The following is a 64,071-nucleotide window of genomic DNA, read 5'->3' as shown; positions in this document are numbered from 1 at the left end:
AAAATATTGAACCACAAGCGATGATATCATGGACAGAAACACAGGCTTGCGCTTTAGGGGAAGATGGGAGGCAGGGACTACACCAGACTCCCAGCACAGAAGAAACAATATATATCCAAATTCGAATATGAGACTTTATCTTTCACCTGTGAATTAGTATGTCATTGGATTGATGTACACTACTAGATCACTAAGGTAATGCTGTACAAAGATGTGCCCTGTAAAGATACCATTTTATTTATTATTAATTGGCAAGCATTGTTATTTACAATCTATTTTGAGAGAAAATTACTGTCAAGACCATAGTTACATAATGTTTAATGCGCATGTGTACAGGTATTCTCAAAATCAACATGCAATTTCTCACATATTATTTCACTTTTGATTTTCTTAGTTACATTTAGCTAAAGTGAAATTATTCCTATTTTATAAATAAGGACGCTGGGCCTCAGAGGCCAAATGCCTTGGCCAAAAGCATACACACTGCACTTGGTAGAAGTGAGACTGGAAAACATATGCCCTAGTATCACAGAATTTCCTTAAAGTAGAAACACAGTTTAAACAAGTTCAATGTTTTCTGAAGGTACCTTATTTTGCAGTACTGCCTGATTACACTTATCATTGATTTTTGAAACAGTCATTGACAATAATTGCAACATTCATTGCTTAAAAGAGGGTGAGAAGAGTTTGAGTTTTTCATCTCTAGAATTTACCTTACCTCAGGTCTTGATGAACTTTTTTATCCATGTGAAGGTGAAGCATTAATTTGCTACATGTCTAACAGAACTATGACCTCTAAACTAAACTTCTCAGGCCCTAAAAACTGAGAAAACCACATTTTAAAAATTTTTGATAAAATAAACTTGATGACTCTCTTTAGATCATTAGCTTCATTTTCTATGAGATCAATTTCTCTCCTCTCCTTAATTCCACAAAACTCCTGCCTTAACCATTCTCTTTTTATAGAGATAATCATGTACCATATCAAAATTATGGGACATAGCAAAAGCAGTACTGAGAAGGAAAGTTATAGCAATGAATGCCTCCATAAAGAAATCAGTTTCAAATATATAACTTAATGATCCATCTCAGGGACCTAGTAAAACAAGAGGAAACTAAACTCAAAATTAATTGAAGGAAACAAATAACAAAGATCAGAGTAGAAATAAATTAAGTAGAGATACAAAAATACAAAAAAGTTCAATGAAAAATGTTGAAGATAAAATCAACAAACCCTTAGCTAGACTAATTATTAACAAGGAGAAGATATGAATAGATAAAATGAAACATGAAAAATGTAGACATTACAATTTATATCACAGAAATACAAAGCTCACTTGAGAGTGTTATAAACAGGATAAGATGATAAATGGAAAACTCAATGGAAATGGTTAAATTTCTGAACACATATTGACTACACAAATTGAACTATGAGCCGTTAAAAACACAAACAGATCAATAGTTGGCAGTGAACTTAAAGTAATAAAATATTTCCCAATAAATACAAGTCCAGGGTAGGTCGTCCATACTCACAGAATCTCTGTTTCACATTTGTCAAATAAAAATTCACTTTGGAATTCTATTAGACTCTCACAGAAGAACTAAAAACTTTTTTTTTTTTTTGGTCAAGCAATTGAAAGTGATGGTAATCATTCAAACTCATTCTACAAGGCCAAAATCATACTAGTTAAAACGGAGGTCAGAAAAGTTTGATTATTTAACCTTTAGAATTTGCATAAACAAGGACACAACGAACTCTTTTTCCAGGACAAGCAGAAACTAACTTGCTTCCTGAATCACTGACATCTGAAGTTCAAATCAACCAAGTCAGGCTCTAATCTCTGATAGATCCACATTGACTTATTTTAAATAAAAAAATCTGATTGATCTCTTTGCGTCATTCATTTTATTCTATATGAGATGAGTGTTTCTACTTCCCCTCCACTGAAGTCCTTGCCTGAACTTTTCTCTTTTGCTAGGAAGAAATAATCACACAACCTATCAAAAGTTATGGAATAAAAGGTAACACTAAGAAGGAGTAACAATAAATGCTTGCCATCAAAAAATTAAAGACTCAATTAAATAACCTAAAGATGCATCTCAGAAACATAGTAAAGCAATGGAAAATTAATTTTTTTTTCATTGGAAGAAGATGAAACAATAAGAAAAATCAATGAAACAAAGTTAATTTTTGAAAAAATAGTCAAAATTAACAAACTTTTCACTAGACTAAGAAAAAAAGAAAGAAAACAAATAAGTAAAATTAGAGATAATACAAAATACATTACAACTGATACTAGAAAAGTAAAATAGAATGTTAGAAATTTTTAGAGAGACTATGTCTTAAAATAGGTGAAAACTTAGAAGAAATAGATAAGTTTCTGGACATATAAACTACCAAGATTGACATATATGAAGAAAAAAATACAAACAGACCTTAGTGGATAGGAAAATTGAGCCAGTAATCAAATATTTCCCAACAAACAAAGGTCCAGGATAGAATGGCTTCACTGGTAAATTCTACTAAACTCACAGAAGAACTAACAACATTATGTTTAGTCAAACAATTCCAAACAATTGTAAGGGAGGAAACTCAGACTCATTCTTCAAGTCCAGCATCATTTTGATACAAAAACCACAGAAGAACACAACAGAAAACTATAGATCAATATCTGATATATAGCAAAAATTTAGGTGCACATAAACAAATGAGTGGATAGAGACAACATGGTATATGTACACAATAGGATACTATTCATTCTTAAAGAGAAATGAAATTCTATGACTGCAGTAAAATGGATGTAACCACAAGACATTGTTTTAAGTGAAATAAGCCAGACACAGAAAAATAAGTACTATTGTATACTGAACCTGAAAAAGTCAATTATAATTTACAATAGTGACGACTAAAGGTTGAGTTACAGTGGGAAGGAAAAATAGTAATAAATGAAAGTTGAATTTGATTAATATATGATGTATACAAGTGATGAAATAGCACCTGAGCCATGCTAATGTGTAGAATTAATGCATGCTAAAATTTATAAACAGAATTGAAACAGAGACAGAACTAATTTCAGAGATCCACTGGACTAATACCATAATTTATGATTAGTAATAGGATATTGGTGACATAGCAAGGTCAAACGTCACCAGGGATTCAGTACAAAATCTTTTTTTTTTTTTTAATCCAGGTCTCAAGGATTCTAAAGTCCCACTTCAGTTATTCTCACATCAAAAGGACTTCTTATTGGGCTGGGGTTGTGGCTCAGTGGGAAAGCACTTGCCTTGCACATATGAGGCACTGTGTTTGATCCTCAGCACCACATAAAATAAATAAACAAAATAAAGATATTGTGCCCATGTATAACTAAAAAATGTAAAAAAGCGATTTCTCATCACTGTCCAAATAACTGGACAGGAGGCTTTTACATGAAGCTCCTCACAGATATAGATGCATCTATCTCTAATTACTATAGCTATTTCCTTTTATGTAAACATTTTCATTATATAATAATTTCAAAACAACTACTAGGAAAAGTCTAAAAGTTTCCCAACACATGGATGTAATAAGTGTTTGAGAAAGAGGAAATGATAATCATTGTGATGATCATTATATATTTTATATGTATTGAATTATCATAGTGCACCTTATAAATATTAAAAAAATATTATGTATCAATTCAAAATAAATTTAAAGAAAGAAAAAAGAAGCAGTGGGCATACTACTTCTCAGCAAGTTCAGGGACTGAAGGAATTCACTGAAATTTAATATTAGGCTTTTAGAGATTCCAAAATTCTGGTGTTTTGAATAGAGGAAAAGAAAGGGTACATTGGACCCAAATTACTGGCAGTAGCAGTATTGGGTCACCACAGAGGGGAGGGTTTGCACAAACAGAAAGGAAGAAAAACACATGGAAAATTTTGGCACAAGAACATTGGTAAAACAGAAAGGAAGTCTGAACTTAGCTAAATCAGAGGTGGCATAGTGAGCTGGTGTTTGAAAGTGTTCATGTTTCTTTAAGAGAGAGCTGTTAACAGTTCTCATTGAAGCTTGCTGTTACAGGAACATGGGAGATCATAGTGAATATTGCCACATACTAGTGAGCACATACCATGTGTCCTAGGTACTCCTGACAGAACACAACTGAAATAGGCACAGAGAAAAAACTGTACCCAGGAGGATGAAGTCAGAGATATGGAGGTGAGTGGAACTCACTTTCCCTTTGTCTGCGGGCTCCTGTGACCAGCTGAAGAAGAGGACTAAACCAAACAGAAAGGCATGATTGCATTTGGGGACTGTGCCTTAGAAGGCCATATCTGTGGATGGTGGAGTGTGTGAGACCTGCCATGCCCCATCCACTCAATGCTGTTGGTTACCCTGCCCTGTGAGTAGAATTCTCAAGAGACCCCTGAAAGTCAGATGCCCAGCAGAGATCAGTATATGCCTAACCCTACGGATGTGTTGATCTAATCTTTACAAAGTATATACCACCTGAATAAATTTCTGTGTTTAGATAATAACTAGACTCAGGCCACATTTACATTCAATTCATAACTCTGCATCATCCCTGCCCTGGGTGTGCATTAACTTTGTCTTTCTAAACAAAAGTCCAATACACAGTACTTTACACTATATACTACCTTGCACTGGTGAGCAGAGAAGTTGAAGACAATTTCAACCCGGTTTTTTTTTTTTTTTTCAGGCCTTTCCAGTAGGTAGTTTGGTAAGCAACATAAAAGGAGAGAGTTTAATAACCTCCAGCCCTTGGTCATTCCTATTGCCAGACTGTACTTTTTTCCATTTCTTTTTGGTATATGTACCCCTTCCAGTGGAGATAATTCTTTCATTTTTTATTAAGAATTTTTGGTTGTTCTGGTTATATTTGCTAGTTGGTACCTGTATATACATATGTCCATACATATTTGTTCCTTTTTTCTTTTTGTTTACTTTTTTCTTTAAATTATCATTCTGTTATTTTGCTTTGTTTTGTTTTTATAGGATTAGTGGGTTTTTTGTTTTGGTTTTGTTTCTCTTGGTACACTCTGTCTTCTTTCTCACTCCTCTAATAAGCAGATTCTCTTGATGTTTCTATACCTTTCTACTTTGTTTCTTTAATGTATTTTTTCTCATTCTTTATGGATTTCACTTGCTGTTTGGGCTCTCAGGTCTAGCGAGGAGGACCACGGAATAGGGTAGAGGAGAGTGTGGCTGCGGAGTCACTAATCAAGACCTCCAGAGATCAAGCAGGAAGCAGGTCTGATTTTATTGCATAGTTACCATGTAACTATTGCATAGTTACTCAGGCAGTAGCGAAGCAGATTACAGACAGCCACCAATACAATTTCTGCTAACTGTCCCTGCAGCGACTAATCAAGGAGTGGGCCGCGGTGCAAGCACAGGGACTGCTGCACATGGCCTCACGCCCAGGGCTGTGCCTACAGGGTAAGTGGTTTGCCGCTCACATGCCTAGCACGAGGGGAGTGGCTTGCCACTCAGACGCCCTTAACATATGCCATGTATGCAGTACTCCATGCACTTGTCCCCACATTTTCCCCCTCTGACTGTGCTGCAAGGATTTCACCCAGAATTGCCTTTTTTATTTTTTGTTCAGTGGCCTTTACATGGTTTCATAAGCATCTCACAACATAAGAAAATATTATCACTATTATAAACAGTAGGGCCAGGGTAATAGCATTATACAGATTAGTTAATTTGACTATCAGGTTTTTCCAATGTTCAGTCAATCCCTAGAAGAAAGAAGAGGTTGTCAAGATAGACATCTTTGTGTCACTGATTTTGACAATTGCCTTAGTAAGATTATGCATAGTCATAGCATAATGAGCATCCCAAGCGCTCTTAATATAATGAGAAAAATTGGAGAAGTGTAAGGTTATATTTTCAGGTACAGCATATTGGGTGACACAAATACTATGAAATTCAGGGTCACAAGTGAGCCTCTGCAACATAAACAGAATATCTAGTTGTTCCTGGTGGAGGTGAAGTTCTTGCTGAATGACTAAAATAGTGGCTCAGGATAGTTTATTTAAGTCATTTTGAACAGCAAATGCTTCTGCCATGTTGGATTACATGTCACATCACTGTGAGTCCCACAATAAGTTGCTTTTTCCCTTTTCCATGGATAATTAGTTCATCAAAACTTGAGTTAAAAAATAAAAAGTTTTATGACTGACTATTTTAGCCAATGAATGTTGCAATTATTAAGTCAGTGAGTATTTCACATGTCACTGGTTAGTATAATCATGGAAGACTGTTAAATAATATATACTCGATAAATATTGCACTTGCTTGGACTGTATGTTTTGATTTAGGGAAAAATTTGAGATTCAATGCATATGAGTTCCAGCCGCAGTTTTACCACATACCGTCTGTGTGCCCTCAACTAAGGCATTGCCTCTCTAAGACCCAGCTTCCTCATTTTTAAAATGGGAATAATTTTACTTTAACTAAAGGTAATTAAAAAAATAAAAAGTAATATATGTAGGAAATTGCATGTTAATTTTAAGAATACCAGTACACATGAGCATTAAACATTATGTAACTGGGGTCTTGACAGCAATTTTCTTACTAAATTGATTGTAAACAACAATGCTTGCCAATTTAAAACAAATACAATGTATCTTTATAGGTTGCACCTTTGTACAGCATTACCATTAGTGAACACCAATCCAGTAATGTTCAATTCCACACTACCAAATAAAGTCTCATATTCCAATTTGCCTGTTGTTTCTTCTGTGCTGGGAATCTGTTTGGTATACTTGCTGTGTCCTATTTACCTCTAAATCATATGCCTATTTTTCTGTTACTAATATTATTGCTTATGGTCCAATATTTTTCATTCTCTGACAAGGACATACTAAGGAGCAATAGATGTAGTCCCATCTAGAAGAGGTGAGAGATTGGCAGAGCCATAGTTTACAATTCTCTGAGATTGTCTCTTCCACAGTTCTGCTGAATAAGTTTCACCTCTGTACTGATGGAGTGGGGAGAAGGCCTTTTGTCCCTCTTCCTTTTGTAGAATCAATGAATGACCCAGTTATCCTTGCAGTGAAATAATGGGTATTGATTTGAGGGGAAATTTGATGGTCTATGAACCGAGACAGTGTAGTGTTTGCTTTACTTTTCTAAGGTGGCTTCGGAGGCCGCTCTGTTATAATTCATAGCACACCATTATGGGCATCAGAGCTCATTCAAGTTCCAGTTCTAATGAAGGTCTCCCATGCTCAGAGAATCTCTGTTTCCTCATTTTCAAATAAAAAATAATAACATCTGCCCTCTGCTCTGCAGGATTTGGGGATTTGGGGGTACTAAATAGCAAATGTTTTGTACATTTACTTAGTTACATGTTGATATATGTTTGGTATTTTAAAATGTTTAAGTTGTACTTCCTAATTTATGCATAGTCACTTGTGATGTTAGTCCAGCCCTTTAAAATGTTTAAAAGACTTGATTTTCAAAGACAAACTATCATATTTTTTAATGAAGTATTACATGTTCAATATTTCAATATAAAAGTCGGAGATACACAGATCAGTCTGAGAATCCAGCAGGTTGGGTAAGGTTTGGGATCAAATGCTTCATTTTTTTTTTCTTATTCTTAGCTGCACATTGGTACCACCAGAGGATGTGTGCTTGTGTGTTTGTTTGTTTGCTTCTTTGTTTTAAAATATCTATTCCTGTGATCTCAGAGTGCCTGAACTAGATTGTCATGGACAGAGATTTGGAAAGGAGAGCAAGATTAAATAACAGTTTGTTTATCCTTATCAGGTGACTAATGTACACTCAGAAGGAATTAGAACTTACCTAGTTGATTGGCTCAGCACTTTATGTCAATAGGACACAATCTGATAGTGCACTATAACAGAGTGAACTATAAAAGCTTTACATTGATTGCAAGTTCACAGTTGAATAAGTAAAAGAGGAAGGCTTCAATGGATCCAGTTGTAGTCCTGGTATTCTTCTCCTCTCACTATGGAGACAGAGATCTGGGAAGGGAAGACTCCCACCAGGACCCATGCCTCTCCCAATTCTTGGGAATATCCTGCAGATAGATGGTAAAAACATCAGCAAATCCTTAACTAATGTAAGTCTGTTGATGCTCCTCCAGTGGTGAATATATTAATTATTTTATTTATTTAGTGAATATATTAATCCTTTATTTTATTGTATTTATTTATTTATATTAATTCTTTACTTTTAATTAAATATATGCACAAGGCAAATTATTAAAAGAGATTGTTGCACAGAAAAGACTCTTTGGACATTGAGGTTTTCATTTTTTAATAGTCTTTCATTGTTACAGGTAGTGTGATGAAACAATGCATCTGGGATTAAAAAATTTATATTTAATATTTTGATGGCAATTTTTAAATGGCAAAAGTCTGGAGTAGCCCTGCTCTTCATTTTTTTCATCATCATTTGCCATGATTTTCTGTTTTCTGCACAATCTAATCTGCTTGTGATTCTTTGAGTGAATTTTTATTACTTTCAGGGTGTCTTTCATTTCCAGGAGTTTTGACTAGTTTCTTTTCAATATTGCTATTTCTTTATCAAAATTGTCTTTCAACTCCTGAGTTTTCTCTTTTAATTCATTCCTTAGGTATTCCTTTAGTTTACTGAACATTTTAATAATCAATTTTCTATCACTTTTCTCTAGAATTTCACACACTTTTCTATCTGTGGAATCTTTTACAGGGGGATGGTGAATTAGGAGGGAAGAGTTATTCATTTGGTTTCTCAAGTTTTCAGAATTCATGAAATTGCACTTCAATGGAAATGGATTCTACTTTCTATTTTACACCTATGTCCTTTTGTGTATGTAGTTATCTCTTTTGTTTGGGGTTATTTTTTCTGTTTTTGATATATGAGTAGGTCCAGAGGTGTGACCTGAGGTCCCCCTTTGGTTGATTCTCCTTTGACCTGGTTGTAAGTTTGAGATTTTTTTCTCCTTAATTTTATGTTTTGAAGTAATGTTGAGACTGAGGTGGGACTACAAGTGTGGGGTGAGATCCATTGTTACAGGGTTGAGTTGTGAGTATTGCTTGGGAGCAGGATGTCTACTCTGTGAACCTGATATGACCCACTCACTTTTCAATCCCACTTAGAGGAAGCAGTCAGCCAGGAATTGCATTATTGTTACCAAGAAATGTACAGCCTCAAGACAAATGTGCAGTATCTATTTTGACATCTGTAACACTAATTGCCACCTATAGAGGAATGTTGGGGTCTGGGGCTGGGGCTCAGTGGTAAAGCACTTGCCGCACATGTGTGAGGCACTGGGTTCTCATTCTACCATTCTTCCCATCCCCACAGCCCCACTCACTCCTCTCTGTGCAATCCAAATTTCTTAATTTTTCCCTCCTACTTAGCCCCCACTGTGGATCAGCATCTGCTTATCAGAGAAAACATTTGACCTTTGGTAATTTGGGATTGGCTTACTTTGCTTAGCATGATGTTCTCTACTTCCATCCCATTTACCTGCAAATGCCATAATTTCCATTTTCTTTAAGGCAGAGTAATATTCTATTGTGTATATGTACCATATTTTTTTTTTATCTATTCACCTGTTGGTGGGCATCAAGTCAGATCCTAAGTGGACATGAAGATTTGGGCCTGCTTTTTCTTCTATTAGGTGCAGGGTCTCTATTCTAGTGCCTAAGTTTTTGACCCACTTTGACTTGATTTTTATTACAGTGAGAAATAGAGGTTTAATTTTATTTTGCTACATATGCATTTCCAGGTTTCCAAGTACTGTTTGTGGAATAGGTTATCTTTTCTCCAATGTATGTTTTTGGTGCCCTTGTCTAGTTTGAGATAACTGAGTTTATATGGGTTTGTCTGTGTGTTTTCTATTTTGTGTCATTGGTCTACATGTCTATTTTGGTGCCAGTACCATGCCATTTTTTGTTAATATTGCTCTTTAGTACAGTTTAATGTCTGGTATTTTATGCCTCTTGCCTCACTCCTTTTGCTAAGGATCACTTTGGCTATTCTGGATTTCTTTTTTTCCAAATGAATTTTGTGATTGCTGTTTGTAGTTTTATGAAGAATGTCCTTGGAATTTTAATAGTAATTGCATTAAATCTGTATATCAGCTTTGGTAGTATGGCCATTTTGGCAATATTACTTCTTCCTGTCCAAGAGTGTGGGACATCTTTCCATCTTCTTTGTTTTAGTGTTCTATAGTTTTCATTGTGGAGGTCTTTTACCTTTTTTGTTAAATTAATTTCCAAGTATTTTATATTTTTTTGAGGCTCTTATGAATGGGGTAGTTTTTGTAATTTGTCTTTCAACGGATTAATTGCCAATGTAGAGAATTTGTATTTGATTTACTGGTGTTGAATTTACATCCTGATACTTTGTTGAATTAATTTATTAGCTCTAGAAGTTTTTGGCAAAACTTTTTGGACCTTAGAAATACAAAATCATGTCATTGGCAAATAGTGATCATTTGAGCTCTTATTTTCCTATGTGTATCCCTTTAATTTCTTTCATCTGATTTCTCTGGCTAGAGTTTCAAGGAATATGAAACTCTATCTTGTTCCCAATATTATTGTGTTGTGGTCTATCTCATTCCTGAATTTGAGAAATGTTTATTTGACACATGTAGATGCTCCATTGTTTGGGGCATTCATATTTATGAATGTCATGTCTTGTGGATGTATGATTCCCCTAAGCAGTATGAAATGTTCTTTCTTATCCCTTATGATTAACTTTGGTTCCAAGTTGTGGGGAGAAGCTCATGGAGTACTGCTTATGTGGCATATATTAAGAGTGTCTGAGTGGCAAACCACTCCCCTTGTGCTGGGTGGGTGAATGGCAAACCTCTGATATCGTAGGCACAGCCCTGGGCATGAGGCTGAGTGTTGCAGTCCCTGTGCTTACTCCAGGGCCCACTCCTTGATTGGTTGCTACAAGGACAGTTAGCAAGAAATTGTATTGGTGGCTGCCTGTAATCTGCGTAGCTACTGCCTGAGTATATATACATGGTAACTGTGCAATAAAATCAGACCTTCTTCCTGCTTGGTCTCCTGAGGCCTTGATTGGCGACTCCACAGCCTCACTCTCCTCTACCCTGTTCCATGGGCCTCCTCGCTGGAGCCCAAGCACCAAGTCCACTTTGTCTGATATGAGGATGGAAACCTATGCTTGTTTATGCATTCCATGTGAGTTATAGGTTTTTCCCATCCTGTCACCTTCAGTCTGATGTCTTTTCCTAGGAGGTGTGAGTCTCTTGAAGACAACATATTCTTTGGTCTTTTTAAAAAATTCAATCTGCCAGTCTATGTCTTTTGATGGATAACTTTAGGCCATTAACATTCAGGGTTATTACTGAGATATGATTTGTAATCCATGTCATTTTGGTTTATTTTTGGTTTTTAAACTCGACTTAGTTTCTCCTTTGATCTTTCCTTTAGTGCAGCTCCTCCCTTTGCTGGTTTTCATTTCCTCTGTGCAATATTTTGACAAGAATGTTCTATAGTGCAGGCTTTCTAGTTGTAAAGTGTTTTAACTTTTGCTTATCATGAAAGGTTTTTATTTCATCTTCAAATCTGAAGTTTAATTTTGCTGGATATAAAATTCTTGGTTGGCATCATTTTCTTTTAGAAATTGGTATATGTTATTCCAGGACCTCCTTGCATTGAGGCTCTGGGTTGAGGAATCAGCTGAAATCTGAATTGTTTTCCCCCATATGCAATTAAGCCTTTTTTTCTCTTGCAGCCTTTAAAATTCTCTCCTTATTCTGTATGCTAGTCAGTCTCATTATAATGGGCCTTGGTGTGGGTCTATGTAATTTTGTACATTTGGGGGCCTGTAAGCCTCTTACAGGAGTTGATTTTCCATTTCATTCTTTAGATTTGGGAAAATTTCTGATATTATGTCTTTAAATAAATTGTGCAGTCCTTTTGTTTGTATCTCCATGCCTTCATCTATTGTAATAAATCTTAAATTTGATCTTTTCATGTTATCCCATATTTCTTGGAAGTTGTGTTTATGGTTTCTTACCATCTTCTCTGTGTGGTTGATTTTATTTTCAAAGAGTGTATATTTTGTCTTCATTGCCTGAGGTTCTGTCTTCTAAGTGGTCTAGTCTGTCAGTAATACTTTCCATTGAAATATTAATTTGCTTTTTTTTTTACTTTGAGGATTTCTGCTTTTTTTCAATCTCTCTTGTTGAATGAATCTTTCACTTCCTGAGTTTTCTCTTTGATTTCACTTCTTATACTATCCGTTACTTAATTGATCAGCTTAACTATTACATTCTAAATTCCTTCTCTGACATTTTCTGTGTTGTCTACAGATTCTATTGTAGGAACATCTTGGTTTGTTTGTTTTCCATGTTGTTTGTATGTCTTCCCACCTGTGATATAGAGGTGAGGCATCAAGTTTTGTAGTCTTATAGTGCCCCTGAAGGTTTCCAGTACCTCATCTTACAGGGGGAGGTGGATATTAACAACACCCAATGCAAATAAGATACACCTTTAAACCAAATAGCTCCTATTAAGGCATCTACATTTTTGTCATAATAAACAGAAATGATGTTAAATTATTGTCTACAACATAAACAGTAAGTTTTCTAAAAGGGGTTACTGTTTCTAATGATGGACAATGAGGGAAGAGAAGTAGTGCAAGATGTGACATTTATGATGGAGAAGGAAAGAATTTAAAGGCAAAAATTTATAGTAAGATTGAGGAAGGAATTAATAGTGATGGACTGTTTGTATGAGAGAAGTGTGACAGAGAATCCAGGGAGACAGAGAGAAAAAATATATACAGATTTTTTAAAAATGTAAAAATATAAGGATCACAATAAAACTGTAATATACAATTTAGACATCCCATTCCTCAATAAATTGATGCATGAATAATATTTGGATTCAAAGATGGTAGAGATGTGAGAGAGGGGGCAAAAGGAAAAAAAAAGAGGTCTTAATGGAAAGTTGAATGATTGTTTCCAAGGGCTTTCAAAAATTTTATCAGCTTCCCTTCTCTGCTGACCCGTGGAGTTGTCTGAAGTTTGATGGTAGCTCCAGTCTGGTGGGTACCAGACTTGTTGGGTGGGTGAGCTGATAGCAAGATGCCCTCACATCCTCTTCCAGTCTTCCCACTCATTGTAGCTGACCCACTCTGTCCCCATGTACCTCAGGACTCCCTGAGATGTAGAGAGCCTTGTTTTCTCTAATTTCTTCAACCTGAGATTTCCCTGGGGCACTGCCCCCAGTCTCTGGCATTCCACAGACTTGCTAGATCCAGCCTGACCCAAACAAGCCCAGCTACAATCTGATGGACCTGGCTTCAGTTTACCCAGGCCCAGCCTTGCTGCAGTCACAAGATCTCCATGCCATTTTCAACCCGCAGGGAGACCACCAGGGAGGTAGTCACACAAAGGAGAAACCCCGCAGAGAGGCAGCCAGATGGTGGCCACTAGCACACCCAGCAGAAAGACCTCAGTTACAACCAGACCTGCAGGTACCCTGACAATATATCTCCAGGCCCTGTCTGGTGTCCCCATTCTGAGGTGGATGCGACCTGAGATGGCAACTTGTGTATTCATTTATGAGCCAAGGAAAGTCATGTCTGATTCATTCTACAGTCTCTTCTACTTCCATACCCCCTCCTTTCCCTTCATTCCTTTTTGTCTAATCCCATGAACTTCTATTCTTCCCCTCCCTGTTTTAGTAAGCTTTTTTACTGCTGTGACTGTAAGGAGGAAGAGTTTATTTGAGGGCTCACAGCTTCAGAGGTCTTAGTCCATACAAGTCTGACTCCTTTCCTCAGGGCATGAGGCGAAGCTGAACATCATGAAGGGAGAGTGCGGCAGAGGGAAGCAGCTCACATTAAGAAGCAGAGAGAGAGAGACTCCAGCTCCATATACAAAGTACGTACCCCGTAGCCATACCCCTGATGAACCACCTCCTCCAGCCACACCCCACCTGCCTCTAGTTATCACTCAGTTAATTCCATCAGGGATGAATCCACTCATTGGGTTAAATCATTATTAAATAATGTCTCCTCTGAACCTTCTTGCATTATTTCACTTGGGGGACATGTCATATTCAAACCATAACACTACCCTTTCTTGTTGTGGTTTAGCATCCACATAGCAGAGAGAACATTTGGCCTTTGGTTTTTTGGAACTGGCTTATTTCACTTAGCATGATATTTTCCAGTTCCAGCCATTTAGTGGCATATGCTATAATGTCATTCTTCTTTATGGCTGATTAATATTTTAATCATTCTATATACATACCACATTTTCTTTATTTAGTGATCTGTTAAAGGACACCTAGGTTGGTTCCATTGCTTGACTATGTGAAGTGAGCTACTATAAACATTGATGTGGCTGTGTCACTATAGCATGTTTATTTTAAGTGTTTTAGGTATAAACTGAGGAGCAGGATAACTGGGTTAAATGGTGAATCCATTTCAAGTTTTTTAAGGAAAACTGCTTTCCAGAGTGGTTGTACCAATTTGCTGTACATACACCAATATATGAGGGAAACATTTCCCCCACATCCTCATCAACACTTATTGTTACTTGTGTTCTTACTAATTGCCATTCTGACTGGAGTGATAAGGAATATCAGTATAGTTTTAATTTGAATTTCTCTAATGGCTGGAGATGTTGAATATTTTTTCACATGTTTGTTGAGCATTTGTATTTCTTCTGTGAAGTACCTGTCAGTTCCTTTGCACATTTATTAATGAGGTTATTTGTTTTTTTAGTGTTAAGTTTTCTAGAGTTCTTTAATTTTAAGAAAAAGCAAACAATATATTTTCAATGCAGTATACATGGAGTAAACAAAGGAAAAATACTCATGAGAAGTAAAGGTCCCCCCCCCCCCACCCCTGGCCACTGAGGTGGTCTAAATTGTTGGTAGGAACGGATTTTCATTTTTCATGTTTATATTTTGCTTTGTAACCCTGGGGTCAAGGTTTGGGCATTGTGAAGCAAGCACATTTGCATTCCTCATTAGCTAGCTGCCAGATAATGTGGCTAGGAGCCCATTTGTTGTAGTAGTGCTCAGCTTCCATTCTTCTAGTATAGGGTGGGATCCTCTGAGGAGCGCTGACAGATTGTAAATTCTTGCAGTGGAAGTGGTGCAGAGTTCTAAATTCGAACTCCTACTACTGATCATATCCTGGAAGGAGCCTGGAGGACTTTATGATGAGGGAAATAGCCACACAAAAAGACCTTCACTCCATGACCTCACTTACCTGTGGAATCTTACAAAGCAAAGCAAAAAGCCTCAAACTCATAGTAATAGAAACTAGAATGATGGCTATTGAGAGCTGCGATGTGAGAGAAAAGGTGAGATGCTGGTCCCAGGGTATAAACATTCAGTTACTTGGTGAATATTCACTGGAGACCTAAGACACAGCGTGGTGACACAAGCAAATAAAGTGTCTTACACCTGAAGTTTACTAATGTGTATTCATCACCCACACATGACAATGTTAACACTGAGGTGATGTATATTAATTAACTTGGCTGTGGTAATCAATTTGCAATGTCTACATGAATCAAAATAGCACATTTTATACTCTAAGTATATATATATATATATATATATATATATATATATATATATATATATAATTTTTCAATTGTACCTCAATAAAGTATTTAATAAAAAGAAGACTATGGGCTGAGAACCAGCATAAGAAAATGAAGGAAAGAATTAACCATTTAGGGTCCACTGGATGGTAACAGAATCCTTGTGGGTTTGCATAAAACTTCAGTCTGTACCCTATGAATTACTGCTGGGTGAGAGAAATTGTTCTTCCATGATATGCTACATGGCCTGATGCTGCCTCCTCCCTGGTACTCACTCTCTTGCTGTGTTAGTGATATCTGTGGCCTCAACCTATGAGTGTTAAGATCATCTGGGGTCACTTTTAAAAATAAAGAAAAAATTTTCTGTGTGTTGGCGCAAAGGTGCATAAGCACTGGATACTAACAAATTGTTCAAATTTGAGAAGTTAACAAAATAAAGGTTCACATTTGGCTCTTCTGTTTATTATACATGGTTCACTGCAAATGAGTTTGTAACTTTCTGACTTTGTTTCCCTTGAATGTAAAACAGAACAAGTAAGTCCCCTAAATTCATTGATATAAGAATTAATCATAACCCAGATATCCATTGCCTGAGCCAGGTATAGCACATTGCAGCCCATCCATATGTGACAGCTTAATGGCCATCACATTATATGAGAAAAATTGAGAAATATTTGAAGATTCTATGGCACAATGAAATATAAGAAATACTCATAATCTGTAACAGTCTGAATAATTCCAAACATGTAGATCAAATGCTGATCTCCCTCAGCTAATTTTTGCATTTTCTTTCCCATTTCCAGTTGTCAAAAGCCTATGGCCCTGTGTTCACTGTGTACTTTGGTACGAGGCCCACTGTGGTGTTGCATGGATATGAAGCCGTGAAGGAAGCCCTGGTTGATCATGGAGAAGTATTTTCTGGAAGAGGCAGTTTCCCAGTGAGTGACAGAACTAGGAAAGGGCTTGGTAAGTGGGCATGCATGTGAGGTGGGTGAGCAGTGGTCATGGGGAAGAGGAGCATGAAAAAGAGAAAGCCAGGTTGAGCTTGGCCATCTCTGTTGCTGCCAATCGTCAACTTCCTGTACCTCACCAGGGGTATCCCTTCTAGATTCTGCTCTCTTTCATTTAGGAATCATTTTAAGTACTGGAAACAGATGGAAAGTGATGAGACGCTTCTCAGTCATGACTCTGCGGGATTTTGGGATGGGGAAGAGGAGCATTGAGGACAGAATTCAAGAAGAAGCCCGCTGCCTTGTGCAGGAGTTGAGGAAAACCAACTGTAAGTGCTTTGTGGTATCACTGTTCTTAACAGATTGCTCTTTTCTGGGTCTAGTGAATACATTTCAGCAACAGCCAGGCCTTTAATTATAGGTCCTGTCAAGACTCATGTAGAGGAGTGATGGTATTAAGCAGAGAGTCAGAGTTTGTTTATCTTTGCTGGCCTGTGCAAAGACATGAGTGGGCATGCATGGTAGATGTAAAAGGTCGTATAATCCTACTCTGACCAGCTTTATTGATGTTTTCAAATCATTGCATCATGAAGAGACAAAGTTTAGAGATGCATTTTTCTTAAAGAGTTAAAAAGCAGGGTTTCTCCATGGCACATTTGTGAGTTTCCCACTCCGCAGCCTTCACCGTGGTCCATTGGACACAGCCATAGACCCTGTGGAGCTGAAGCAAGTGATATGTTCTTTCACTGAATTGGACAGTGGTTGTACAGTCACTTTTGATTTCTGACTTCTCTCAGGGTTTCTTTCAAGGCCAGTGCCTACAATATGCAGTAATTATATAATCAATGGGTTTACATTCATTTGCATATCTCCTGGAAATTCTCATTAATCTTGCATATGGTAATCACTTACCTCTCCTTGTCTTCTCTACTAACCCATGAAATGTTTTTACGGTGTCTCTGATTTTCAGCTTGGATCTCAATTGCTCTGTTTTTAAATTTCTCTTCCAATTAACAAAAGAGGAAAGAGTAAGAATCAGACTTTACTAGTGAATGACACACAAAGAAATTGCCAGTCTTCCCTAATTACCTTCAAACTCCATAGCTAAAATATACCTTTGTTCTCAAAGCTTAGAACACTGGAACATTCACAGAACCTGGTGAAGTGGATAATTTGAAAGCATTGCTCTTACCTAATGCTCTACACTTTCTTTGCATTATTTTTTTCATTTGTTTATTTTAAAATTTTTCTATTGTATTTTTTATTGACATGTAATCAGTTCATATTAATGATGTCCCTGTGATATTCATACATATATGTGAAGCATATGCTGTTTAAAATTCATCTGCTGCATCTCTCTACCCTCTTCACCGCCCTATCTCCAGTAATCACTCTTTTACCTTCAGGTTCGCATTCATTTTGAACACATTCATCTTCCACACATGAGAGACGCCATGCAGTACTCGACTTTATGTTTCTGATCTCTTACCATAAGTTCCCCCAGTTCTCTCTTCTTTGCAGCAAATGACAAGATTTCCTTCTTTTTATGACTAAATACAAATACATAATGTATTTATAACACATTTTCTTTATCCACTCAACTGATGATAAGCACATAAATATGATATCTTAGCTATTATGAATAGTGTCGTAGTTATCCTGAACATGCAGGAATCTATGTTGTATGTTGATTTCATTTCTTTCATCTATGTGCCAAGAAACAGGACACTTAGATCATATGGAAGATCTCTTTATGTTTCAGGGAACTGCATACTATTTTACATAATGACTATCCGAATGCACATTCCCACCAACAGTTACAAGGTGTACTTTTTTGTCACACCTCTCCAATATTTGTTAATTGTTGTTGTGGTGATGGTAATATGTGTTTCTTATTTTTGTTTTCATGTTTTTACGATAGCCATTTTAACCTGAGCAAAATGATATCTCTTGGTAGTTTTGATTTGCATTTGCCTGATACCTAATGATACTGAGAATTTTTAAAAAGTACTTATTTATCAGTTATATTTCTTCTTTTGAGAAGTACCTATTAAGATTATTTGCCCATTTTTTAATTGTATTACTTGTGGTCTGTTGTTAAGTTTTTTTTTGTTCTTTATGTATTGTTGATTTTAATCCTCTGTGAGATGAATAATTGGCAAATATTATCTCTCATTCTGTAGAATGTCTCTTCACTCTATTGACTGTTGTGTAAGAGCTTTTCAACTTGATGTTATCTATTTGCCTATTTTTGCTTTTAGGGTCATATAGAAAAAATCATCACTTGTATTCATCTTGAGGTATTCCCCCTATGTTTTCTTCTAGTTCATTTAGTGTTTCAGAACCTACAGTAAGGTCTCTGAACCATTTTTGAGTTGGATTTTGTACAGGGTGAGAGATGAGGTTCAAGTCACAATCTTCTGTCTGCTCCATTTATTGAAGAGGGTCTCCTTTTTCCACCATAAGTTTTAGTAACTTTGTTTAGAATCAGTGGACTATAGATGCATTTTCCCCTCCTCCAGGATCTCCTTTCTCTTTGATTATTCTATTTTCCTGTTTTTATGCCAATGCCATGCTGTTTTGTTTACTGTGGCTGTGTTGTATGGCTTAAAGTCAGGAATTGTCTTGCCTCCAGCTTTGCCCTTTTGCTCAAGACTGTGTTGACTGTATAAATATATTTTCAAGTCTCTCTATATATGAAATATCTATCTATCTATCTATCTACCTATCTATATATATTTATCTATATATATCTATATCTATCTATCTGTACCTATATCTATATCTATCTATCTATCTATATATATATATATATATATATATATATATATATATTTGTGCTTCCATATGAATTTTAGGATTTTTTGTATTAGTTCTGTGAAGAATGTCTTTGGTGTTATCATGAGAATTAAATTGAGCCTAAAAATTGATTTGGATAGTATGATACTTTTAACAATATTAATCCTCCATTTATTTGTATATTCTTCAATTTCTTTCATCGGCATTTTGTAATTTTTTATTGTAGATGCCTTTACCTTTTTGGTAAATTTTTTTTATCAAGTAAAGTTTAGTTAAATATAAAATCTACTTGTTTTATCAAGTAAACTGTAATTAAAAAAATATAGTTGTGACTTTGGATACTTTATTTTTTACCAATGATATTTATTGATCACCTAATTGTAATTTCATTTTTATACATCCCTACAAAAGTGAAAACCTTATTGTATGTTAATTTCTGTACCTACAAAATGACAGTATTGACTATAGGGATGACCAGCATTTGTCGCCATCTGTCTTAGCTGGCGATCTAGTGCTCGGTTCCCCAAATCTGACTATTCCAATAAATTAAGAAAATGACAAAGAAAGCACACAACCACACCGAAATATCTTTTCAGCAATCCAGAGATGGCTCTGCAACCTTAAGTGTCCTTGGAAAGAGAGAGAGCCATTGGACTTCTTTATTCTTATACAGGAAACACACAAGGAGTTTCCATGGAACATTCTATCCCCAAAGAAGGAAAGGGGTAGGATTACAAAGGAACAGGTGAGTGTAGCTGAACCCCCTTGGGTGATGCCTACACCTGGAGCCACACCTTGCTCCCCAGCTGGGACAACACCGAAGTCACTACAAAATTTAGTCATTGGTCAGAGCCCCCAGGGCATGAGGACTTGAAGGCATGTTCATTCAAAGCAGCTCCCAACAAGCATGCATATTTACTAAAATATGCTTGTGACTATATGATTCAGAGAAATGTTCCAGAATTTCACAACAAGGCAGAATTTCCAAATAGATTAAATAATGAGGTATTTGAAGATGATGGGCTCTATTTCCTAAAGCGAAAAAATTTCCCTTAGTCAGTCTCTCTCTCTCTCTCTCTTTCTGTCTAATAAATAAATAGATTCCATTTATGAACTAAACCTTTGTGTTACCTTGAATTTACTTTAAATAAATTTTCATTACCTTTATTTTTGTCAACAAATGTCATTATTTATGTGTTTGCCTTTCTTCCTCATAAAACATGAATGTTTTCTGCTTATATTCATTTGTTCCACAAGTATACAAATCTGTACATAGTTACTCTCGATTTATTCTTTACCTCTGCAGTTTTTACACACAAATATTTCAGTGATATAAAACGAATGTCCTTTAACTTTTTTCCCTTTCTACCTAATTCCTAATTTTCTGCAGGTTTGATGACAACTATGATTCAGCATGGAAATTGAATTAACAAGTGTTTTTAAAGTGATCTTTTAAAATGTTTTCCAAAATAAATGTGACTTTCGGTTAGAATGGCTTAAAAAGGCAGTAGATTTGAATGGAGCATTAGGAAAATCACTATGAAACTGGCTACAAGGCCAAACTCAATTTGAGTTTAAGGTAAAAGTGGAACTGATTTCTAGCATGCTGAATATTTTTCATGTGAAAGGAATTTCTAGATAGATATTGCTTAGAGTTTCTACAATTACCTTTTCCTGTTATCTCAAAGATAAGTACATTTGTATGAATTTTTAAATATTTAATGTGGATTTTTAATGTTTCTACTTCTTTAGCCTCACCCTGTGATCCTACTTTTCTCCTGGGCTGTGCTCCTTGCAATGTGATCTGCTCTGTTATCTTCCATAATCGTTTTGATTATAAAGATCAGCATTTTCTATACTTTATGGGAAAATTTAATGAAAATGTGAAGATTCTGAGTTCCCCATGGATCCAGGTGAGACAAAAATCCCATCCCCCTTTCCTGAGAAAACACACCATCTTTACTATGACATGTAAGACCTTCTAGTGATCCAAGCAGTCAAGTGAGTCTAAACACCACAGTCTGGCCCAGAGTTGGATGTCATGGAGTGAGTATCAGGAAACTATGACTGAGGCCTTTACTTTATGCACTGGAAAATGAATGCCTTCATGTAGAGATGATAGGAAATGCCCATTGGCTCTCTGGCCAGTGCTTCTCCCAGTAATCCCCAAAGCCTCATATTTATAAAGTACTTTAGTAACTGCATTTGAGCAAGGTCATGACACTCAATGAGCATCCAGGGGCCTGTGGAGGAATCATCAAGGGCTGCACTCCAATCACTACTTAGAGATTTCATCACTTTACTTGTCAGAAATACAGTTTTCTGGTATTTGACAAAGTTTTCAAAAAACATGTTAGAGAAAACATAGTCTTTTTAAACGGTGCCGGGAAACTGGAAATCTGCATGTGATGGAATGAAATTGAACCCCTATCTCTCATCCTGCACAAAACTCAACTCAAAGTGGATCAAAGACCTAGGTAGGAATTAGACCAGAAAATGCACCTGCTAGAAGAAAATGTAGGCCCACCCTCCAACATATTAGCTCAGGAACTGACTTCTTCAACAAGACTCTTAAAATGCCAGTAAGAACATTAAAAATTATAATAACAAATGGGATGATATCTAGTTAAAAATTTTCTTCACAGCAAAGGAAACAGTCAAGAATGTAAAGAGAGAGCCTACAGAATGGTGGAAAACCTTTGCCACTTGTTCTTCAGATAAGGCATCTATATTCAGGATATGCAAAGAACTCATAAAATTTAACACCCAAAACCCATATAACCCAATCAATAAATGGTAAAGGAACTAAGGAGACACTTCTCAAAGGAAAAAATATGAATGGCCAATAAATATATGGAAGAAATGTTCAACATCTCTAGCATTTAGAGAAAGGTAAATTGAAACTACATTGAGATTCCATCTCACTGCAGTCAGAATAGCAATTATCAAGAATACAAGTAACAATACATTTTAGCCAGAATGTGGGGAAAATGTGTACATTGTTTGTGGGACTGCAAATTAGTGCAATTACTCTGGAAAGCAGTATGGACATTCCTCAAAAACTATGAATGGAACCACAATTTGTCCCAGTTATTTTACTCTTTAGTATACATCCAAAGGATTTAAAATCAGCATACTACAGTGATGCAGGCACTTCAATATTTATAACAGCACAAGTTACAATAATTAAGCTACGGAGACATACTAGGTGCCCTTCAAAGGATGAATGGATAAAGAAAGTGTGACATATATACCCAGTGGAGTATTACTCAGCCATAAAGAAGAATGACATTATGTCATTTTCCAGTAAATGGATGCATTTGAAGAATATCATGCTAAGTCAAATAAGCTAGTCCCACAAAATCAAAGTTTGAATGTTTTCTCTGATATGCAGAAACTAATCCAAAATAAGGTGGCACACATAAAAAAAAAGAATAGAAGAAAGATCAGTGAAATAGTCAAAGCAGAATGAAGAAAAGCGAGGAGAGAAGGGATATTGAAAGACAATGGATTGAATCTGTCTGTTCAGGGTTGTACACACTGAAATGCAATCAGGGTTAGGCTAATGAAATGATTGCATTTCAGTGTGTACAACCCTGAACAAACAGTTTTACCCTATGCTTAACTGGCAGGTTCTGCATTCTTCATAAAAGTCAGATCTTCAGAAATCTCCTAACTATTTTTGTGCACAGTTACTTCTCCATAGAATGCCCAACTGCATTTCATGTACTTTGAAAATCTCCCCTGTAGTAACTACTTTATTTATGAGGCTGCTTCTTATAAGAAAAAGCAGCAAACAGAATTGTGCTCTTTTTCAATTAAAAAAATGTCATTAGTTCTTTTTAGTTATACATAAAAATAAATTCATTTTGAAATAATTATACAAGCATGGAATATAATATGTTCTATTTCAGTCCTGACCACTCCCCCTTTCCCTCTCCTCTTTCCTCCTCCTCTTCCTTCTACTCTACTGAGCATAATTCACTATTACCAAGCATTGTACTATTTCTATGGTGACCCAAACTCCCTTAAACTCTGTTCTCATCTACAGAGCATCAGTCATGCTAATTCATACCAATCTGTATTTCCAGATTGTAGGGAAAATTGGTTTTAAAAAGAGGAGAACTTAAATAAACTTATTTTTATCTCTAAAGATGACATATGAGTATAGAAAATGATTATCATTTCTGATAACTTCTGGTCATAATTCTCTCCCACAAATCTTTCTATAAGCTTGGGAATTATTATATATGTACAGTAAAAATTTCTCTATCAAGAGAAACACCAACTTTTTAAATTTTTACATCTATATTTCTAAGAAGGACTACACATAATATTCATGTCTTTATTATCTGTTTCTAGTTAATAAATATTTTTTATTTTGTAGATCTGCAAGAGTTTTCCTGTTCTCATTGATTATTTCCCAGGGAGTCATAAAAAACTTTTAAAGAATATTGCTGATGTGAAACAGTATGTTTTGGAGAAAGTACAAGAACACCAAGAATCCTTGGATATGGACAATCCTTGGATATGGACTTCATCGACTGCTTCCTGATCAAAATGAACGAGGTAGGATGTGAATAACAGCTCAGTTATCTGATTGCCTCTAGATTTTGTGATTCACTGGTTAGTTCTATGGTTCCTAGTGAGTCACTGATTAATCCTATGGTTCCTAGTGATAATTAAGTAGTCGGGCAAGAAATTTTTGACAGGCATTTCAAGCACATCTTTTCTTTATGGATCTGTAAGAATTATCATAGAAGAAATAAAATCCAATTACTAAATACACAGAATACCTGGATCCTTTTCTATAGATACTAATAATCTACCTGAGGAAAGAAAAAATTCACACCTCAGATGTTTTATCTCATATGTAGTAGTGAGAGAGAAATGAAAAAGTAAATGGATCTCATCAAAATGGAAAAAAGGCAAGAACAGTAGAGAAAGAGAAATGGGGGAAAAAGGAAAAGAAGGAAAGAGGAAGAACAGGGAAAGAAATTGACAAATTTGTGCTATGTGCATATATAATTTGTGTCTCTTTTCTTAGTTTGGCTAAGGTTTACCAGTCTAGTTTAAACTTTTCAAAGAACAAAGTCTTTGTTTCACTGATCTTTAGTCCTTTTTTATTCTCTCATTAATTTCAGCTTGCATCTTAATTATTTCCTTCTTTCTACAATATTTGGGATTGTTCCTAATTTTCTAAGGCCTGGAGATGCATTATTAAGGATTGTTATCTGGGATTGTTCTGAATTTTAAGGTATCCATTCCTAGCTTATAAACTCTTGTCTTAGAACTGCCTTCCTAGTATTTCAGAGATTCTGGCACATTGACTCTCCATTGTTTTTTTGATTCTAGAAATTTTAATTTCCTCCCCTCATTCTCTCAATGATCCAGTCATTGTTCAAAAGTGTATTATTGAATCTCTATGTCCTTATGTAATTTCTATGGTTATTTTGTTGCTGTTGACCTGATAAGATGTAAGCAAGGGGTTATACTAATTTTAAAAGAATATTTTCTAAGACCTACTACTTTGTGTCCTAAAATATAGTCAATTTGGAGACAGTTGAATGGTCAGCTGATAAGAAGTTGAATTTAGTTATTGTTCCATGAAATATTCTATTAATGCATGCTAAGTCCATTTGATCTATGATACTTTTAAATCTGAAAAGTCTTTAGTGATTTTTTTTTGTGTGGATGACCTGTCTCATAGGGAAAGAGTTCTATTTAAACTAGCCAGTATTATTTTACCGTAGCCTATTTGAATCTCTACGTTGAATAGTATCTGCTTGATGTAATTAGGTGCACTGATGTTTAGGGGTACAAACACTATCACTACTTTTTGGCTGAATTGTTTTCTACCAGTATGAATTGCCTTTTTCTTGCCTCTTCTGATTAATTTTGGCTTGAAATCAGCTTTGTTTGTTCTGAGAGGACCTACTCCTGCTTGTTTTGGTTCTCTATTTTCATGAAATATATTTTTTCCATCCTTTCCCTTTTAGCCTATGAATGTCTTTGCCTATAAGATGAGTCTCTTGCAAACCGTATATAGTTGGTGTCTTATTTTTAAATCCAATCTGCCAGGCTATGAATTTTAATGTGAGAGTTGAGACCATTTGCACTCATGTATTTTAGCCAGATATTTTTGTTGTTGTGATCAAAAACCTGATAAGAACAACATAGAAGAGGAAATGCCCATGTTGGCCCAAGGTTTTAGAGGGTCAGTCCATAGGTGGTTGAATCCAAAGCTCTGGGCCCAAGATAAGGCAGAATATCATGGCAGAAGTGCATACTGGCAGAAACTAGATCAGGACATGTCAAGCAGGAAGCAGAGAGTGCTCTGCTCACCAAGGACAAAATATAAATCCCCAAAGCATGCCCCCAATAACCTATTTCCTCCAGCCACACCTTGCTGCCTAGTTACTGCTCAGTCAATCCACATCAGTGATTAGTGAACTGATTATGTTATTCCTCTCATAATTGAATCATTTCATCTCTGAAAATTCTTGCATTGTCACATACATGACCTTTTGGGGAGTCCCTCAGCTGTAAATCATAACATTCCAGCATTGTCCCCCCAAATCTCATGCCCTTTGACAGTACGAAATACGTAAACTTTAATTCCAAGAATTCTACAATTTTACAACTTAACTTCAGTATTGTCTAAAAGTCAAAGTCCAACATCTCTTCTGAGACTCAAGGGCCAACATGTGGGGTGAGCCCCTAAAAAAGAAAAAGGAAGTTATATATATCCAATATGTATTGGAACAGAATAAATATTTCCATTGCACAAAGCAGAAATAGAGGCGCAGAAATAGAGGCCCAGAAAGAAGGAACGGGATGAAAAGAAGACAAAATCCATCTGGGCAAATAAGTCCTATAGCTTCATGTCTAACTTCTAGGACATGTTGCATCATGCTGTTATCTCTCTTTTTTTTAAATTTTTTATTGTTGGTTATTCAAAACATTACATAGTTCTTGATATATCATATTTCACACTTTGATTCAAGTGGGTTATGAGCTCCCATTTTTACCCCATATACAGATTGCAGAATCACATCAGTTACACATCCATTGATTTACATATTGCCATACTAGTGTCTGTTGTGTTCTGCTGCCTTTCCTATCCTCTACTATCCCCCCTCCCCTCCCCTCCCCTCCCCTCTTCTCTCTCTGCCCCGTCTACTGTCATTCATTTGTCCCCCTTGTATTATTTTTCCCTTTCCCCTCACTTCCTCTTGTATGTACTTTTGTATAACCCTGAGAGTCTCCTTCCATTTCCATGCAATTTCCCTTCTCTCTCCCTTTCCCTCCCACCTCTCATCCCTGTTTAATGTTAATCTTCTTCTCATGCTCTTCAACCCTACTCTGTTCTTAGTTACTCTCCTTATATCAAAGAAGACATTTGGCATTTGTTTTTTAGGGATTGGCTAGCTTCACTTAGCATAATCTGCTCTAATGCCATCCATTTCCCTGCAAATTCTATGATTTTGTCATTTTTTAATGCAGAGTAATACTCCATTGTGTATAAATGCCACATTTTTTTTATCCATTCGTCTATTGAAGGGCATCTAGGTTGTTTCCACAGTCTTTCTATTGTGAATTGTGCTGCTATGAACATCGATGTAGCAGTGTCCCTGTAGCATGCTCTTTTTAGGTCTTTAGGGAATAGACCGAGAAGGGGAATAGCTGGGTCAAATGGTGGCTCCATTCCCAGCTTTCCAAGAAATCTCCATACTGCTTTCCAAATTGGCTGCACCAATTTGCAGTCCCACCAGCAATGTACAAGTGTACCCTTTTCCCCACATCCTCGCCAGCACTTGTTGTTGTTTGACTTCATAATGGCTGCCAATCTTACTGGAGTGAGATGGTATCTTAGGGTGGTTTTGATTTGCATTTCTCTGACAGCTAGAGATGGTGAACATTTTTTCATGTACTTGTTGATTGACTGTATGTCCTCCTCTGAGAAGTGTCTGTTCAGGTCCTTGGCCCATTTGTTGATTGGGTTGTTTGTTCTCTTATTGTCTAATTTTTTGAGTTCTTTGTATACTCTGGATATTAGGGCTCTATCTGAAGTGTGAGGAGTAAAGATTTGTTCCCAGGATGTAGGCTCCCTATTTACCTCTCTTATTGTTTCTTTTGCTGAGAAAAAACTTTTTAGTTTGAGTAAGTCCCATTTGTTGATTCTAGTTATTAACTTTTGTGCTATGGGTGTCCTATTGAGGAATTTGGAGCCCGACCCCACCGTATGTAGATCATAGCCAACTTTTTCTTCTATCAGATGGCGTGTCTCTGATTTGATATCAAGCTCCTTGATCCATTTTGAATTCACTTTTGTGCATGGCGAGAGAAAGGGATTCAGTTTCATTTTGTTGCATATGGATTTCCAGTTTTCCCAGCACCATTTGTTGAAGATACTATCCTTGCTCCATTGCATGCTTTTAGCCCCTTTATCAAATATAAGATAGTTGTAGTTTTGTGGATTGGTTTCTGTGTCCTCTACTCTGTACCATTGGTCCACCCGCCTGTTTTGGTACCAGTACCATGCTGTTTTTGTTACTATTGCTCTGTAGTATAGTTTGAAGTCTGGTATCACTATACCGCCTGATTCACACTTCCTGATTAGCATTGTTTTTGCTATTCTGGGTCTTTTATTTTTCCATATGAATTTCATGATTGCTTTCTCTATTTCTACAAGAAATGCCGTTGGGATTTTGATTGGCATTGCATTAAACCTGTAGAGAACTTTTGGTAATATCGCCATTTTGATGATGTTAGTTCTGCCTATCCATGAATAGGGTATATTTTTCCATCTTCTAAGATCTTCTTCTATTTCTCTCTTTAGGGTTCTGTAGTTTTCATTGTATAAGTCTTTTACCTCTTTTGTTAGGTTGATTCCCAAGTATTTTATTTTTTTTTGAAGATATTGTGAATGGAGTGGTTGTCCTCATTTCCATTTCAGAGGATTTGTCACTGATATACAGGAATGCCTTTGATGTATGCGTGTTGATTTTATATCCTGCCACTTTGCTGAATTCATTTATTAGCTCTAATAGTTTCTTTGTAGACCCTTTTGGGTCTGCTAGGTATAGAATCATGTCACCTGAAAATAGTGATAATTTTTCTTCTTTTCCTATTTTTATGCCTTTAATTTCTTTCATCTGTCTAATTGCTCTGGCCAGTGTTTCGAGAACTATGTCGAACAGAAGTGGAGAGAGAGGGCATCCCTGTCTTGTTCCAGATTTTAGAGGGAATGCCTTCAATTTTTCTCCATTCAGAATGATGCTAGCCTGAGGCTTAGCATAGATTGCTTTTACAATATTGAGGTATGTTCCTGTTATCCCTAGTTTTTCTAGAGTTTTGAACATAAAGGGATGCTGTACTTTGTCGAATGCTTTTTCTGCATCTATCGAGATGATCATATGGTTCTTATTTTTAAGTCTATTGATGTGGTGAATAACATTTATTGATTTCCGTATATTGAACCAGCCTTGCATCCCAGGGATGAATCCTACTTGATCATGTTGCACAATTTTTTTGATATGTTTTTGTATCTGATTCGCCAGAATTTTATTGAGGATTTTTGCATCTAGGTTCATTAGAGATATTGGTGTATAGTTTTCTTTCTTTGAAGTGTCTTTGTCTGGTTTAGGAATCAGGGTGATGTTGGCCTCGTAGAATGAATTTGGTAGTTCTCCCTCTTTTTCTATTTCCTGAAGTAGCTTGAAAAGTATTGGTATTAATTCCTCTTTAAAGGTTTTGTAAAACTCTGCTGTATACCCATCCAGTCCTGGGCTTTTCTTAGTTGGTAGTCTTTTGATGGTTTCTTCTATTTCCTCAATTGATATTGGTCTGTTTAGGTTGTCTATATCTTCCTGATTCAATCTGGGCAGATCATATGACTTAAGAAATTTATCTATGCCTTCAATATCTTCTAATTTATTGGAGTATAAGGATTCAAAATAATTTTTGATTATCTTCTGTATATCTGAAGTGTCTGTTGTGATATTGCCTTTTTCATCCCGTATGGTAGTAATTTGAGTTCCCTCTCTTCTTCTCTTCGCTAGCATGGCTAAGGGTCTGTCGATTTTGTTTATTTTTTCAAAGAACCAACTTTTAGTTTTGTCAATTTTTTCAATTGTTTCTTTTGTTTCGATTTCATTAATTTCAGCTCTGATTTTAATTATTTCTTGCCTTATACTTCTTTTGCTATTGTTTTGCTCTTCTTTTTCTAGGATTTTGAGATGAAGTATGAGATCATTTATTTGTTGGTTTTTTCTTTTTTTAAGGAATGAACTCCAAGCAATGAATTTTCCTCTTAGAACTGCTTTCGTTGTGTCCCATAGATTCCGATATGTTGTGTCTGTGTTTTCATTTATCTCTAAGAATTTTTTAATTTCCTCCTTGATGTCTTCTATAACCCATTGATCATTCAGTAACCTATTGTTCATTCTCCAATTGATGTATGCTTTTTGCTTCCTTCTTTTATCGTTGATTTTCAGTTCCATTCCATTATGATCAGATAGGATGCATGGTATTATCTCTACTCCTTTATATTGTCTAAGAGTTTCCCTGTGACATAATGTATGATCTATTTTTGAGAAGGATCCATGTGCTGCTGAGAAAAAAGTGTAACTGCTTGATGTTGGGTTGTATATTCTGTATATGTCAATTAAGTCTAGGTTATTAATTGTGTTATTGAGTTCTATAGTTTCCTTATTCAACTTTTGTTTGGAAGATCTGTCCAGTGGCGAGAGAGGTGTGTTGAAGTCTCCCATGATTATTGTATGGTGGTCTATTAGACTCTTGAACTTGAGAAGAGTTTGTTTGATGAACAAAGTTGCACCATTGTTTGGGGCATATATATTTATGATTGTTATGTCTTGTTGGTGTATGGTTCCCTTAAGCAGTATGTAGTGTCCCTCTTTATCCCTTTTGATTAACTTTGGCTTGAAATCTATTTTATTTGATATGAGTATGGGCACTCCTGCTTGTTTCCGAGGTCCATATGAGTGATATGATTTTTCCCAACCTTTCACCTTCAGCCTAATTATGTCTTTTCCTATCAAATGCATCTCCTGTAGGCAGCATATTGTTGGGTCTTGTTTTGTGATCCATTCTACTAGCCTGTGTCTCTTAATTGGTGAGTTTAAGCCATTAACATTTAGGGTTATTATTGAGATATGGGTTGTTCTTCCAGCCATATTTGTTTATTTCTGTTACTAAACATGGTTTGTTTTCCTCTTTGATTATTTTTCCTCCCTTTACTGTCATACCTCCCACTGTACGTTTTCATTGTTATTTTCCATTTCCTCTTCCTGTAATGTTTTGCCAAGGATGTTTTGAAGAGATGGTTTTCTAGCTGCAAATTCTTTTAACTTTTGTTTATCGTGGAAGGTTTTAATTTCATCTTCCATCCTGAAGCTTAATTTCGCTGGATACACAATTCTTGGTTGGAACCCGTTTTCTTTCAGTGTTTGAAATACGTTATTCCAGGATCTTCTAGCTTTCAGAGTCTGTGTTGAAAGATCAGCTGTTATCCTGATAGGCTTACCCCTAAATGTGATCTGCTTCCTTTCTCTTGTAGCTTTTAAACTTCTCTCCTTATTCTGTATGTTGGGCATCTTCATTATAATGTGTCTAGGTGTGGGTCTCTATGATTTTGCACATTCGGTGTCCTATCGGCTTCTAGGATTTGGGATTCTGTCTCGTTCTTCAAGTCTGGGAAGTTTTCTCATATTATTTCATTGAATAGATTGCTCATTCCTTTGGTTTGAAACTCTGTCCCTTCCTGTATCCCAATGACTCTTAAATTTGGTCTCTTGATGTTATCCCATATTTCTTGGATGTTCTGCTCATGGTTTCTTAACAGTCTTGCTGAGCTGTCTATGTTCTTTTCAAGTTGAAATACTTTATCTTCATTGTCTGATGTTCTGTCTTCTAAGTGTTCTACTCTGCTGGTAGTATTCTCAATTGAGTTTTTAAGTTGGTTTATTGCTTCCTGCATTTCTAGGATTTCTGTTTGTTTGTTTTTTATAACCTCTATCTCCCTGTATAGTTGATCCTTTGCTTCTTGGATTTGTTTATGTAATTCATTGTTGAAGTGATCTTTCATTGTCTGATTTTGCTGTCTGATGTCTTCCTTGAGACTCCAGATCATCTGAAGCATGTATATCCTGAATTCTTTATCTGACATTCCATCTGCTGCAGCTATTACCTCTTCTAAGGTTGAGTTGACCTGCATTGCTTGTGGTCCTTTCTTTCCTTGTCTCTTCATACTGTTCGCGTTTCTTTCTGCTTGGTGAAACTGTTGTGCTATTGAATTTTCCCCCTATATATTTATATTGGTCTTGTATAGTTGCAAAGTCTCCCTCGCAGGCGCGGGCGGCGGCTCTGCCCCTCCTCCAATTGGGGCAATGTGCCTACCACGCTGGCAGGCCGCTGGGCCTGTTCTGCCGGTCGGTAGCAGGTCCGCCTACCTTGCAGGCGCGGGCAGCGGCTGTGTTCCTCTGCGTACCGCTAGGCTTGTTCTGTCGGTGGTCGCAGTTCTGCCTACTTTGCAGGCGCAGGCAGTGGCACTGCCCCTCTGCAGGCCTCTGGGGCTGTTCTGCTGGTGGGTCGCAAGTCCGCCTACCTTGCAGGCGCGGCGGGGGGCGGCTCTGCCCTTCCGCAGGCCACTGGGCCTGTTCTGCTTGTCGGTTGCAGGTCTGGCCTGTTCTGTTGGTGGTCACAGCTCCGCCTACCTTGCAGGTGCGGGGGGGGGGGGGGCTCTGCCTCTCAGCAGGCCGCTGCTCCTCTTCTGCCGGTGGGTCTCAGGCCCGCCTACCTTGCAGGAGTGGTTGGCAGCTCTGCTCCTCCGCGGGCCACTGGGCCTTTTTTGTCGGTGGTCACAGTTCTGCCTACCTGGCAGGCGCGGGGGGTGGGGGGCGGCTCTGCTCCTCAGTAGGCCGCTGGGCCTGTTCTGTGGGTGGTCACAGTTCCATCTACCTTGCCGGCACGGGGGGAGTGGGCGACATGCTGTTATCTCTAAAGGGCTTTTGCAGCTTCACCCCTCTGGTTTTGCTGATTATAGTCCACATGGCCTCTCTCTTGGTTTGTTTCTGCTTAAGTCCTATGGTGTTCCTTGGCAGATGTTTCATGTTATTAGCATTTCTTAAGCCCTGGGCTTTCCACTATAACTTCAGCTTTCTGCTTACATTTTCATGCATTGCATTTTCAGGGGCTGTCTGCCCCAAATCTGATTCTGGTGCACTTTGCCTGGCCTACAAGACTTTCCTTTAAAATCTTGGTGGAGGCCTCCATGACCCCCTAACTGTATCATCTGGCATTAATGCAGTACCAGCACTAGATGGTGGACACTAAGATTTGCCACCATCTGGAGCAGCAACCAAGCCTCCATGAACCATAGTTGTGGCCATCTCTGTGTCTGTACTATCCTGTACATTGAAATATCTTCCAAGACCCTTGCAAGTAGGGTGTTCCCATGGTCCTTTCTCAAAGGAATTTTTACTTTTACACCCTTAAGCCTGAGAGGATTTTAGTCTTGCCAATTACTGAGAAGCTCTCAAGCCAACTTTCTTATTGTCCTTTTTTAAAGGACTTAGCATCTACTTAGTGGCTGTAATCTGTCTAACAACCACAAATTCTGTAGCCCCAGTTTTACTTGGATTTTTCTGGTAAAAATTCAAATTTTCATATCTTTCTGCTTCTGATTGTCACAGTGACCTTCACTAAAGGTCACTAGCAATATCCTTGACACAGCATGAATGCTGAATTGTCTTGAAATTTCTTCTGCCAGATTAATTAGTTTAGCACTGTTAAATTCAGCCTCACAGAAAATCTCAGGACATGGACAAAATGTAGAAAACTTTTTTTGCTTAAAAATAACATGAACATCCTCCAGTTTAATTTCCAAGAGTTCCATTGTTCAAAACCTGATGAGCCCTGTCTTAACTGTCCACAGTCCTCTCAGCATTCTAGTCTTCCAAGTTCTCACCAGAATCACCCATTAAGCTCCATTTACAACATTCTAGAGCTTTTTCATTTTGCACATCTAAACTTCAAAAATTTTCCCCCATCAAACCAATTCCAAAGACTTCTGAACCACATGGAATGGTTAGTCACATCAATGGCCCCACTTTCAATACCAATTTCTCTTTTAGTCAACTTTTTCTTTGTTGTGACCACAGACCTGACAAGAACATAGAGGAGAAAACATTTATTTTGGCTCATGGTTTCAGAGGTTCAGTCTATGGTTGGATGACTGCATACCTCTGGATCTGAGGTGAGGCAAAACATGGCAGAAGGGCAAGTTGGAGTAAAACAGTTCAAAAGATGACAATTGGGAAGCAGAGAGAGATTTCCATTCACCAAAAACAAAATATAAACCCAATGGCACATCCCCTAGTAACCTACTTCATCCAGCTGTAGCCTACTTGCATACAGTTACTACACATGTGAACCATATCAATGGATTAATTTATAGTCTAGGCTATATCTCTCATAATATAGTCATTTTACTTCTGAGAATTGCACTTTCTCACATGTGATCTTTGGGGGGACATCTCATATTTAAACTATAACAGTTATTATAAAGAAGTATTTATTAATTACTTTAATTTTGATTTGTTTCTAATATTTAATTTGTTCTGTTTCTCATTTGGTGATCTAGTCTTTTAATGAGATTTATCTCTTTGCTGGTTTTAAAGTTGTTTTTTAACCTCTGTGTATAGAATTTTTTTTCTTTAATCTTTGTAGTTGATGACATAGTAGTCATGGATTCTTTTAGTTTCTGCTCATCTGGAAAGGTCTTTATTTCCCATCAATTATGAAGAATACTTTTACTTGATATGGTAATCTTGATAGGCAATTATTTTCTTTCAAGGCTCTGAATACATCATTCCAATTCCTCCTATCTTTTAGAGTCTCAGATAAGAAATCAGATGTAATTCTGGCTGGATTACCAGTAAATGAGACATAATGTTATCTCTTGTGGTCTTGAGGTCTCTAGAATTCTTTTTTTCCTATATGTTAGGTATTTAAGTGTGATGTGTCCTGGATATTTTTTTTTAATCCTTATTATTTGGAGTTCTGAATGTCTCCTATTGGGAGCCCTTCTCACTCCAAATGTGTGGAAATGTCTCTGAAATATTTCACTGAAAATGTTATCTATGCCCTTAGCTTTTGTCTCAGTTCCCTCTTTAATGCCAATGATTCTTAAGTCTGATCTCTTAAAGTTATCTCAGATTTCTTTATATTGTGATCATGGTTTCTTCTTTTCTTTTCTTTATTGCTCACTGAGTTTTAATGTACACACACCTGTCCTAAAGCCCTGGAATTCTGTCTTATATGTGATTTAATTTATTGGTGAGGCTTTTAACTGAATATTCATTTGATTTACTTAATCTTTCATTTTCATAATTTTTGTATATTCTTTTTTCAGAATCTCTCTTTCTTGAAAATTACTTTCACTTCTTATATTTTTTTCTCCCTTTTCATTCCTTAGACCTTCTTTTTAGTTCATTTATCATTTTATCCATTAAAGTTTTAATTCTTTGACATTCTACCTGCATCTATATCTATGGATGCAGTTATTGGTAAGTTAAATATTTTTGTAGATGTTTTGTTGGACTGTTTGCTCATGTTATCTGAGGACCTGTTTTGTGTATCTGTTGAGATGGATTTCTGTTTCATATGTGGGGTCCTTTGTAAGTAGTTCTCTCTTAATAATAAGACCTTGACTAGGGATATATACCTTAGTTTCAGCACATCCTATTAGAATTTAAAAACTTTAATTCAAATATGGGAACCCCTTTGAAAAGAGAGAGTACCAATCATACAAAAGTAATTGAAAAGCAAACTTATATTAACATTATATTTACAGAAGTTATTATTAGTGACCATTATGACTCTATTGATCAAAGAGGATTGGTTTGTAATATCTGAGAAGAATAAGTGTTAATAGTAATATATTAAATTTCATTGGAAAAGGGATAAAATAGAAAGATTATGAAGAAAGTAGAATAACAATGAAAAAGAAAAAAAGGATGGTAGAGAGAATGGAGACACAACTAAAATGAGGTGAATATAAAAAATGAAGGACATGGGATGGGAATGGACATCAAGGAGAAAAAAAAAATTAAGAGATGATCCAATTAATTGAGAAAATACATAAAATTAGAGATAATTCTGAAAAAACACAAAATTTTAGCAGACACTAGGAAACAGTATCAAGTGGTTGATGCAATATCGGCCTTATTGAAAAAAAGTTTTCCTTGCTTGGATTTTTGAAATAGAAACCATTTCCTCCCAGAGTTTCAATTCCAACATCTTCTAAGAGGAAGATTGTTTTTCCCATTCTGTTTTAGTGTCCCTTCTATGTCCAGACTGATTCACAGGATGGGCACTAAACAACTGAGTGAAAATAAAATAGTGCAATAAGAAAGACAAAGATAAATTGCAGGGATTTCTAGTTTGAAACCTTTTAAGAAGTTCCAACAGCTTTTCTAAGCTTCATGGTTTATGGTTTCTCTACTTCAACTCTTTCCACTGGTGGGTGCTTGGAATTTCTCCCATTCTAGTTCAGCTTGCTGATTTTTTGTGTGTGTATGTATAATGCTATGTCCATGTATTACACACTACATTGTGTCCTGCACATACATGTACAAATATATGCATATATATATATATATATATATATATATATATATATATATAGGCATAATTTGGTAGATTTTGAGCTCCAGTAATTCCCATGTGCCCTCCCCTCTTTTCTCCCTCTGATCACCTTCCTCCATTATATGGTTTTCCCTCCTATTTCTTCTCTCTCTTTTCTCTACAAAAACACTCAACTTTTGACTTTCTGATTCTGGCTACTTTTAGCATGATGTTCTTCAGTTTCATCCACCAACCAGCAAGTGACAAAATCTCATTCTTCTTATGATAGATTGAAACTTTATTGTGTATATTCATCATATTTGCTTTCTCCATTTGTGTATATTTGTGTATATTCATCATATTTGCTTTCTCCATTGAGGGACATCTAGGATGTTTCCATAACTTGGTAATTGTAAAGTCATTGTTATAAACATGGGTATGCATATATCACTACAGTATACTTTATTTTAGTTCTTTTGAGTAAATACCAAAGAGTGGAAGTGCTGGGTCATAGATGGTTCCATTCCTGGTTTTTGCAGATCTCCATATTGCTTTCCAAAGTGGTCGTACCAATTTTTACCTACCAAGAATGTATGAGCGTATTTTTCCCAGGATATCCTCCAAAGCAATTATTGTTATTTGTATTTTTGATGGGTGACATACTAACTGGAGTGTGATGATATTTCAGTTTCACTTTGATGTGCTTGATCACAAGGGATACTGGACATGTTTTAATATATTTGTTGGCCATTTACATTTCTTCTTTTGATAAATGTCTGTTTATTTGCCCATTTACTAATTGGGTTATTCATTTGTTTGGTGTTAAGATTGTGTCTTCTGAGTTTTTATATTCTGGATATTAATTCCCTCTCAGAAGAGTACCTGGAAAAGGTTTTCTCCAATTCTGTGGGTTTTTCATGCTCCTGTTTTCTTTGTTGTGAAGAAGCTTTTTAATTTGCTGCCATCCCACTTATTGATTCTTGGTTGAGCTTTAGGTATTCAGGAAGTTGGAGCCTGTGCCAATTTGTTAGATTCCTGACTTAGGTTTTCTTCTAGCCATTCTAGATTTTCTGATCTAATTCCTACATCATTGATCCACTTTGAGTTTACTTTTGTGGAGGGTGAGTGATAGCAATCAAGTTTCAGTCTTCTATATATGGATATCCAGTTTTATCAGCATCATTTGTTAAAAATAATATATTTTCTCCAACATATGTTATTGGCAGTTTTGTCAAGTACCAGATGACTGCATCTATGTAGATGTCTCTGTGTCTTTTGTACTGTATCATTGGTCTTAATGTCTTCTTTTTAAACTTGTTATAGTTAGTTATACATGACAGCAGAATGCATTTTGATTCATTGTACACAAATGGAGCACAATTTTTCATTTTTCTGGTTGTACATGATGTAGAGTCACATCACATGTGCAGTCGTCATACATGTACCTAAGGTAACGATGTTCATCTAATTTCACCATCTTTCCTGCTCCCATGCCCCCTCCTCTTCCCTCCCCTCCCCCACTTTGCCCAATCACAGTTCCTCCATTTTTCCCATGCTCCCCCTCCATTATGGATCAGCATCCACTTATCAGAGAGAGCATTTGGCCTTTGATTTTTTGGGATTGGTTTACTTTGCTTAGCATAATATTCTCCAACTCCATCCATTTATCTGCAAATGACATACTTTCATTCTCTTTTAATGCTGAGTAATATTTCATTGTGTAAATATACCAACGTTTCTTTATTCATTCATCTGTTGAAGGGCATCTAGGTTAGTTCCACAGTTTAGCTATTGTGAATTGAGCTGCCATGATGTGGCTGTGTCACTATAGTATTCTGATTTTAAGTCCTTTCTGTATAGAGCGAAGAGTGGGATAGCTGGGTCAAATGATGGTTCCATTCCAAGTTTTCTAAGGAATCTTTATACTGCTTTCCATAGTGGTTACACCAATTTGCAAAGCCACCAGCAATGTATGAGTGTACCTTTTTCTTCACATCCTCGCCAACACTTATTATTGCTTGTATGCTTGATAATTGCTGTTCTGACTGGAGTGAGATGAAATCTTAGAATAGTTTTGATTCGCATTTCTCTAATTATGAGAGAAGTTGAACATTTTTTTCATATATTTGTTGATCAATTGTGTATCTTCTTTTGAGAAATGTCTATTCAATTCCTTATCCCACTTATTGATTGGGTTTAATATTATTATTATTATTATTATTATTTTGGTGTTAAGTTTTTTGAGGTCTTTGTGTATCCTTGAGATTAGTGCTCTATCTAAGGTGCATGAAGTAAAGATGTTCTCCCAATATATGCACACTCTCTTCACATTCTTGATTGTTTCCTTTGCTGAGAAGAAGCTTTTTAGTTTAAATCCATCCCATTTATTAATTCTTGATCTTATTTCTTGCACTTTAGGGGTCTGGTTAAGGAAGTCAGGGCCTAATATGATGTGATCTGAGCTCATTTTCTGCTCACAATGTGACTTGTTGGACAATGATGTCTATCTTTCTTAAACTTGATAGGAAAGATTCATTTGTCTCATGGAAGGAGAGCTTCCTCTCCCTCCCTGAGTCACCACGCACTGGATGCTGCTCATTTCTGTTGCTTTTATTAATTCCCTTTCTGCTGAAGAACCTGATGTTTTTGATATTCACCTCTCGGCTACCTCTGTGAAAAAATTTCAATTTTTTACCTCAGTTTATCTCTGTAGAACTAATGTTTTAATTCATGCTTGGGAGCTGCTACAATATTGTGGGTTCCTCTGGTCTTTCACTTTCCTTATTTTTAGTACTTCCATCTTACGTTTACTAAATGTTTTCCTCTATTATCATGGAATATGCTCCCATTTGTGTCTTCTTTGAAACGCTGATTGGACAATCTTAGAAAACTGTCAGATCAGGCAAGGTGGGGAGTGACCAAAGGAGGCAGATTTAAAAGGGCCGCTGAAGGAGACTGTATTGAGATATCACTCCCAGGCGGAACTTGATCAGACCTACAGAGTGGACAGGAGAAGGGTCTGAGGAGAAACCACGCGGAAGCTTGACCGGACTGGACTTTTATGGGGCTTACAGCAGGAAGGGAAGGGCTTGGGACAGGTAAAGGTGTTCTTAGGGTCCCTTGTCCCATTGGAGTTGGTCAGGGGAGTTGGCTGAACTCCAGGATTGGCCAGGGGGTCCTGCTGATTGACAGGTGTTAGTCAGGAGATCTCGTTGATTGACAGGCGTTTCTGCCGGTGCCTGATTGATGTTCCTTTCCCCTGCGGGCTGCTTTGTCCTAAGTCACCACCAAGTTGCCACCACCAACCTAACAAAAACTAGGTAAAGTCAATGTTTTGTTGTCCAGGAAATATGTCTATTGAGATAGCTGTGTCTAAATATTGATTACTTTTTATTGGCGAGCCTATAGTCCACCTGGAGATTATACAAGCCCCACAAAATAAATTCTTGCCTATGGATTGGTTATAAAATTACCTAATTTATATGTAATTCATGTGTTAGGATTATTTTATATTTTCAAATCTTCTCTAGTCAATATTTAAAATTAACCTTTGTTGATGTCAAGTCTGTGTCAAATAATGCTCTCAGTCCTAAAACAACATTAGTTGTTTTTATCAAGTATTTTCTTAATTACCAATGTATGAAAGCTCTTTTGAGTCAGCCTCTTATCCTCAGAAGCTGCATTATCCTTACTCTGTCCTTTAAATGAACAGTTAAGTCCTAAACCCTCTGTCTTCATGTTTGCAGTGTCTTTTTCCATTTGTGTCTTAAGCAGGGTGAATTTCATGGTGAATTTATTCTTGCAATTTTTTCCTAAGTTATTTGTTGTCTCTCATCTGGAATACGTTCTGTCTTTACAATTCATTCACTTTTTGTTTACTCTATTTTAGACTGTGCTGTCATATTATCTTTTGCATATTTTCCAGTTCCTAATGAGTATAGAAATACATAGGAAATCTTATGTCCAAGTAAATTCTTTATCGGAAGAAGAAAACTGCATATTCTTGATTTAAGTTATTTTATCTTCCATGATATGGTCCTATTTTACCCATTTTTTATCAGTTAAAACATATTTTTCTTCAAATAAGAGAAAAACCCAATGACCAGAGCTTAAATTAATGGATTTAGTCATCTTACATACAAGGAAAACTTGTGGTGGGCTAGATTAGGTTTAGTACAATAACCCAGAAATATCAGAGACTCAGGTGCCTTCCATTTTCCTTCACCATATGTTATGGGTTGCATGTGGTGTGTCCCCTCAAAAATTTATCCTGAAAGTTGTTCCCCAATGTAACAGTGTTGAGAGTTCCTGTGACAACTATTCTTTACAAATCTGGTTGTGTGTTATAGCAACAGAAAATGAACTAAAAAAATTGTACTTAATATGCTAGCTTTTATCTTCATGATTAAATTTTGCAATCTTAAAACAATTTCTGTCTTACCTACACTCTGTGTCTATATTTTGAGTAGACAGAAGGAAAGAGAAGTGGAACCAACAGACTTCCCCTTGTATTTTATTCATAAGTAATATATTCCTTGTCCCCTTGTCCTTCCTAGGTACAAAAAGGATGGTGAACACAAAATTTAGGTGACAAGGGCTAAGAAAGTAAGAAATGAAGATTTGGTCAATTAATCTGTAGTTTACCATACCACACAATAACAATTTATGATACTATATTCTTTTATTTCTATGTTAGCTTAACTTTATAACCATCTGATTTCTTTTGAAATTATTGAAATTAAATACTAAATTAATTGTGAAATCAATGCATTGATTTATTCCTAGGAAAAGGGTAATCAGCAGACTGAGTTTACCACAGAAGCCTTAATAAACATTGTGACTGATCTTTTTGGAGCTGGGACAGAGACAACAAGCACTACTCTGAGATATGGTCTCCTGCTCCTGTTGAAGCACCCAGAGGTCACAGGTATGACTTCAGATGGTGAGCAGGGTGAATTTCACAACAGAAACTTGGCAAGACACTGCTGGTGTCCTCCATCTTATTTCTCTTGAGGATAAACTTTATTGAAATTTCTGTGTTGCCAGTTATAATTTGTCCACAATAAATTAAGGAATAAAAATAAGGAAACATTGCACAGTAGGGAACAGTGACTGAGAGAAGTGAAGGACAGAATGGGCAGGAGCAAAGCAGTAGAGCTCTGGTCATGTCTGAATTCTACTGGGAAGTGACTTGTAGCATGCAACAGCTAGCATGAGTTGGCCTAAGACTGCACATTGCACTTCCTCAGGAGAAGATACTTGGATTATTTGGTGTGTTCTTGCAAGATTTCTGTGGAAATCTCTCCTTATTCTGAAAATTTCATGCTCTAATGCTAGATAGGAAAAATAAAAACTCTTAATTGGAGTGTAAATAAAAGCTTTAGAAATGTAATGAGGTGGCAGGGATATTACCAGCATCTGAGAAGTTTTCTAAAAGGTTATAGTCAAAAGGAAGGTATTGCTACATAGAAGAATTGCCTAAAGGAATATTGTTATTCCAGAAGTATGTTCCCATTGATTTTATCTTTTATGAACAACTCTATTTAGAAATGTCCCTTTAAAGAGTTTCAGTAATGCAACTCTGATTAGAAGCAAACACCACCTTTTCCTGTTTCAGAACCCCTTCAAAACTATCATAAAGTAATCCCAAATGAGAATTATTTCTTTTGAACTGGGAGAAGATGAGTACAGGAAATAGCCAACAAACCTTCAACAAATTTCAGAAACACAGAGAGCTGAAGGAAGGGACATAACTCAGCAGAGAGGATCAAGCTGTGGCTTATCTGAGCTTATATGTCAGAAGAAGTATTAGTGTGAGAAAGCCAAAGTGTGTCCCTAAAAATATTCTAAATGGTCAGCATTTAGAAGCACCACATGTCAAACAAGTTGGGGGAAACTGAAGCAAAAATAGGGGTCCCTCTATGCTCAGGTGCCCTCTACAACCTCTTTGAGCAGTTAAGTGTTTTCATCTCATAGGAAGAGAAGTTTACTCTCTAGACAAACTGAGAGGTGCTGAGATCAATCTTAAAACATCAAAGCAAAGTTAAAAATCACATAAACTTTCAGAAATAAACCAGGTCTTTTATAAAGAACTACGAAGCAGAAGGGCATCAGAATTCTAAAGAGCAACTGTTATTGTGTGGGTGATAGAAAATGTAAGAGTCAGGTTGGTGGCATAAACCTATAATGCCAGCTATTCTGAGATTAAAGCAGGAAGTTCAGGCAAATTCAAGGCTAGCCTGGGCCAGCCTGTCTCAAAATAAAACAAAAGGGCTGTGGATGTGGCTCAGAGGTAGGATGCTTCTGGGTCAATCTCAGGACAAACAAAACAAAACAAAACAAAACAAAAAACAATAAAAACCACACCAAAAGCAAACAAAAAACAAACTCCAAACAACAACAACAACAACAATAAAACAAACCAAAAAAATCAATAAAATGAAACATTGTTTTAGATCCATGCTTTCTACAAAATTTATTCCCCTTTTTCACTTTCACAGAAATATACTAGAGCATATGATGCATCCAAATATTTGAAATCAAGTCAGAGGCAGTCACAGGTTCCAGGAATCAGAAGACCTTATGTATAAGGATGAGAGTTTAAGGGCACCAGGCCTAGGAAAGAAAATAATGGTCCATGTTAAGTAGATAAAGCAGTTGTAATGGAACAAATGAAAAATGATAGAATCTAAAGTTTAAGCATTTAGAAAATTATTGCAAGGAGTTTGAGACATCAACCTAAGCATTTGGATACAATATAAGATAAGAAACTAGAGAATTAGAAATTGGTATAAGTTGTTCAAATATAAGTTAAACATATGCAATGAAGGAAACATACACTTACCAGTGAACAGTAGTTATGTGGTCATAATGGTGTAAACAAAGCATATTGATATAATCAAAAATTGTGATCAAAATAAAAAGCAGTAGATAGGGGAAGTATGTGAGGAATGTGGATGTGCATATTTATTTGTAGTGTGTAGTTTACATGAGTAAAGATGGATCTTAATCTTCCTTAAAAGAGTCATTAGAAATTTTCTAAAATAAATCAAGAAACCAAAATAGATCATTATTTAGAAATGTAAACATTTCCGAAGAAACTATTAGTATGATTCAAAAATTTTACATTTAAGGAATGAGAGATTGGAAAGGGTCACACTAAAAACCACACGCACACATTGGTACACTAACACACAGACACACACAGACATGCATAGATTTATTAGAATGGAATTTTCTAAAGTCATATTATTTCAATATAAAATTCCTGTTTATTCCTACTTTTCTTTCTACAATGATAATTCTTTAATTAATTATGTGACAACTTCTAAATTTGAAACAGTTTATCATTTCTATTTATATTTGATATCATATATGCTAGTATGTTAGACATATAAGTTTGTAGATACATTTTAATAACAAGCTTATAGGACAGTCATAAATGTATAGGACTCATGGTATATCTATGTATGTATTTATATGTCTATCAATATTTGTTGGTAGATATTGATAAATAGATATATATAGATATAAATAATATCATGCTGATCTTTTCATATGTTCAGCAGTACTTGTAGCATATAAGTCATGTCTCTAGTATCTTTTGTCTACACACACAATGCTTCATATAACCTTGAATTATTTCAAGAAATATACTGTTATTCTCTTTTCCGTTGGTTTTTATTTGTACCTTATCAGCTAAAGTCCAGGAAGAGATTGACCAAGTCATTGGCAGACACTGCAGCCCCTGCATGCAAGATAAGAGCAGTATGCCTTATACAGAGGCTGTCCTGCATGAGATCCAGAGATACATTGACCTCATTCCAATCAATCTGCCCCGTGCAGTGACCTGTGACATTAAATTCAGAAACTACTTGATTCCCAAGGTAAGACTATTTTGCCCACATTGCCCTTCTGTTCTCTTGAAGTTCCTATATTCTCAGTATGGTTTCAATCTTCAGCCAAAATAAGATGAGAGAGTACAAAACTCATCCATGTAACACCTTGATGGACTCAGTGCTGGACCAGGCTAGGTCATGAAGCTCCATAATGCAGAATCAGGAACACAGTTACATATGTAGGGAAGAGGGTAAAAGAAGTGTCACTTGTGTGACAGAGTATTCCCCTTTGTCTCTTCTAAATAAGGCACTGGCCTTAAACTCATGGATTTTATTGCTTGGTTGCCTACCTGGAAACATCAGTGGTCTTCTTTGGACAAGGGTTTCTTATCATAACATCTGGACTCAGTAAATTCCAACATTTCCTCTAGCTCCATGACTTCTTTACAACTTGGTTTATCTGGGTCTGTTCATTGCAGGGCACAACCATAATTACATCACTGACATCTGTGCTGCATGACAGCAAAGAATTCCCCAACCCAGAGAAGTTTGACCCTGGCCATTTCCTGGATAAGAGTGGCAAATTCAAGAAGAGTGACTACTTCATGCCTTTCTCGACAGGTAATAGTAATTTATTTCAATTGGTACTTTAGGAGAAAAAAAACAAACAGCTTCACGGGATCACTTCAACTTGACAATGATTATTTGGGGGCTGGTAGGAATGTTCTTCCACATGTCAGGAGCCCATAAACTGTCCAAGATCAGGCCACAACATGGTTACTGGGTCTGATTACTGGGGCATTGGGGAAGTTGGCTTAGTCCTGGTAAAGTAAGAAAGCTACAGAGAGGGTAGATTGAGTCATGCCTCAGAATACAACACTGCACTCCCAGAATGCTTCTTAGAAGATTAATTAATCTCCACTGTCCTCAAATCTCTGCAAAATTTATCCAACTCCACCACTTTGGTGAGTATCTTCCACATGGTGCCTCTCATTCCCCTGCTGAGCTCTGGGTATGGTAAGTATTCACAGCACAGAATGGGCCACCAAAAGGGTGTCACACCCAAGTTAGCCAAGCAGATGCATAGATTGTTATAATCCAGTATGTCTAGTCCTGTAAGAGAGGGAAGAAAGGATTGGCTGTTCATGATGGCAGAGGGAGAAAATGCCTCCTGCCTGTTCTCTCATACAGGTAAGGCATAAAATGGCTTGAGTGACATTCAGATAGAAGAACGGACATTAGCACCGCCTGGTAAAAGGCAAAGAAAAAGGACTGAAGAGAGGCAGGGCATTTTAAGAGACACAATGAACCATAGGAGCAGGATGTTTGTTCCTGATCAAGGATACCAGAGCCTTCTGACTGATCAATGAGGATTAGCAAATCTTGGGAGTCATGCAGATTCCTTTAAAGACAACAGATTGCCTTGATCTACCTATATCTAGTTCCCTCCTTGGGACAAGGTCCCTTTACACTGAAGTATTTACTGAGTCTCTGGCATATCATTGCCTAAATTTGTTCTTTGGCTCTTCAGGCTTGCTTTTAGGTCTTGCATTGTGGATACTAATATGACAAGAACTGAACTCTGCCTTAATGGAACTATGTTTTAGCAGTCTAGAAAAATAGAGAATAAGGATTCAAATAATCTGAGCTTCATTGTTGATTAAAGTCAAAGAGGATGAGAATCTACAGCCTAGAAGAATCACAAAGAGTGTAACAGAGAAATGACATTTGATCTAGAATCTGAGAGAAGCCCTAAGTGCATTCTCATCAAAGGAACAGCATGAGATAAAGCTTGAAACTGCATTGTATGGTTTAGGCTGATGAGACTGAATGGATCTGATGAATGGGAAGAAATATCATGGCACATCAGACTGGGAACAGGGAACACAAGTAATCAGTGTGTGTTTCTGTGAAAAGATTGATGGAATCATGAAATGTCAAAAGAACAGTTTTAATGTGGACATCATTAATGAAGTTCTTGGTATAGAGCTGCTACTCAATAAATATTGATTGAATGATGAGTGCTGTTAAATTATTAGGTAGATAACAGGTGTGTCCATCCTTCTGTATAATCAGCCATATTTTTTATTTACTCTTTTCAAAAACATTTTTAAATTATGGATGGACACAATACTTTCATTGTATCTATTTATTTATTTTTGTGCTTGGGATCAAACCCAGTGCCTCACACATGCTAGGCAATCACTCTGTCATTGAGATAGAATACCAGCTCCATATTGACTCTTGGTCTATCCATCCATCCATCCAACATCTATCCATCTATCCAACCATCCATCCAACCATCCATCCTTCCAATCATTCATCAAATAGCGACTCTGCATTTTTTCTGTGCTAGTCATAAATGTACTGTTCAAGGAATATTTACCCTCTCTCTTGGTTATTTCAGTAAAACGAATTTGTGCAGGAGAAGGTCTGGCCCGCATGGAATTGTTCTTATTCCTGACCACCATTTTACAGAACTTTCTTCTGAAATCTCTGGTTGACCCAAAGGATCTTGATACCACCCCAGTTTTCAATGGACTTGTTTCTGTGCCACCTGCATACCAAATCTGCTTCATTCCTATCTGAAGAAGAGCAGTCTGTTTGGCTGCTGCTGTGCTATCATCTGGAATCTTCTCTTTGGGGCATGCTCCATCTCCTTCTCTGTCAGGCATGTCTTCTCTGACCTGCTTCTCACCATTCTATTTCTTTGAAATCCAGTGACCATCCAACCCCCATTAGAGAGAGTTTCCACAAATCCATGCTTCCTATTCATGTACTGTAACGCTTGCATTAGCCATTCTGTATTTTAACACTGTTGTAAGATTTTACTATGGCATCACTGTAAAAATGACAAAAACCTGGGGGGTAATCATAGGAAGTGCAATAAGTCAGGCAGAACAAGATCAATCCACATGGTTTTATTTTTATGTGAATATTAAAAAGTCATGCTTTTAGAGTAGTGATAAATAATTGTTATCAGAACTTGGGATGGGGTGACTTGTGAGAACTTGTGAGTGAATGGGGAATGACAATTATTAGTTAAAGATCCAAAGTTTTAGGTAGACAGGAGAAGTAAGTAGTGATGGTCCTAGTGCAGAACATGGTTCCTATTGTGAACAATAATGTGTTGCATACTTGAAAATTCCTAAAAAGGGAGACATTAAATATCCTGCCCATATATAAAGGACAGGTATTTGAGATAATGACCATGTTAATGATCCTGATTGAATCATCCTACCATGTATAGATATATCACAATGTACCCCACAAATACATATGATTACTACTTGTCAACCACAAAACATATGGAAGTAGATTAAAAAAACTGCAAATGAAAACTACATTGTATCCATTTTTTAACAATCTTGGTTAGTAAAGAAAGATATATTAATCAGGTGTTGGCAAAAGGGAGGAACAACAGGCAGCCTTATATCCTGACAGAACAGCAATTTATCAATAATGCTACTCTAAGTATCTTACCAAAATCTATAATCTTCCCTTCACCACCACCTTCCCCATCATTCAATTTCTGATTCCCCTACCCTGCCTTTGCACTTTGCTACATTAATTATCTTATTATTTTTGGGTTTGAAGATCTAATATCATCTCCCCTGGGCTAAGATGATTCTATCACCTGGGATGGTTCCTTTTGGAGGCTCTAGGGGAGATCATTTTCCTAATTTTTTCATCTTGTAGAGGCTGCCAGCATCCCTGGACTTCTGAGTCCTTTGTCACATCAATTCAACCTCATGATCACATCTGCTCTCTCCTTATATCCTCTCATTTTTCTTTTACACAAACCTTGCTGAATCCAGGTGTGGTGGCATACACCTGTGATTATTGCCTCAGGAATCTGAGGTGGAATGATTACAAATTCACAGCCAGCCTAGCAATTTAGGGAGGCCTTAAGCATCTTGTCTCAAAATAATAACTGAAAAGGGCTGATGAAGTGGCTCAGTGGTTAAGGACACTTGGATTCAACATCTGGTATCAAAACAACTCCCCCAAAATAAAGAAAGAAACACTTTGGTGATTACATTGGACACACCAGCATAATATAGTAGAATCTTTCCATGTTATGACCCTTGACATAATCACATCTACAATCTCCCTTTTATCATGTAAATTAACAAATTCATGCATTTATGAGTTTCAAGTGTTAAGATGTAGATGTTCTGGGGTGTGAAGTCATTATTATACAGTCTATGTTGTTATTATTATATTCTACTATGACCAAGATAATTCAGACAAGGCTTTGTTAAGTTCTTGTTCAGGCTCACAAGGAGATGATTCCCAGGAACATCTGACTTTAAAATAAAGGTTTCTAGTAAATTGATTTGAATTCTTTTTGGGCTCAGTATATTTTAGTTTTATAGCTTTGTTGGCAGGTTGATTGATATACAGTTATCATTTGTTAATATTTAATGGAAAGAGAAGGTATTTTTACATTTCAAATAAAAAAAAGCCAACTTTGTACCAAGGATCAAGGTTCATAAAGGAATGTAATTTCTCAAAATCAGCACAGTACGCAAGAAATTTACTAGAAATAGACCTCGAGAATTTTTATTTCTGTTTTTTGGTACCAAGTATTGAACCAAGGGGTACTTAAACACTAAGCTACATCTAGAGACCTTTTTTATATTTTATTTAAAGAAAGGTTTTTGCTGAATTGTTTAGGGTCCCAGGAAGTTGCTCAAGCTATCTTTGAACTCATGATCCTCCTGCTTCAGCCTCCCAAGGTACTGGCATTGTAGGCATGCAACACTGTGCCCAGCTACCTTGAGGATTCTAAGAGAAACTATTTAAAATCTAGAAACCTAAGCTCAGACAACTTTTAACTAATTGATAAGGAAATATCAGGAAATTGATTTTCTATAATAGTCAGGGGTCTTCAGAGAGAGAGGAATAGAGGATCAAACTGATAGAGATACATGATAAATAGATGACAAGGAATGTGTTATAGGATTGGCTCACATGGTTGAGGAGACTGAAAAGTCCCATGCTAGGTGATCTGCAGTCTGGAGAATAAGAAAAACCAATGGTGTGTCTCGGTGCAAATCTAAAAGCATGAGCAGGGAAATGCTCTTTTGAAAACACCCTCACAGAAGTAACCAGAAATTATGCTATTGGGTATCACTTAATCCAGTCAAGTGCAAATCTAAAATTAACAATTGCATCTCCCATGCATTTTTTGGGGGGTGGGGGTGGGGGGCATTATTCAGAACAAGAGAACAAAAGAAGACAAAAGAGTAGCTGGATGCAGACATAGAAGGTCCAAGATGATGGTCAAAGGGAAAAATCTCAGAGGATATTAAATGTTGGTCCTAAGATAAAAGATGGGTTCTGGGGTTCCAGAGAAACTAGAGGGAGAGGAAGACAGAGTCAAAGGACTGGAAGTTGCTAATCTTTGCCTCTTTTTGTGTTGCTCACTGATCTGTCAGTTGGAGTGGCCTAAACTGAAGCTGGTTGAGGTAGCTCTCAGCTTCCCTTCTCACCAGTACAAGGTAGGATGGAATGGGAAGTACTGTAGACTGAAGTTTTGTCTGGGCAGACAAGATTGAGGCATTCCAGGGGGGAGCTGCTGTAGAGTTTTATGAGGAGGAATCCAGCAATGGGGGCTTAAGTCTAATAAGGCCTCAGGGGTCTTGTTGGGTGGTATCTGCTCTGGAGAGATCAGACCAACAAGTCCTGAAGACCTGGCAAATGCTGATTTTCGCTGGGAGTTTGCATGTCAGGGTGCTCCCAAGCATTCCACTTGTGCAGCAGACGAGTCAATCCACACACTCTGCTACCCACAAACACAGACTTCTCAGGCTTAGTCCCTGAGTGTATACACCCTCCTGTTCAGTTTCCCATCTCTCTTCAACTGGTCACGTGAGCTGCCAGATTCAAAGGGAAAAATGAGTTGGCTTCATATTTCTTTTTGACTTAAATTTACCTGGGTGCGATCCTTGCATTTGTTTTACTCATTCTCTGCTAGGTACACTCTAGCCCACATATAGGCACTTGTTGGAACAGTATGGCCTCAGCTTTCCAGGGCCAGTTAAGAAATATAGAGAATTTTCCAAACATCAGTTCACTGTGTAGCTTCTGGAACAGCAGAGTTTAATCTGCGTTTCTGATCTCCAGCATTTACCATGCCAATTCTGTCCACTGTGTTTCTCTCTGTGTTATCCATCCTTTTTATAGAGACCCCCTGCTACTGCAGTACAATGTGATTTAGCTCCAATGTACTCTTTCTTGTTCTAAATTCTACGCATCTAAGATTCTAAATTTCGAAGACACTCAGACAATATTGAATTTTAGTGAAATCCCTCTGTTATGATTTAGATATTGGGTGTACCCCCAAAACTCATGTGTGAGACAGTGCAAGAGGATTTAGAGGTGTAATGATTGGGTTTATGAGAGCATTTCCTCCACCACACTCTTCCTCCTTGATACTATGCCTCAATGTAGGCCCCTAGGAATGGAGTTGGCCATTTATGGACTGAGAACCTTGAAACCATGAGCCCCCAGAGAAATTTTTTTCTCCTATTAAATTATTCTTTTCAAGTCTTTTGGTGACAGTGATGGAAAAGCTAACTAAAACACCCTCATTCACCCATTGAGAAGGAGTACTCCTGCTGCTTGAATCCTGACCCACAGTACAACTGGAAATGTAGCCTTGTTCTAGTCCACCATCTTGAATTTGGGCTGATTTTTATATTTTCATGTATCAGTTAAAATGCAATGAAAATAAATATTTTTCCTATATATTTAAGTCCCTTTTTAATAAAGATTAAATTAGAAATAACCCTGTGTATATTATTTATCAGTCTTCATTATATCCTGCATATCTGAACTATAATTTCATACTGTTTTCTTTCCTTATTATAAAGAATGGTGAAATCTCTATGATTTTTTTTCTTCTGAAAACATCTTTGCTTTTAAATTTTTATTTATCACTTTAAAATAGAAAAAAAGTTTATTTTCACTCCACTTAAGAGGACAGAAATCTCAAATTCATTTCACTGAGCCAAAATCAAGATGTGGGAAGGGTTGTTCTCTCTCCTTTGGAGAATTTACTTCTTTCCTCTCCATCTTTCTGGTAATTTCTAGAACTCCTTGCTTATGATTACATCACACTCTAGTTCACATACCTTTGCTGATTGTGTTTATTATAGCTCATTGAATCATAAACAAAACTTTTTGAGATTTACTTCCCACAAACCTTCTGTGACTTACTTCAACATTCACAACTTCTTTACATCCTTAGTTTTGTCCTCTTTTATCTCGGATTTTAGCACAAGAATATTACTTTACCAGATAAAATACTTTCTTATCCAGAAATGTTTCCTTTACTTTCTGATTTTTTGTACTAAAATATATTTCCATACCTATAACTTTTTAAAAATCTTTTCTAATTTTAGACCCTTTCTTAAAATTCATATTCTGAAACAGACCTTATGAATATTGTCTATGCATTTAATTTACACAACCAAGTTTATCCCAGGAAAAGGTTGGACAACCCAACATATAGAAAAACTGGGCCTTAATCTTTTTTTCTCCCAGGTTGCACTCAAGGGGTTGGAGCACAGGATATTTTTGAGCCTGACCTGTATCTATTATCATTATCACAATGCCATCAACTTCAAGTTAGTTCCCCACTGTCAATTGTACCCACATGCTCCTTTTGGGCCTTTTTTTCATATTAGGAATATTAATATGCAAAGGAGGAGGCCCTTTCAATACCTTTATTTAGGCTTCCTTGAAGATTCCTTTGCAGAGGCTGCCTACAAAACACAAGGTGGCCTTAGTTTCTGTCTTTTTCTTTTCTAGGTGTAGTTGTTGATTCTTTTGGTCTCCTCAGGCATTTAGTTAGATGGGATACTATTAGAGCAAGAATTTGCTTTGCCACGGTGATATCTCCTAGCCAAATGGGGTGTCCTGTCAGATATTAAAAGGGAATACTATTCCTTTCCATGGGTTATAAAATAACATGCTACAATCTACTGCCACATCCTCTGTGGCCAGTATCCTACATCACCCAGGGGCAAAAGGAGATGGAAGGCAGAGCAGAGTCCAGTTTCTCTTTGTCCATTTTTCTATAGCCCACACAGATTTTCTGGGATTTTCCCCTTCAGTTTAGAGCTGGTGTCCTTGACCCACCATGAGATGATTTGCAGTGAGATGACCCACTGTGAGATGCCTAGAGCCAGGCTGAGAAAGAGTGCTGTGAGTTCTGGCACTGGGTTTAAAAGATTTAAATCTTTTAAAGATTTAAATCTTTTAAACCCTTAATTCTGGTGTCCTGTTACCTTGCACCCATAGGCAATTCCTTTTGGCACCTTCAGATTAGATCCTGATGTTTTAGACTCCTTATCATGAAAATGCATAAATGTCTGTACATACAGAATCTTTTTCATATACTTTACCCCTGATGGAATAACTTCAGTTAAAGAACTGTATAAGAACCAAGAAAAAGCCATTCCAAGGCCATATTGTGTTATAGTAACCCCCTTTTCTCTTAGACAGTCTTATACCTATAGGTGGCCCATGAAGCCAAGATGTCCCTGCATAAGAGACTACCAGTAAGATCAAATGGAGCATGGCCCATGTCTTAGAGGTCAAGGACCAGGTTAAAAACAAACAAACAAAAAACAGACAAGAAAGGATCACTGAAACCCAGACTGACAGACAGGAACCTTTAAAAAAGACAGATCTGCATGTTCAATTTTTTTCCACTTACATCACCTTTGAGAGTCCAACACAAACTGCCAGATTATACAGTAATCAAGAAAGCTATTTAAAAGCCAGATCATTACAGTAAACCATTATCTTGGACAGACTTGTATCTATAGGTGACTTTTCTTCAACTTACCTTATTTCTGACAGACCAACTTCAACTGTAAGATTATAAAATAAAGAAAGACAGAGACAACCAACGAGAAGCCCCACAAAGGTGGCTGACAGATGGGAACTTTTAAAGGGAACAGCTTAGATCTTTCCTGAGTGACCATCTATAGAATCAATGCAATACTGGCCAGGTCTTAAAAGGGGCAATAACAGATACAAACAAAACAGACAACCAGAGGGAATTCCCCAACCTAAGGCCAACAAACAGATGAGAACCTAGAACAGATCAAAAGGGAGTATATATCCCTAGGTTCTCCAGTCCCTCCTAATCATGACTCCTACACCAGTGGCACCACAGATATATCGCCAGAAATATGCATCAGATGTTCCCTCTAAGAGGAATCAGATGTGTGGAATCAAGGGTCTTGGCATACATACCAAGAGACTTACCACATGAACAAGGTTGTTGAGATTTTACTGAGTTTTGTTTCTTTTTTCTCAAAATGGACTATGATGGAGTATCCCGTAACTTTCAGAAAGAGAAGGTTGGAGTCCAAAGCAAAAGGGGTTTTGGCAGCTGCTCTTATTGTCCCACAGTCCTTCCTTTAACTCACAGGAGCAGCTCCTCTCATTTTGAGGAAAAGGAAAAAGGTTTATTGCTTTGCTAGCAAAAGACAAATCCTATCTCAAAGGCTGTGATTCTGCCCATCAATAAGAACAGAGGACATTTAAAGAGGGGATTCAAAGGCTGTATTCCACTTATTCTCTGTTGGAGTTTAATTCATTTGTTAATTTGGGAGATAATCATTTCTGACATGTTCCGGTACCATCCCCAAAGTATGGATTACTTTGTTCTTACAGTGGCTGTGTACTCAGGGACAGATAATTCTGCCTATGATGGGAAAGAAAGGTAATCCTGTTTTCCCTGAGATTAGGAAGTTGTGGAGAATAGGGAGGAACGGGGAGAGAGGAAGAGAAAGAAACATGTCCATTTTAAAAATAAATTGCAGTGGCAGAGCAGCAAGGGCTACATTCAAAGCATAAAGAGGACCACTGTTACACTACTAACATGTAAATGACCCATAGATATTAATTTGTTGTAAATGTAAAATAGTAAAACAATAATATGTGAAAGACATTGTGTATTTGGGGTATTGAAACCAGTGTCTTACACAGACTTAAAGACTCCACCACTGAACTATGCCTCAAGCCCCACTCCTCCACCAAAAGAAAATGTTTTGCACAAAGTCTACCACATGAAAGGAGCGCTATAAAGAGAAGATGTGCTAGTGTTATGATTAATCATGTTTGAATATTTAAAGCTTGCTCCTTTTTCTTCCAGCTCTGAGATTCACTCTTCTGCATGGTCTATTCTATTAGAGAGACTTATAATAAACTTTAAAAAATTTTTGTGTATCTTTCATTTTCAGTATATCTCCTCAGATTCTTTTCAATATGTCTCCCCCTTACTGAATTTCCCATTCACATCCTGTACTGACTTTTGTGATTAATTCTATTGTTTTCATATGTTCCTTTGTTTCTGGGTCATTTTTTGTAATCATGTTTTTTTAAATTGTCTATCTACTGTTTCAGCCACTGTAATATATTTGAAGTCAGTTACAGTGAATTATGAACTTAGGAGGCACCATGTTACCTTGATCTTTCATATTTTTGTATTATTCTGTTGTGTTCTATGCAACTGTTAAGAAGAATTTCTCTATCATTCTTAGGCAATGGCTTCTTTAGGGATCAGCTGTTTCTTGGTAAAATGTTCTGGGAATTTCAATATATTTCCAAGAGACTTTATACTATAGTTTCACACTAGTTCCTCAGTGATGATCAGTATATTTTGGTACAGTGTGTAGTATGTCAAAGCTTGGATATTTCACTTCCTATTTCAGTCTCAAAAGAGTGGGCCATTCTTATAGATACAATAATTGTGTTGTACCATCAGGTTATGTCAGGCACACCCTCTATGATAGCACTTCTTCACTTCAAAGTGTATATTCTCAAGGTATAGGGGAGTGATCTAGATTGAGACACCTTTTCAGGTCTGATTTCCTCAGTCTATGTGTTAATTTTTTCTGTTTTTTTTTTTTTTTTTTTTTTTTTTTTTTTTTTAGTAATGAATGTCCATGTTGTGATCTGGGATACTCCCTGTGGGCGTTCCTTCTTGCTTTCTAGTCATTGATTGGTTTAGAGTTTTTTTTTTTGTCTCTGCTACACATAATAAGGTATCACTGAAGTTTGGAAATGGTTAGATTGTGTGTGTGGAGCAAGGTGTGATCTCTCTTTGATGGGTTTATCCAGTAGCAGTCTTTACCATGTGAACACTTCAAAGCTCTGTTCCAGAACCTTGTCATAATTTGATTTATCTTGTGAAACTCTGGAAGATCCCACATGTAGAGCTATTTAGTATTTGGACTTTGAACTTTCCCACTACCAAAGCCATATGTGGAAGAAAAGTGCAGGTATTTTTGAGCATCATGGATGCCTGGAGTCATGAAAAACAGCTGAAGAAATTAATAAGATAACGAAAAAGCTTAAAAGAAAAAGATGGTGAATGAGATTGTCAGCATTTTCACTTCTGTGACTAAAAGACCTGACAGGAACAACTTTAGGAGAGGAGAAGTTTATCTGAAGGCTCACAGTTTCTGAGGTCTCAGTCCATAGACACCCAGATCCATTCCTTGAAGCTTGAGGTAAGGCTGAACTCAAGGTGGAAGAGTATGGTGGAGGGAAGCAGCTCACATGATGATCAGGAAGCAGAGAGAGAGATATCTACTTGCTAGATACAAAAATATACTCCAGAGGTCTCTCCCTGTACCCCACCTCCTCCAGCCATACCTACCTGCCTTCAGTTACCACCCAGTTAATCCCAAAAGGTGATTAATTTACCCAATCTTTTTTTTATAAACCTTCCTGCATTTTCTCACACATAATCTTTTGGGGGACTCCTCATATCCAAACCATAACAGAGTTGCTCATAAAAGACATCAAGGAAGTCTGACATACTCATGGGTTTTAGAAGGCCATATAATACTCAGGAAAGAACTAAGAATTTCCTAAGTCTTCACCTTGAGCCAAATTCATGTCTTTGTACAAGCCAACCAAAAAAAAAAAAAGATTAAATATAACTTACCATATGATCCAGAACTCCAATTTGGGGATTATACTAAAACTAATTGAAACTAATTAAAATGGTTTAACAATGGCCAGTCCTTACTCATTCTAAGAGATACATACCTCACTAAGACATGGAAAGGTCATTCAGGCAAAAACAGTAAATATCCTTCCTTGTCAACAGTTTTGACCACCAGAGTGGAAAATTTTTTTTTCATTCTTAATTGAGAATTTTTTCCTTTTTTTCCCTGTGATGATTGGTGTGTGTGTGTGTGTGTGTGTGTATGTGTGTGTGTGTGTGTAAGAGAGAGAGAGAGAGAGAGAGAGAGAGAGAGAGAGAGAGAGAGAGAGAGAGAATATGTGTGCATGTGTATGTGTGTAATTGTTTCTTATTTTTACCATATTTTTTATGTTTTTCACTTTCCTTTATCTTGTCCCTTTGAGTTTTAGAGATTTTTATCTACGTTTGTTTTTCTTTGTGAGGTAGTAACAAAGATCAGGCAGTCAGCATAGATGATAGATGATCCAGTCAGAAAGATGGGGCCTGATTCCAATGGTGAGGATATAAAATTCTTGGTTGGCTTTGGTTTTCTTTCAGAGCTCAAAATACATTATTCTAGGACCTCCTAGCTTTGAGGATTTGGGTTAAGAAATCAGTTGAGATCTGAATTGGTTTCCCCATATATGTAATTTGATTTTTTTTCTCTCACAGCCTTTAAGATTTTATCTTTATTCTATGTGTTAGTCATTCTCATTATAATGTGTGTTGGTGTGGGTCTGCTATAATTTTGTACATTTGGGGTTCTGTAAGCCTCCTAGATTTGATTTTCCATTCCATTCTTTAGGTTTTGGAAATTTTTTGCTATTATATCATTGAAAAATTTGTACATTCCTCTGGTTTTTATCTATGCTCCTTCATCTATTTTGATAACTCTTAAATTTGGTTTTTTCATTATCCCACAATACTTGGATGTTCTGTTTATGGTTTCTTACCATCTTCTCCACATGTTCAACTCTACTTTCAAGATTATATATTTTGTCTTCATTATCTGAGGTTCTGTCTTCTAAGTGGTCTAGTCTGTTGGTTATGCTTTCTATTGAACTTATAATTCAGTTTACTGATTTCTTCATTTCAAGGATTTCTGCTTTTTTTTCACAATCTCTAACTCTTTATTGAAGTGGTCTTTTGTTTCCTGTATTTTTTCTTTTATTTTACTCCTTATACTATCCTTTTATTCACATATCAGTTTAACTATATACAATTTGAACTCCTTCTTGGACATTTCTTTTACTGTGTTATCAGTGGCTTCCGTTGTTGAAGTATCTTAGTTCATTCAGGATACTTTATTCCCTCGTCTTTTTTTCATGTTGTTAGTGTGTTTTCCCATCTAAAATATGGATCTAAGGCAGGATAAATTCTACCCTGTAGACCTATACTGTCCCAGAAGTTTTCCAGCACTTTGCCTTTACCAGTGAGACCAATAACAAACAGAACCCAGTGTACACAATAGATAGCCTTAAACCTAATAACTCACACCAAGACATCTACTGCTTTCTTGCATTAAACCACAATGATGAGTTCAATAAGTATCTATAGTACAAACAGAATATTTTTTTAAATGATTTACAATTTCAAATAGTGGATGAGAGAACACAAGTAGTGTAGTATGCAATATTTGTAAGGGAGAAAGAGAGAAGCTAGAAGTAAAACTTCACAGGAAGAGTGGAAGAAGAGTCAACAGAGATTGGCTGTTGGTTGGAGAAAGGTTGGAAAGAAAATTCAAGAAAATAGACAAGAGAAAGAACTTGAACAAAGAGATAAAAATTAAAGACCTAAGAATACAACAAAAATGCAAAACACCATTCGTATATCATTGTCCTCCACACACTGATGCACAAAAACCATCCTATTCCAAATATGGTAGAGAGATTAGTGAATCAAAAAATGAGATAAAATAAAATAAATCTTGCTGGAAAGTCAAACTGTCTCTGTCAGTGTTCCAACAGTTTTTCAGATGTCTCTGACATCTCTCAGAATCACCAAACCCGGATCAGCCCTCTCGAACCCAATCTCTGTCCCACCAAGCTGGGATTCAGATACATACCTCAGGCTTGGCAACACTGCAGTCCCAAGATTTCAGTGCTGCTCCTACTTGCAGAGAGATCACCAGGGATACACTCATGCAAAGAAGGAACCCTGAGATGGAGCAGCAAGACAAGGGCCACCAGCACTCTTAACAGGAAGACCCCAGGCTCCTCCAAACCCACAGGCACCCCCACACTGTACCTGCAGGTCCAGCTGGAGCCCCCAGAGAGAGGCTGCTGTGGTGGTAAACCTGTAGTTACTCAGGTCCCAGGCCTGGATGCTGTCCCAAAATGGGTGCAGCCATGTGCAACCAAAGCTGGAGTCTCCTTGGAAGAAGTCCTCTAGGCCATGGTGGCAGCAGTAGTGGCAGTAGTTGTTGGCAGTAGGCAGTGGGTCAGCAGTAGTGGTGGCTGCAGTGGCAGCAGGAACTGTAGCTGTGGGGGCAGCATTACCAGGTGATCTCTGGGGGTCAGCAGCAGTGTTGGCTTCAGTTGCATCCAGGGCAGCAGTTTCTTCTGTCACAGCATCACCCAGAAAGAAGACCTCCAGGCGATCTCAGGCTGGCAGCAGCGGAATCAGAGGCAGAAGCCTCATACATTATCTTTAGAGAAAAAATAAGTTCATATGAGTTCTCTCCTTTTTCAAAATAATTTTTTCCTACCTATAATCTGGAAATACAGATTGGTATGAATTATCGTGATTGATGCTTTGTGGATGAGAACAGAGTCTAAGGGAATTTGGGTAACTAGAGAAAGAGTACAATGCTTGGTAATTGTGAATTATGCTCAGTCGAGGAAAGAGAACAGGGAGTAAGAAGAGGGGAGGGAAAGGGAAAGTGGTGAAACTGAATTAGAACATATTATGTTCCATGCTTTTCTAATTATGACAAAGTGAATTCTATTGTTATGTATAACTAAAAAGAATTAAAAATATTTTTAAAAATTGAAAAAGAAAGAGCACAATGCTGTTCTCTGCTTTTTCTTATACAAAGCCTCATAGAGTAATTACTATAGAAGGAAGTTTTGAAAATACCATTAAATTCAATTGGGCATTCTATGGATAAAGTAACTGTGCACAAGAGTAGTTACGAGTCAACTGACTTTAATGAAGAATGCAGAACCTTCCAGCTAAGCATAGGGTAATGAATGAAATGCAGTCATTTTGTTAACCTAACCCTACTACCTTGTCAGATTGATGCCATCTGAAGCATTGTCATGGTTTAAATGCGAGTTTTTCCCCAAGAGTTCATGCATGAGAAAATGCAATAGTGTTTAGAGGTGAAATGATAGAGCTTTAACCTAATCAATGCATTGATTCACAGATAGGGATTAACTTGGTGGTAACTCTAGACAGGTAGGTTGTTGGAGAGGTTGGTCACTGGGGGTGTGTCTTTTGTGTATAGATTTTGTCCATGGTGAGTGAAGTCTCTCTGCTTCCTGGTCCAATGTCATGAGCTGCTTCCTTGCCCAACACCCTTCTGCTATTATGTTGTGCACACCTCAGGCCCCAAAGAATGAATCTAGTCATCTATGGATGGAGACCTAAAATTTTGAGTTTCTGGAGAACTTCTTTCTGTAAATTATTCTTTTTAGGCCTTTTTGTCACAGCTATAAAAAACAAGCATCAAAAATCTCTAGCCAATTCAGTTTTCTTACAGCATCTATGCTCCTATTCTCCCTTTTCAACAACCTAAATAAAAATATTTGTTTTGTGTGTGTTTTTGTGCATGTGTCTAGTATTAATTTTCTATTAGTTCTTTTTAGTTATACGTGACAATAGTATTTATTTTGACATAATTATAAAATCATGGAATATAATATATTCTAATTCAGTCCCCATTACTTGTCCTCCTCCTCCCTTCTTTCCACCACTGTTCCCCTCCCTCTCCTATTCTGTACTTTCTGTTATTTACTTATAGTTGGTTTTTGTTTTTTTTAGATTACTGTATTGTGTATGTACATGATGGTGAGATTCACTGTGGTATATTTATATGTGTACATAGGAATTTTAGGACAGATTCATTCCATTATCTTCCCCACCCCCCGCCCGATCCCTTCCTTTTTTCCTTTCAGTCATTTCCCTTTGTCTACTCCACTGACCTTTCTTCTATTTTCTTTTCATCTGCCCCACCTTAATTTGGATTCGTTCTGCATATCAGAGAAAAGACTTAACATTTGGCTTTGTGGGACTGACTTATTTCACTTAGCCTGATAGTCTCCAGACTCATCCATGTAATAGAAAATGCCACACGTCATTCTTTTTTATGGCTCAGTAATATGATGCAGTGTATATATGCCCCATTTTCTTTATCCAGTCATCTGTGGAAGGGCACTGAGTTTGGTTTAAAAGATTAGTTATTGTGAATTCTGCTGCTATAATCATTGATGTGGCTACATCAATGTGGTATGCTGATTCCAAATCCGTTGAGAAGGTGGGTAACTGGGTCAAATGGTGGTTCCATCTCCATACTTCTTTCCAGAATATTGCACCAATTTGCAGTTTCACTAACACTGTATGAGTGAAATTTGCCCCCATGTCCTCACCAACATTTATTGTTAATAAATATTCTATTCTTGACATTTGCCATTCTGGTGGCAGTGAGATGGAATCTCAGTATAGTTTTAATTTGCCTTTCTCTCAGTTCTAGAGATATTGAATGCTTTTTCACGTATTTGTTAGCCATCCATATTTCTTCCTTCAAATTGTGTCCATTTAGTTCCTTTTCCATTTATTGATTGTTTCATACATTGTTTTGGTGTTAAGTTTTATGATTTGTAGGTAATTAGGAATGATGTAGGAAAGAATACAAGTTAGAAATATTCATTAAAATAAATATTCATTAATAATATGTATAAATATGCTTCCTCATGGAGGGCACTGGTACAGAAGGTAGGTGTCCTGTGTCTTTGCACAGAAACTTTACCAATGGCTAGGCATCATGTACTTTTGTACAGAAACTATCTCAGCCACCAATTTAAATATATATATATATATATATATATATATATATATATATATATATACATACACTAAATAGAAAGTAACTATGTAGAAATTTGTGTATTTGTGGAACAAATGAATATAAGCAGTACATTTTATGCTTATATTCATGTTTATGAGAAATAAAACCAAACATATATAACAACGACATGTTTTTATCAAAATAAAAGTGAGAAATTTTTATTTTAAAATTAATTGAGTAAGTCAGAGGTTAACTTCATAAATCTAATCTTTATTTCTTTATTAAAGAGAGAGAGAAAGAAAGAGAGAGACATGGAGGGAAATTATTCCCACCTTAAGAAATACAACCCAGCATCTTCAAATGCCTCAAAATTTAATCTATTTGGCAATGTTGCCCCCTTGTGAACTTCTGGAATATTTCTCTGAATAATCACCAATATCACCAAATATATTAGTAAATTTGAATGCTAGCTATGACTTTAATCAAACTTGTTATTTTATAGGTAAAGAAATTAAAGTAGGACAAGTTTTCTTTTTTTGTGGGAATCTATAAAAATGAAATTCCCATTAGGTGATCAATGAATTTCATTTATAGAAAAAAATATCCAAATTCACAACTATAGATTTAATTAAAATTTACTTGGTTAAAAAAAAAGTTAACTGAGGAAGTGGTAGACTACAATGAAAATTTAAAAAACACTGGTGAGTGAAATTGAAGAAGACACCAAAAAAATGGAAAAATGTCCCATTTTCAGAAAATGGAGGGTTAAAAATTTTAAACGTATCATATCATTCACATAAATTTGCAGATTCAATTCAATTTCCATGATAATACCAAAGTCATAAGAACACAGAACTAGGAAAAAACCATCCTAAAATTTATGTGGAAGCACAAGGGAATCTGAATAGTGAAGACAATCTTGAGCTATAGAGCAAAGCTGGAGGCAGAACAATTCCTGATTTCCAGCCATATTATTGACCACAGTAAGCAAAGAACATTCTAAAGAATCACAAAGGGAGATAGATACAACATGTAGAGGCAGAAATGGCTGCTCCTCTAAGCAGATGCATTTATTTAGATCAATAGGTTACATTAGAGCATTAGTGCTATAACTACATTATCGTTCATTGTATCACTAGGGTTACTTATTCCACAGTTACATTCTACATTTACAATATGAAATATTAGGAGCTTTGTGTAATTCTCAAGAAAATCCATTGTTTGAAGATAGTGTTAGGCAGGCAGGTCCAGGCACAGAGGAACTTGGCAAAACATTGTAGTTATTTAGCAATAAGTATTTTTTTTTAAATTCCCAGAAGCTATGTGCCTCAGATCAAAGTAAAGGCTGATGACTCTAGTACAGAGCTTCCTCATGGAGGGCATTGGTATAGAAGGTAAGTGTCCTGTCTCTTTGCACAGAAACTACCTCAACAGCTAGGCATCATGTATTTTTGTACAGAAACTATCCCAGCCACCAAGCATGCCAAGCCATGAATCCATTAGAGACTCCAATCCAAAATACAAACCCTTACACAGCATGGCACTAGTATTAAAACAATCAAATATTAACAGAACCCAATGCAAATGGTACACAGAAATGTAAATAAAAATTACTCTTAAGATTTCATCTCACTCCAGTCAGAATGGCAATTATGAATATTACAAGCAATAATAAGTATTGGTGAGGATGTGAGAAAAAAGGTAGACTTATATACATTGCTGGTGGAAAACTGATGCAACCACTCTGGAAAGCAGTATTTCTTTAGAAAACTTGGAATGGAACCACCATTTGATCCAGCTATCCCACTCCTCAGTCTATACCTAAAGGACTTAAAATCAGCATAGTGACATAGCCACATCAATGTTTATAACAGCTCAATTCACAATAGCTAAACAGTGGAACCAACCTAGATGCCTTTCAATAGATGAATGGATAAAGAAATTGTGGTATATATACACAATGGAATATTACTCAGCAATAAAAGAGAATAAAATTTTGGCATTTGCAGGTAAATGGATGGAGTTGGAGAATCTCATGTTAAGTGAAGCAAGCCAACCTCAAAAAAACCAAAGGCTGAAAATTCTCTCTGATAAGTAGATGCTGATCCATAATGGGGGGCGGGGAGCATGGGAGAAATGGAAGAACTTTGATTGGGTAAAGAGGAGGAAGGGGATGGGAGGGGGCATGGGAGCAGGGAAGATTGTGGAATGAGATGGACATAATTACCCTAAGTACATGTGTGACTGCACATAAGGCATGATAATGCATCATGTACAACCAAAGAAATGAAAAACCCTGTGCCATGTGTGTACAATAAATCAAAATGCATTCTGCCCTCATATATACCTAATTAGAATAAACACATAAATTTAAAAAATAATATTATAGTTTTGTAATATTAATATTATGATGTATGAATATTATGGCACTAATAATAACCAAATGTATGTACTTATCATAAAATTTATAAAAAATAATTAATGTCTTTTCTTTAAAAAAGAAATCAAACAGTACTATGGAAGAGAATGGAGATCCCTGGGGGGAGAGAGGGACAAAAACCCATACAACTACAATTGACTGATTCTCAACAAAGTTATCCAAACTTATGGTTGAGAAAGGAGAGCCTTTTCAATAAATGTAGCATGCAGAAGATGCAGCTTGACCCTTATCTCTCACCTGTAGAAAATTCAATTCAAAATGGCTCAGAAACCTTACTGCCAGACCTGAAACCCTAAATTAACTAGAAGAAAACATAGGGGAAACACTTCAACATGGATACAAGCAATATATTGCCGCAGTCTGGCTGGGCACAAATCAGGAGCCACTGAAGCAGGAACAAACTTTATTTTTAAACTGCAGGAAAACACTTCACACAGCTCCCGGGGAATCCTCCCGAACGCGCCAGGAGGCTTGTCCAGGAACCCCCAGCTGGAAATATCTCTCCCGGAAATCCCTCCTCCTGCACTTCCCCAACCAATGGGAACTCTCGGGGAATCCCCGGAAATCCCCATGAGAACAACAAAATAGTGCGAGAACTCAAAAGTTGCGGCAGAGGCAGATAGTAATGCCTTGCCTGTCAATCAATACTGTTGGCAAAATGCCAGGGGCCATACAGACTCGGCCGTGGCTCTCAGCATCTCCCCCTTTTTGTTTAATTAAACAACAAGCAATGTGGCTTAGGAACCGTGCCTGTTAGGCAGTCCAATTCAACATATGGTCCTTACCCGTCATCGGATGAACTGA

The 64,071-nt window shown here is 36.7% G+C and overlaps 1 pseudogene; it reads left to right on the top strand.

Moving 5' to 3' along the window:
* Positions 1-3,994: 3,994 nt before the first annotated feature.
* On the top strand, positions 3,995-60,844 carry LOC124096547 (cytochrome P450 2C18-like; annotated as a pseudogene).
* The last annotated feature ends 3,227 nt before the right edge of the window (positions 60,845-64,071 follow it).

This window comes from Marmota monax, unplaced genomic scaffold (genome assembly GCF_021218885.2).
Source record: "Marmota monax isolate L192 unplaced genomic scaffold, Marmota_monax_Labrador192_F-V1.1 WCK01_AAM20220418_F8-fsc00004, whole genome shotgun sequence".
Lineage (NCBI taxonomy): Eukaryota > Metazoa > Chordata > Mammalia > Rodentia > Sciuridae > Marmota > Marmota monax.
The sequence above is the reverse complement of the archived record's forward strand: the minus strand, read 5'-3'. Positions and strand labels throughout refer to the sequence as shown.